Source organism: Daucus carota, chromosome 7 (assembly GCF_001625215.2).
Source record: "Daucus carota subsp. sativus chromosome 7, DH1 v3.0, whole genome shotgun sequence".
NCBI classification, from domain to species: domain Eukaryota; kingdom Viridiplantae; phylum Streptophyta; class Magnoliopsida; order Apiales; family Apiaceae; genus Daucus; species Daucus carota.
The window spans coordinates 21,731,773-21,803,861 of NC_030387.2; the positions used below are offsets into that span (position 1 = coordinate 21,731,773).

The 72,089-nt window shown below is 33.5% G+C and overlaps 7 protein-coding genes across 11 annotated transcripts; 4 read left to right on the forward strand and 3 right to left on the reverse strand.

Moving 5' to 3' along the window:
* The first annotated feature begins 3,514 nt into the window (after positions 1 to 3,514).
* Positions 3,515 to 9,978, forward strand: LOC108196518 (sodium/hydrogen exchanger 1). Its single transcript, XM_017363836.2, has 15 exons — positions 3,515 to 3,650; positions 3,940 to 4,175; positions 4,272 to 4,390; positions 5,277 to 5,374; positions 6,046 to 6,105; positions 6,328 to 6,374; positions 6,455 to 6,649; positions 7,325 to 7,371; positions 7,663 to 7,729; positions 7,856 to 7,956; positions 8,049 to 8,150; positions 8,261 to 8,399; positions 8,482 to 8,544; positions 8,734 to 8,817; positions 9,353 to 9,978. The coding sequence occupies exons 2-15, from the start codon at positions 3,996 to 3,998 to the stop codon at positions 9,680 to 9,682; spliced, it is 1,632 nt and encodes a 543-aa protein (XP_017219325.1). The 5' UTR covers positions 3,515 to 3,650; positions 3,940 to 3,995; the 3' UTR covers positions 9,683 to 9,978.
* Positions 9,979 to 12,919: 2,941 nt separating this feature from the next.
* On the forward strand, positions 12,920 to 14,666 carry LOC108194039 (acyl carrier protein 1, chloroplastic). The gene is made up of 4 exons (XM_017360930.2): positions 12,920 to 13,084; positions 13,684 to 13,782; positions 14,110 to 14,232; positions 14,331 to 14,666. The coding sequence occupies exons 1-4, from the start codon at positions 13,019 to 13,021 to the stop codon at positions 14,454 to 14,456; spliced, it is 414 nt and encodes a 137-aa protein (XP_017216419.1). The 5' UTR covers positions 12,920 to 13,018; the 3' UTR covers positions 14,457 to 14,666.
* Positions 14,667 to 15,948: 1,282 nt separating this feature from the next.
* LOC108193319 (serine/threonine-protein kinase RUNKEL) lies at positions 15,949 to 25,058 on the reverse strand. The gene is made up of 10 exons (XM_017359925.2): positions 24,830 to 25,058; positions 24,638 to 24,727; positions 22,838 to 22,890; positions 22,599 to 22,674; positions 20,701 to 20,762; positions 20,531 to 20,609; positions 20,369 to 20,428; positions 18,468 to 20,105; positions 17,327 to 18,193; positions 15,949 to 16,502 (listed from the first exon to the last, which is right to left on the reverse strand). Exons 1-10 carry the CDS (start codon positions 24,875 to 24,877, stop codon positions 16,140 to 16,142), a joined length of 3,336 nt encoding a protein of 1,111 aa, XP_017215414.1. The 5' UTR covers positions 24,878 to 25,058; the 3' UTR covers positions 15,949 to 16,139.
* A 5,629-nt stretch (positions 25,059 to 30,687) lies between these two features.
* LOC108194718 (uncharacterized) lies at positions 30,688 to 34,267 on the reverse strand. Its single transcript, XM_017361664.1, has 5 exons — positions 33,250 to 34,267; positions 31,691 to 32,993; positions 31,503 to 31,602; positions 31,134 to 31,411; positions 30,688 to 30,853 (listed from the first exon to the last, which is right to left on the reverse strand). Exons 1-5 carry the CDS (start codon positions 34,265 to 34,267, stop codon positions 30,688 to 30,690), a joined length of 2,865 nt encoding a protein of 954 aa, XP_017217153.1.
* A 12,838-nt stretch (positions 34,268 to 47,105) lies between these two features.
* On the reverse strand, positions 47,106 to 47,747 carry LOC108194719 (probable E3 ubiquitin-protein ligase RHG1A). Its single transcript, XM_017361665.1, has one exon. It carries the CDS (start codon positions 47,745 to 47,747, stop codon positions 47,106 to 47,108), a length of 642 nt encoding a protein of 213 aa, XP_017217154.1.
* Positions 47,748 to 54,960: 7,213 nt separating this feature from the next.
* On the forward strand, positions 54,961 to 59,380 carry LOC108196110 (uncharacterized). The gene is made up of 2 exons (XM_017363221.2): positions 54,961 to 55,102; positions 55,843 to 59,380. The coding sequence occupies exon 2, from the start codon at positions 56,046 to 56,048 to the stop codon at positions 59,004 to 59,006; it is 2,961 nt and encodes a 986-aa protein (XP_017218710.1). The 5' UTR covers positions 54,961 to 55,102; positions 55,843 to 56,045; the 3' UTR covers positions 59,007 to 59,380.
* A 1,123-nt stretch (positions 59,381 to 60,503) lies between these two features.
* LOC108196552 (uncharacterized) lies at positions 60,504 to 68,787 on the forward strand. 5 transcript variants are annotated; one of them, XM_064081361.1, is made up of 8 exons: positions 60,504 to 60,907; positions 62,440 to 62,805; positions 63,429 to 65,731; positions 65,811 to 66,080; positions 66,158 to 66,238; positions 67,326 to 67,437; positions 67,530 to 67,596; positions 68,124 to 68,787. In XM_064081361.1, the coding sequence occupies exons 1-8, from the start codon at positions 60,778 to 60,780 to the stop codon at positions 68,179 to 68,181; spliced, it is 3,387 nt and encodes a 1,128-aa protein (XP_063937431.1). In that variant the 5' UTR covers positions 60,504 to 60,777; the 3' UTR covers positions 68,182 to 68,787. The 5 variants fall into 5 exon arrangements, with proteins under 5 accessions (XP_063937431.1, XP_063937432.1, XP_063937435.1 ...); XM_064081362.1 differs by having other exon boundaries at positions 67,354 to 67,437; XM_064081364.1 differs by lacking the exon at positions 60,504 to 60,907 and adding an exon at positions 63,101 to 63,136 and having other exon boundaries at positions 62,677 to 62,805.
* The last annotated feature ends 3,302 nt before the right edge of the window (positions 68,788 to 72,089 follow it).

Here is a 72,089-nt window from a genome sequence, read left to right on the forward strand (position 1 = left end):
TCAAACACGGGCGGGAGTAATATACACACATACGTATACATATATATAACTGTAAGAATATGAAGAACAGCGAGAAGATGAAAGGACATGTTGCTAGATCTAACGCAATATATGGTGAAACCTTGCAAAAGAGTGACGAAAACATACCTTGAGATCCGGGGAGTTGATTTGCTGGGAGAAAATCGTCGAAAGTGGCCGGGAAACGGTGAATCGCCGGTTGAAACTTGAAATCGCCGCCGGAAGAGAGAGAAGAGCGAAAATGATGAAAGAGGCGAAGTAGAAGGGTATTTCTAGTGGAAGGGTTTTTCTGACAGCTGTCCATTGCAACGGTTACAACTTTTCAAATTCTTCGAAAAATTGAGGTCGCGCCGTTCGAAGTAAGGGCGCGCCCTGATTGGGAATTCAAGCTTGAAGGAAGGAAGGCGAAGGGTGGCGCTGAAAAGATTTCACAGACATCTACGATATCTACAAAATCTGGGGAGTACTTGTTATAGTCAGTTTTGGCCATGAGCAGGGGGGCAAAGGCGCGCCCTCCACGGGGTAGTCCCGGGAGGCGCGGCCGTGTGTCTTAAAGGTAAGTGTACCATGTCTGAAGGGTAAAGAGAAATAAATGATAAAGACGAAGGGCGCGCGCTCCGTGGTCGCGCCCATAGGTAAGTAATATGTGTATGAGGTTGAGTGAGTCTCGATGACGACCCTTCCGAGGGATATGAAGATTAGTGCCAGGCTCATCTGGAAGTTATCAGGCTCATCTGGTAGTTCCCGGGTTACGACCGGGCGTGATCTATAATCCCCAATCCTGCTATCTGCCGGGTTGTCCTCGTGCGGGGGCTTGGGGTGATCATGATTGTAGAAGGCCCTCAGGGGTGACATGAAGGCCGATCATATGTCCGGGTCCTGTATTCTGGTGAGTTAGCCCTCATTGGGGGACTGGGACGATCGTGTAACTTGGCTCCTCATTGGTCTTACCTCTTAGTGAGAACCTTCACTAGGGGGTAAGGTAGCGTCCCTACGTCTCATAGAAGTGGTCACGGCTCTATCCGATGTCTCCTCCATGCTACGAAGAGTAGCGGTTAGTGTCATCTCTCGTAGTGGAGATGATGCTGTATCCGTGATGTACTTGGACTAGTAGTCTAGGGTAATTGCCTCAAGGCATACTTCTAACTGGAGTAGAACTCTAAGTGATAAGTCACCGACCCATGGTTGGTCTTATCCCCAAGAGGCCTAGTCCTGATCAAACTAGGAGTCTTGGTTCTATAGAACTACGTACGGCTTGATCCCCTATATAAAGGGGTACGTAGGCACATCAAGGAGATATATCGAGAGTTGTGAGAACGAGAGCAGAAATATATTCCCTTGATCTCAACCACCCTCAAACACCTAAAAATCACCGCCCACAGCGAATTTTCGTCATATAATCACCGTGAAACACCTAAGTCCGTCAACGAACCTCACGTTTGTTGATTCACCAAATTCCTCTATCAACACATTCTATCTTCTTCAAGAAATATGTTGCAATTGTAGACTAGAGGGAAAAACATCCTTGCTCTCCTAACACTAATTTCTCGATGCTTCTAAACCTTATTCTCCAAAATTTCCTCAAATCTGACGCATACGTGCTCCCTTGAACGCACTCCAACCATGCTGACCCTTTATCTATAATTTTAGCCAACCTCCTGTGGATGACTATATTTGTCGAACTTCTACTTGCCTGTAAAAAATCTGTAAGAAGATTACACATCATTTATTATCATATTAAATTGATATATTCTATTTAATAATAATAATCTAAATATTAATAAGTACTATTTTTAAATTATAGTCAATATCATCGAAATACAATGTTTTATAAATTTAACAAATTTTACATAATATTTTATAAATTCAATTTAGCTAACGATTATATTATTGATTCTTTTAGATTAGACAACAGATACTACGAAAATTTCTCATGGGTATTTTCAAGTCATTCCTTAAACGTATGTTATGTATCCACTCATTAAACAGTGAATATGCTTAGTGCTTAAAATATATGTGAATCAGACCTACCTATATTGTGCCCTGGACAGCGTTTGTAACTACAAACTATGGCTATTTAACATACTTTGTAAGTTTGAACTATTGCTATTTAACATACTTTGTTAACTCCTGTTGGCCCCTTCAAATCTTGTTTATAATTTTATAATCGGGTATGAATAATATTTTTTTGAATATACTCCCTCCGTTGCAATTTATATGTCCATTTTCAAGAAAAAATTTTGTTTCAAATTACTTGTCCACTTCAACTTTCAATGCAAAATCATATTTTCAAAGTCAATTCTACTTCACATATCTTTTATTTATATTTCCTAGATCAATCTCACTCCACATATATTGATCATTTAATGCAATTAATTCGTGAATATCCACCTTTCTTAAACTATGTGATATTTTTAAAGTGGAAATATAATTTGAAACGGAGGGAGTAATATGTAAAAATATTAATGTCAAATACATTAGTTACATGGTTAAAAAAGAAAATACAACAATTAAAAAATATAATCAATGTCACAGTGAAGGAGAAGAGAGAGTACTGTTACATAAATTCTATAAGTTGATGGATTTTTATTGGGGCAAATTAATTTATAGGTCCTTGAACTATTGACGTTTTATTGTCTAGGTCCCTGAACTAAAGATTCCGTATTTCAGGTCACTTAACTTTTCTATTTTCTGATCTAAGTCCTTCCGTCAAAAAGATTCTAACGGTGTTAACTAGGGTTCTTGAGTTTCATACAGATCAAAGCAATTTTGAAGGTGTTAGTGATATCCAAACTCAAAGTTCAAATAGTCAAATTGAAGCTTGAATCACTAGCGACACTCATATGACAACAGTTTTCACAAATTAGATTTAATTTTAAAAAACCCCAAATTTGACCATAAATTTAGGGTTCTTTATCGAATTTAGTGACCTAAATTTATAAAATTTTAAATTGAACATAATTTTTGAAAATTGGTGTCATATGAGTGTCGCCAGCGACTCAAGCTTCAATTTGACTACTTGAACTTTGAATTTGGATATCACTAACACCTTCAAAATTGCTTTGATCTGTATGAAACTCAAGAACCCTAGTTAACACTGTTAGAATCTTTTTGACGGAAGGACTTAGATCAGAAAACAAAAAAGTTGAGTGACCTGAAATACGGAATCTTTAGTTCAGGGACCTAGACAATAAAACGTCAATAGTTCAGGGACCTGCAATTTAATTTTCCCATTTTTATTGATTCCTACTTTTTTATAATGGTGAACCTCTCTTCAAATTCACCAACTACATCAATAAAAATTTACCAAATTTATAGAATTTGGTGGATAGCATGTGCCAATAGGCACACACCAGACAAACACTTATAATATCCTCTCAAATTTTCCTTAAAGAGATGTTTCTAAATTCTAGTCTTCAAAATGATAAGTACACAGAGCTGTGGGTTCGTGTGACAGGAGTGGCGCAGAGAGATATAAATAGCATAAATGCATGAGCTGGCGTGTAAAATAATTAAAATTACAGTAAAAGACAGACTAAACACAAGTATGTACAGTGGTTGTTAGTACTTTTCAATTTCTGCCCGTCTCTTTGCTTTCTCTCTACTGTTCTGTTTCACTTCATCATCACCAGGTCTCTCTCTCTCTCTCTCTCATTTCTCGCTTGTATATTTTAAGCTTTGGTTTAACTCAATATTCTTGCTAATCTCATGTAGTTACTTTACTGAATTTATTTCTTTCTTTGCTTTATTTTCCCTGTAAGCTTAATGTTTGTGTATGTGTGGTAGGGAAAAATGATGATATTATGATATCAAGAACCATTTGCTAATTTGATAACTAGGAACTTAAATTGCACGACCCTTTTATTAAATTTGAGTTATTTTTAATCTTAGGACTAATTTTGGCATTTTCTTGATTGACAGAGTTTGCATAGTAGCTGTGGCAATTTAAATTTGAAGGAGAATTGGGTTGAATCAAGATGTTGGGGTTATTTGATTTGGCCTTTTTATCAGCAAAAGCTAGTAACTTTGCTACCTCTGATTACAGATCAGTGGTGTCTGTCAACTTGTTTGTTGCACTTCTCTGTGCTTGTATCATTGTTGGTCACCTTTTGGAGGAGAATCGTTGGATCAATGAGTCCATTACGGCGCTTGCAATTGTAAGAATTTAATTTGTCGTCGTGTGTGTCGTGTGCTTGCGCACATTATGTTCTGCTATTCGTGACAAGGGACTAATTTGTATTTGCGTTTGACAGGGGCTATGCACTGGAATTGTAATTTTATTGATAAGTAAAGGAAAGAGCTCACATCTTTTAGTTTTTAGCGAAGACCTTTTTTTCATTTATCTTCTTCCGCCTATCATTTTCAACGCTGGGTATGTTGTACTATAATTACACACATTGCATTTGTTTTCAATTTAGGAGACATTGACTGTTAGTGACTTAATGTTATTCTAACTCTGTCTCAAGATTATTTGATGTGAATTTCAAATTTAATGCCTTTGAAGGATTAACTTCTTAAAACAGCGAGCTCTCGCCTCTCTTTGTATATATGCAAAGTTACTACGGTTTTTAAAGTGACAAAATTGTTGAAGTATAAACAAATAAAAACTCTTAATATTGCCATCATTCCTTAGAAACTACTTTTGAGCTGTCTCTCGGCTGTGAAGATTTTGTGAGGCAAGATTCATCCAAAGATTTCGGCGCCCCACATTTTGTACAGAATTACACCCGGACAGAATTGTTAAGATCACATCCACAGATAATGGAGGTTGTTTAAAAGCACGATAGAAAAAGTAAATGAAACACCAAATTGTTGTGGAAACTTCATGGAGGATAAATTCACCAATCTACTATTATTATATATTATCTACTCTGAAAACTGTAATATTATTGAACTTGGTTCTCTTACTATTTCTAGTAGAATCTATACGAAGATTGTGATATTCAAGTCAGTTCACTTCGAACCTCTACTTGTTAGTATTTGCTATGCGCCTGAGTAATTATGCAATCATTGGAAAATTATGCTCGTGAGATTAAATTTTAATAGCTGGTTCTGATTTGCATGTGTTTATAAAATTACTGAGCATTTTTTGGCACTAGTATCCATATTTTATAATCAAAACATAATCGCACTCCTCTTTCAAGTTTATTATCTCTTGGTCATTTTGAATAGTGGATATGTGGGCAAAGAACTAATTTATTATATTGCATATACATGATCTCATTAATTTTTATATGCTTCTCATATGAATGTACCAGGTTCCAGGTGAAAAAGAAACAATTTTTCCGCAACTTTATGACCATTACTCTTTTTGGTGCTGTTGGTACTCTCATATCCTTCAGCATCATATCTTTAGGTATGGTATTCAAGACACCCTTGTTATCATTGGCTGCTTCTTCTGTTGTTTTTAAAAAGAAAGTCTTATAATTATTCCAAGAATTTTTTTTTGGGTCAAGAACCACGTTAGCATTTGTTAATGCTCTTGTGATGACTTTTCTGAGCTATTACACAATTATACACATGAAGCTTGTAGCTTTATTTCATATATAGCAGCCCAGTTGTGTCTAGGTATTTAAAGAACAGTTTCTGAAAAATAATTACTCAGAAGAAGCAGAAGTGATGTGGTAGGTTTAAAATAGTACAATATCTTCTGTGCTGTACAGTTTCAAATGGTAGTCCATGTGACAGTAGTTTACACTGATGTGAAAATTTTATCAGCGCTTAAAATGGCAAAAAATTAATACTTGACTAATCCTTCTCTTTATTATAATCAGAAGCGGGATTCACATCTTTACTTTTGGATGCACAAACTATTTATTGCTAATTTATTAGTTTATCTATATTTACTAATTCCAGAAAATAGGCTTAAACCTTATAGTCCTTTCATCTTTCTTTTTGTGTGCGCAAATCTATTACAAGGAATGTTAATTCAATGTTGATTTGATATGCAAACTCCTTTTGGTTTATCTTAATAAGAGCAGGCACAGCAATGTTACAGCTAACAGTTTCTTCAATTTTCTGAACTAGGTGCTATCAATATTTTCAACAAAATGGATATAGGTTCTCTTGAGATGGGAGATTTCCTAGGTAAGATATTCTATTCTTTCCATTATTCTTGAACATTATAATATAAATTTATCAAAGGTCATATCTGGAGCAATATACAATTGCCTACATGCCATCAGCCAAGTCACCAATTCAAAGTTCGGAAACACCCTATCTTCCAGGCCCTGTTAATGTGGAAATGCGCTGGGTATGACGTATATTATTCAAGTTATATTCTAATTTTGTGGTTTTGATGTAATTCAGCTATTGGTGCAATCTTTTCTGCGACAGATTCTGTCTGCACTCTGCAGGTATATAATTTTCTCATTTAACACTACTAATCCTGAAGCTGATTTTTTTTTTTTTCTTAACACTTTACCTAATGTTACAGGTGCTCAATCAGGATGAGACGCCGTTATTATACAGTCTAGTTTTTGGGGAAGGGGTTGTAAATGACGCCACATCTGTGGTGCTTTTTAATGCAGTCCAGAGCTTCGACTTATCTCATTTCAGCCCTCTAATAATTCTCCAGTTAATTGGCAATTTTATATATTTATTTATTGCGAGCACTCTACTGGGAATTGTAGTAAGTCTCCCTCCCTCCCTCCCCTCCCCCCCCCCCCTCTCTCTCTCTCTCTCTCTATATATATATATATATATATAGGCTAGTGATCAAATACAAATCATTCTTAAAATACAAACTAAGAACCTCCTATTTTACACTATCTACGCACCCCATTTGCATGACCCATCATCCAACCACCTATCTCGATCCCGACCACCACCCTGCCACCCCTCCACTCAGCCCCACTAGTCGGCAAATTTGCTAATAAATTCGCTGGTCGCTGCTATATATTTTAGTGATATTCGCTTCAGAAATTAGTGATTACTGCTTTAGAAATTAGTGATCACTACTTCAGAAATTAGTGAAATAAAGAGAACAGAGAACAGAATCTGGACAGAATATGGTGATTCGCTATTTTTTATGATCAAATATATTGATGTTATCTGATGGTTGTAGCGGCTTTGGTAGTATATATTGGATGATTGTGATGATATATATAGATTGTATGTGTAGATATAAGGTATATATATGTAGATGAGTGAGTAGTTTTTAGTTTGTATTTTAGCTTGGTTTGTATTGGAGTAGCACTCTATATATATATATATTCCCTCTCATTAGCAGAAGTCGAGAATTTTTCCAAAGATATGTCCTAGGTTATCAACAATTAGTATGTAACAATACTCTCATCTTCTGCAGGCTGGACTTCTTAGTGCATTTGTCATTAAAAAGCTGTATTTCGGACGGTCAGTAATTATCTCTATACTAGTAATCTGAGCTAACTATTTTGTTCTTCAGTCCAAGGTTTAAAATATTAAGATAATTACGTGCATTGCTGTCGTAACTAGTAAAATTTTGATTTGCCATCTGTCTACACTTTTGTGTCAATATCTGTTTCAGTATATTAATTGCGGTGATGCAATGACTGAAGTTTCGTTTCATGTTTATGTTCATTTTATGCATATGGAGTAGGTTGTTATTTCAATGAGTTCTCAATAGCACAACCTCTTTACACACGGTTTCCTGATAATTTTCAGGCACTCGACTGATAGAGAGATTGCTCTTATGATACTTATGGCCTACCTTTCATATATGCTTGCAGAGGTAAAAATTTCACTGTTACCTGACCCCTTCATTGCTTCCATTATGATGTCCGTTTTGTAATTAAGAATAATGGATGGGGATGTTAATTCCTTGACTGTCTATGGTCAATCTTAATTTGTCTCACAGTTGTCCGATTTAAGTGCTATCCTCACCGTCTTCTTTTGTGGGATTGTGATGTCCCACTATACATGGCATAATGTCACCGAAAGTTCAAGAGTCACTACCAAGTAAGTAATTCCTGAAAACATTACTTTTAGAAATAGAAGGAAATGCTTTATTATATGAATTTTATAACCTATGGTTCTTGCTATTATATCAGGCATGCTTTTGCGACCTTGTCATTTATTGCTGAGATATTCATCTTTCTTTATGTTGGCATGGATGCGTTGGACATAGAAAAGTGGAGATATGTAAGCGACAGGTATCATATATTTGTACAGAAAAAAGTCACTAGTACACTTCTGTGCATCAAATTAAATGATCATTTTATTGGATGCCCTTAATTTCCCTTCTCTCCCTCCTCTCGACCAGCCCTGGAACATCAGTTGCTGTGAGCTCAATTCTGCTTGGATTAATATTGGTTGGCAGAGCGGCCTTTGTTTTCCCCTTGTCATTCTTGTCCAACTTGTCAAAGAAGACTCCTACTGATAAAATTGAACTGAAGCAGCAGGTGCGAGCATACAATGTTTTGGTTTCACTGTCCCATGCATAATTTTATGTAAAATAACTGAATTTTTTTTCTAACTTTGCAGGTAACAATTTGGTGGGCTGGTCTTATGCGAGGTGCTGTTTCTATGGCCCTTTCTTACAATCAGGCAAGTATATTATTATTGAAGAAGTCATGCACAAAGCAATCCGAGAACTAAATAATTTTATAATAATTTGCTGTTTTTTCCTTTATACTTCCTGGAGTCCACTAGCAGTGCAATGGGTGAAAAATGTGATGTGGTTCATGATTTAAGTAATAAATGACATGTACTGATTTACTGATCGTCTTTATGCAGTTTACAAGAGCAGGTGTTACTCAGTTACGCGGAAATGCCTTCATGATCACTAGTACCATCACTGTTGTCCTGTTCAGCACAGTGGTAAGACATCCTAAATTTCTTCACAATTCTGCCAGCCAACCGAAGTTTTTTGAGTCATACCATATACTAAGCAGGTTACGGTAATACTCAGGGAGAACTTTATCTTCTGTTACAGTTCATTTGCTATTGAATATACGAGGACTGTCTCCCAAATCTTATATACATATTTCAAACAGCGGGCTAGAGAATTTGTTCTTCATGAACATTGGTTAACCAGAGAGACCTGTATCAAAGCTTTTCATAGTGACTAAACATTATAAGAGATTACGTAAAGTAGTTGAAACTTAATTTGAGCTGAATTGACCTCTCAGACTGTATCATCACTAAAAATAGTTGTGGCCAGATAAGCACCAGAAACAAGCATTTAGTCACTCATTGGCAGGTCACTCAATGTGCAAGTCTAATATAACTTAATGATTTGCAACTGAAATCTTGTTGGGAATGCTAAGGTTAAGCTGGAGTTTGCATTTTAATGTCTTGAATTAATAGAAAGTCTCTCAAACTATCTCTAATTTTGATTTATCGGCTTATTCAGGTCTTTGGGTTGCTGACGAAACCACTGATTTTACACTTGCTACCTCCCTCAAAACACTTGAGCAGAATGATCTCATCAGAACCGACCACTCCAAAATCTTTTACCGTACCACTTCTGAATGGACAAGAGTCAGAAACTGATCTAGACGTAGCGCCAGGTATACCTCGTCCATCAAGCATAAGGATGCTCCTAGCAAGACCCTCCCACTCGGTCCATCATTATTGGAGGAAATTTGATGATGCTTTCATGCGTCCTGTTTTTGGCGGGCGGGGATTTGCACCCTACATTCCTGGCTCCCCAACTGAACAAAGTGTTCCAGAGTGGCAGTAAGAAGTAACCAACAAATCCTTGGTTGCAATGAGAAGTAACAAGCAGAAACAGAGACATGGAAACTTCTGCTATATATGTACATAACGCGGTTAGAACAAGTTTCTTTCTTCCGTCACAAAATTATACATTGTAGTGTTCGTCGGTCCGGTTAAGTTCTGCCTTAAGATTCGTCATTAAATTAAGCGTCTATAGGTATATTAAGGTTGATCATCAAACTTAGAGTACCGCAAGGTTGATATAATTAAACTTAAGAGTTTGTACATAATTAAACTTTAGAGTTATGCAGTTTGTTGCCAGGTACTGTATATCAAAGTAGAGATTAGTTCAAGAAAAAGAACATATTTTAAATAAATAAATAGGTAATTCAAAAAAGACGGCCTTGGAATTCATTTAATTCTAGAAATAATTGTAAATAAATATAATATATGTATATTATCATATATACTTTGTCACTATAGTTTGTTGATATTGGTTTAACAACTTCGTGGGCAATGAAGCAAGTGACTACGAATCGAAGATGCCCAAATGCAGATCAACTAATACTCACAAAGCATTCAGGACTTCATCTTCATGACTTTATATTCTCATTTTATTATTATTTTCATTGTTTCTTATATTCGTACTAGGAAAATTATTTTTTAGCATAAAGTATATTAATATACATACTATTAATATATTGTTCTCGTACCCTTCATAGATTTTATTTTTATTTTTGATAAAAAAGAAACAATTCATCAGTTAAAATTCATACAACATCTACAAATATAATCGATATCGGACAAATGCCGAAAAATATCGTTGCTCGAAAAAAAAATATCGGACAAATTGATGTGCTGTGATAACGTCCCACTCTGGTGTAGCACGGTGGCCGGCATACCAAACTTGACTGAACTTTTGGATTGCACGCAAAATTGCTTGCTTATTCAGCCGTGGCAACTCTATTCATGACTTGTCGCTGTAAAAGCGGAGCTAAAATTTGCTAGTATTATAAATTTATTATTATTTTTATACGAAATTAATAGGTGAATCTACTGCAAAAATTTCTCAATATTTATATATGTACGCTCGATATTAATATGTATGCAAAGAATTGGATGAAGCTGCATGTTCTTATTTTTATTTGTCAGGAGTACAATTTTAATCTAGCGTTGAACTAGACTTAAGACTAGGGATGTATCTTAAAATTTGACTGAGCTTTTAAAAATTAAAATACGTATCTGTTCTTGGAAGTTGACGAGTCTTGGAAAATAAAAATTATACTGTGAAGAAACCTTACAATCTACTCATACTTTCTAATGAGATTATTTTTTTAAAATAAATAAGCTTATAGCATCTCTAATGACGTTGCCTATAATCGTTGGCTAAATTGGACCTGCAAGATATTATGTAAAATTGACTGAACTTGTAAGACATCATGCTTCAATGGTATTGACTATATTAGTTGTCTATAATTTAAAAATAGTATGTTTATTAATATTTAAATTGTTATACATAGAATATATCAGTTTAATATGGTAATAAATAATTTGTAATCAGCGGGGAGGAAAATAAATTGCGGGAGATGATGTGGAATTCACTAAAGATCTGTAGTGATTCGACAAATATAGTCATCCGTAAGGGGATGACTATAATTATAGACAATGGATGATTGTGGTTGGAGTGACATTTTTTCACGCAGTTGGCTATATTTTTTAATTTTAGTATCCCAACTAGACTTTTAACTAAGGCTTGTCATGGTTGGAGATGCTCTTATACCCTTGATTATCAGTTTTAACAAATCTCAGAATGAACATAAGTTTTATTAAAATAATTAAAGGATCATGTCTAAAAGAGAACCATTAGAGAGAATCCAGAGAACCTTTACCTTAATTCCATTATTAATTTGGGTTCGGCAGCAGAACTGCACATGAAAAAATGTCTTATTTATATATTATTTTTTGAAGTTACTTCTGAACACACGCAACGATGCAAAAAAAATATGTATTTACAAATCATATAATCGAGATGAGAGTAACGGTAATGAAATAAATTTGCAAATGTATAATTATTCTCATTCAGAATTAAATCTCACATCGAGTGTCCAAATATTGTCCAAATACATTCTTGTATGAAATTAAAAATAAAACTAGATTGTCTAACTGTATCATCAGCATATACTAATAAACATATCCGGAAAAAAATACTAGCAATCATTTTTTTAAATTTAGATGATGAATTTTTATGAATTCCAATTTTGTTGATAATAATTTTAAAAAGATTCTAATAAAAAATACAGAATATTCTCGAGTTTCAATACTTTCATTTTCCTATTTGTAGTCCATTAAAAAGGTTAAATGTAGGGATGGGCATTTACCCCGCCCCGCTCGACCCCGATCCGATCCCCGCCCCGTTCGGATCGGGGATTCGGGGAATTTTTCGGGGTCGGGGCGGGGAGCGGGGAAATTTTTATAAAAAATTCGAGGATCGGGGCGGGGTCGGGGTTTCGTGTCTCCCCGCCCCGATCCCCGACCCGATTGTATATATATGTAAAAAAATAATTTTTTATATGTCAATAATAATATATTTATATACATTATACTAAATATATTATTAAAAATAAATATTTTTTTATAATATTATTAAAATTTAAAAAAATAATCTTAATTTTTATTGATCGATTATTATTATATTATAGTATAATATATTTAGTAATTTTGAAATTATCGTTTATTTATATTATAAATCAATTTTAATATGATTTGATGTTAAAAATATGAGATAATATTATTTTATTAGTATATTATGAGTTAGTAGTTTGTTTTTTATTGAAAGAGTATATTATATATTATAAAATTATTATTTTTTATTAAAAAATAAAATTCCCCGAATCCCCGCGGGGATCCCGTTCCCCGTTCGGGGCGAGAATCGGAGAGGAAAAGACTCCCCGCTCAGAGTTCGGACGGAGTCGGGGATGAGTATTGAATTCGGAAATCGGGGTCGGGGATAGCATTTCCTGACCTGGAAGTGCCCCGTGCCTATCACTAGTTAAATGATATACGTTACACTTTCCAACTAACTTTGTTCTATTGCGCAGATATCATATTTCATTTAATTCAATTTGTCTACTTTTGCATGTAAAATTAACTTCACCTTCTAACAAACAAAGAAGTACAATAATATCCCAGCTGTACTCCAAGTCATCGATAAAACCAATGTACACAACAACATTAAACCTGTCTATATATACATATAATCACATTTCATACGCATACAGCATTAAGCATTCACAGTCTTTGTGCTCTCCGCCCCTCTCTTCTTGATCAATAAACTCTCTCAGATCTAAACTCCATCTATCAAATGGCTACTTTCACTGCTTCTTCACTTTCATTCACCTCTCTTTCAATCTCCCTTGACCAGAACAAGGTATGATTCATTTGTGTATTTAATTTTATGTGTAAAGATCCTTGCTTTTTCATTTTCTTGATCTGGGTTTGATCTTTTATGCACTCTTGTTTAGACTGTTTTGTTGTGTTTATGTATGTGAATTGGTTTTCTTGGTTGTTTTGATAAATCTTGATGTGGGGTTTTATTTATTTTTGTCACATTTGTTGGGATGATTTTTAAATATTTTTTTTTTTGTGTGTGTGTGATGGTTTTAGGTGTATCTATCTAGTCAAAATCTAATCTTTTGTTATGTGCTTGAAATTAATGGTTGTAGTTGTTATATGATGTGTGATTGTTGATTGATCATTTGATTAGGACATAATTGTAGAAATGCTATGATTTGGTCATTTTTTATTGATAGATTTCATGGTATCATGATAGATAGTTAGGTGAAATGCTACGATATGGTAATATTTATTGATATCTTTGATTAATCTATGATTGCATTAATCACACATGTTTAGTTGATTATGCATTTATATGTTCGGTTTGTTAATTTCATTAACTTCTCAATTTCCCAAATTTTGATTTTAGTGTTATGATTCATTCACTCAAATTCATGTGTTGAATTGTTGCAGGGACTTGCCCGTGGTTCAGTTTCCCTTCCTGCTAAAGCCAAGTCTTTTGGTGCACTTACGCTACGCAGTGCACCAATGCGCTTCAGAGTGTCATGCGCTGTATGTTTCTTGCAACGATTATGCATCTTACCTTATCTTAATTATGTGTCATAAGGCTTGACTGCTTGTCACAATGTTTCACTTTTTTCATATCAAGGATCATGACTTTGAAGTTCATTTTCAGAAGTTTGTGCACGTTTGAAATCATTTCATTTTATTGTATTTAAACAAGCAGTGAACTTGTTTCAATCTTATTATCTCATCGTAATGTTTTAAGGACTCCTTTATTCTAAGAAAGTTAAATTGTTATGATATCAGTTTAGCTACTTATGTTTGACAATTAATGCCTTACATTTGGGCTAATATATGTCACATGTCTTTGAGCAGGCTAAGCCTGAGACAGTGGAGAAGGTCTGTGAGATTGTGAAGAAACAACTGGCACTCCCCGCTACTACTGAAGTTTCCGGAGACTCCAAATTTGCAGCACTTGGAGCTGATTCTCTTGATACGGTATTGACGACTTCTTCGTAGAAGTGGATGAATTGCTTATGTTGATTCTAACAGTTATTTCTGTTACTGATAGTTCGCAATAAATTGCTGCCTTACAGGTTGAGATTGTGATGGGGCTAGAGGAAGAGTTTGGGATCAGCGTGGAAGAAGAAAGTGCTCAGACCATTGCCACAGTTCAAGATGCAGCGGATCTGATTGAGAAGCTTTGCGAGAAAAAAGAGTAAAGACAGTGCTTAAAATAATCGTTTAATAGTAGCTGTTAAGAACTGGACCCAAGTCTTTGTGTTGGTTAGGAAAGTTATCAGAGAAGAGAGGCTTTGTGATATCTATTGCTCTGTTGTGTTTTTATCTGTCTTTTTTGTTGGATTTTATCTATATTAATGGAGTCAGAGTTTAACAAAAAGGGTGCTCTATGCTCTTGTGATTAGTCAGTATTTTTTTTTGCATATGTTGAATGTTCTCCTTTTATCATCATTGTGAAAACCAAAGGGCAGGAAGAGTGTGGGTAGGTTAGTTTAACATCGTTTATAGAAATCAATAGAAACCAGAGTACATCTGCAAAACAGCAAAGTTGGCCTACCTCTCTTTCCTCCCAATAGACATGTTAGTGAGCTGTTATTATTTCTTTCATGATCTGTAGTTAGAGGTTAAGTTGCTAAGTTAGTATAGTGAGGTAGCCATCTTCCAACAGGGTTATGAATGTTTTGTCCAAGACTAGCCTCTGCTCTAGACTAATCTCTGTGAAACTACCAGTGGATGGATAGCAGGATACACCATCTCTAGAACCAGGATTCACTTCTCAGTCATCACTGGAATCCCTTTGGCCAGAAATTGTTCTATGGTCCTTAGAGAATTGAGGGGTGAAGACAACTTGCTGTCCTTTCTTTCCGCAGAATGCATATCTGATAAAGGGGTGTTTTTAACTCTAGCTTCTGGCTTTTAAGTGAAAAAACTTATTCTTATTGTTCGTATAAAGAATTTATAAGTCAATATCCGACTTCAAGTAATTTTACTCATTCAATTCTATTCCATTTCATTCCATTCTCCCCAGCCAAACACAACATAACAAAATGTATTTGATGCCACGCCACAACCGAGATATCTAGAGCTGTAAACGAACCGAACTGTTCGGTAAGCTCGTTTAGTTTGGTTCGTGTTCAAGTTCGGTAAACTCGTCCGGCAAGCTTACCAAACACGAGTTCAAACAACATTTTACGTTTGATAAGCTTAACGAAGCGAACCAGACTTTTAGCATGTTCGGTTCGGTTGTGTTCAGGTAGTTGAATAAACTCGTGTTCGTTCGACAATAAATAAAAATATTTATAATATTATATGTAAATATAATATATAATATCTATAATTTAGGTATTAATTATATATTATAATTATAGAATTATTTAAATTGATATTGTATATGTTGAAAATATATAAATAAAAAATCTGGGCTAATTTTTTTCATTAAATTAATTTAAAAATAGCCTAAATATTATTTATATATATACATTGTTCACGAACTATTCCAGTTCGATTCGACATGTTTGCAAACAGCTCATTTTCGGTTTGTCCGTTATCAAACTCGAGTTGGGACAAAAAAAATTGTTCGATAAAACTATCGAACATTGTTCAATTCGTTAAGAGTTCGTCCGAGCGAAATCCAAACATAGAAGCTATTTCAGGAAAATACATTCTAAAGCGAAAAGATTTAACGGACAGAACTTTGATAGTACCCTGATATTTACCAGAGCAACTTAAACAAAATTGAATGCTGCATTAACATATTTTCCCTTCTCAGAGGTCTACAAATGAATCCAGGAACAATATCCTCTTATATAAAGGATGCATCTTGTCTAATAAAAGAAGTGTAATGATGAAAGACAGTGTATTATACAAATAGTAAACAAATGATTTTATGCATGTTGAAGATTAAATTGGACAAGCTTCTCAAACAGTTTCTCTGCATATATAGGAATAGGATCTTCATCCTCCTTCAAGCTTGGGTATAGAGGGATGAAATAGTTGCTACATGTTGACTTCAAATCCTCTAAACTTTGATGATCTCTGGACAATTCACAAAGAACTACATCTATCACATCAAACCAAATCTTTAAGCATAAAAATCTGGCATCTCCATCTTTCTGTCCCTTGTAAGTTACCGATAAAGTGGGAAGAATGTTGCAGATAAAAATTTTAGGATTTTCACTGATTACATAGGTCTCCTCCGTAATGGATTCAATGGTGCGTAGAAGGTTTATTTGGAACTCGTCACGGCCCTGAAAATAAAAGAAGTGTGTTAAAGAGTATAGTTGACATGCACTCTGACTACTACATGAGTTTCAAGGGATATAAAATCATTTAACCATGTTCACTGTACACATGACGATATATTTAAGGGGTTGATTATCTAATAGATCACTTTTTTTTATAAGAATATATCAAGTGGGTCATCGACAATTTTTTGATCTCGCTTGCATCAGTTATTTATAAAAAAGTTACATTTTGTTGATTTTTAAATTTTCATAAATGAAAAAAGTTGACTATTTGAAATTTTTCTGAATAAGCATTTACCCATCTTTCTGACTACCCATCTCTCTGAATACTTCAAGTGTTCTAACTAAACTTGTACTCATCTTCCTTTTCCGATCCAATTGAACCTCTATTTTCATAAAATCCTCTAATCTAATCTTTGATTTTTTATTTATTTATTTTATGATCACGTTGCCTGGTGTACAAGTTCAAGTCCTAATCAAGTTCATGTCATATAATTTAACAAAAAACGTTTATTTTGACTTAACTTCACACAAAAATGTATCAAGATGGAACTTAATTTATAATGGGTTGTGCACATGAGACCAAAAATCTATCTAGTGGAAAAAATTTATCAAGATGTAACTTAATTTAAAATGAGTTGTGCAAACGAGACCAAAAAATTATCAGTGATCCACTTGATACATTAAAACGAAGCAAGTGACCTAATTAATGATTAACCCTATATTTAAGTTAATTGCAGGGGTCAAGTTGACAACTTTTGATATGTCATTACAAATTACAAAAAGCAGTAATTCCAAATTTGACTATAGTTACTAGATAGTCATACCTGAAATGGCGCCTCTGCCAATTTGATTAGGTTGGCCAACTGCTGCAGAACCTGATAATTGACAACCTTGCGCCTAAAAGAGTTGCTTGCAACAAGATTAACAACAACCGGAAACAAGTGAATACTACTTCTGGGAGCAGCTCTACTAGTTGGGGTAGTGTGCCCTTGTCGTCTTCCTCCCATCAGTAGCTGAATATCTCCTGTTATACTTTCCAGTATGCCAGGAACAACTGATGCCACAACATTAAAAAATGCATCAGAACACTGCTGCACATAGCTATCCTTCTCCTTGACCAGTCTCTCCACAGTAGAGAGGAACTTTGTATTGCAGAAAAAATGTGGCAATAACCTCCTTGAATTCTTACAAAGTAGAGCCACAAAGACAACTACCTTGCCTTTCAAGACATTACTTCCCTGCTCAATTAGGGTCATGAGATTTGGGACAAGATTCTTATCTTCTATCATGGGATGAAGGTAGCGGCCAATGTTTGTAAACATATGGCTCCCAAGCATGGCCATGTTCAGCAGGTTTAAGCAAATTTGTTGTTCACGTGGACTACCCTTGATAAGCGCTGCTGCTGTATCTTTAAATGAAAGTTTCTCGATGACCTGTTGAATGCTAAGAGGGCTGAAACGCACAAGACGTACTAAACAAGAGCCTGCCGTGAGCCTTATGCTCTCCTGTTTACCTGGAGCCTTACATATATAACAAAGGTTATTAATTACATCTTGGCTGGTAAAACGAGTTGCCCAGTGTGCTCCTTGACTAGAAATATTTTCTATTGTTCTCAAAGCGTAAAGCTGGGTAATATCATCTTCCCCCTTCCGTAAGAGTGATGTCACCAATGAAATTAGAGGACTCGACACCTGTTCAGAGAAGCGAATATATAGGGAAAGAAGTGAATAAATGAGAGTACGTATGCAAAAACATGTTTTTGGTATTACATACAAATTATAAGGCTTTGCATTAAGTGCTCAGAGTAAACTAGAACAAATAACTGAATAATAATTATAGTACACCATCTTAATACATTTGAGACAATTTATAGAATCTGAAATATAACAAACTAATAACAAAACCAAACATCTTAAGCAGCCCAACTACAAAGACAGGCAATTGACAGTAATAAAAGAAGTTTACCTGCCAGCCAAATGACGGCCGGGCCTCCTTTGATGGAGACTCTGGTTGAGTACTGTCTTTCGAATGCTCATTTTGAGTAGAGATATAAAAGAGCAACTCACCTAGAGCAGCCATAGAAAACCTCCGCACCTTTTCTTGGCGGTCTCTTAGACCATCAGTTAGTGACCCTAATATTCCAGAATTCGACAAATCATCATCAATATAAGTAGAATGACGGATCAATAAGCCTATGAGCGAAGCAAGCTGCACACGTAAAGCTGAAGCCTTGGACTGTCGCAGCATTTTGACGATGACAAGCATCACTGACCCATTAGTTAAAATGTTGGCAGCATCAGGGTTGCTACTTAGCATCTCAAGGTATCTAATTACATTTTGCTTCTCACCAGTAGCAGTGTTCCCACTGACGATTGTTATCACCCTACTGCTGAATGCATCCAACTGCGGTTTGGAAAATTTAACAAAATCAGATGCTGGCAGTGCTTCAAAGGGAAGAGATGGTGCTGTCTCTGATCCTTTATCAGCCTTTTTGCTGGGCATAACAGGTCTTACCGAAAGATCTGATGGATGCCAAAGCACCTGTGATAGGACAGGGGGTGATCTGGAATTATCAGAGTCAGGAGCACAATTTGAACCTTCCTTAATCCTTGGGGTCTTGATCTGAGGACTGATGCTAGGCGGAGTAGCAGGCACATCGATATGTTCCAACATGGATTCTTGGTCAATAGTTTTAGAGTCATCAGACACAGGTGTGCTGGAAGCAGGCGATATGTCCATCTCTTCGACAGTCCCTTCACCATGATTAGGGGTTGGAGTATTTTCTTCAGGATTACTGGTACGATTATCAGACCCGTCAGGCTCATCATGTGTTTCATCCTCAGTGTTTTCATCAAAGTCAAGTTCCATATCTGTGTTCTCAATTTTTACTTCAGAGTCATTATCAGAGTTATTTGGCAATGGCCTTCTATAGTTCTCTTTTTCATTTTCCCTTTGCAAATTTGATTTTGCTATTCTTGAAAGCCTCAGAAGGTTGACCCTTCTAGTGTTACTTGAAAGATCTCTATGCTTCTCATCAGCACCTCTAGTGGAAGCCTTTGCTAAAGGTTTTCTCGCACTAGATATACCCTTGCTTGGGGTATCATTTCCTCTTGATCCCAGAGTAGAGTTCTCATCTTGTCTGCAGTGACCTCTTAAATCTCTTTCCCGATTTCTAGGTGGGGTTTTATTTTGAAGCGGCTTTTCACTATTCTGTTCTGAATGATAAGGTTTAGTAAAAATCTCCAACATGTTTGTGAAAGCAGGTTGAGGTGGTAAATGCAACATAGTAAATTTTGTTCTCCAAAAGGCATGCCCACAAATCTCAGTCCATTGTATTCGTTCTGCGGGATCTTTTATTAGCAGGGAATTAATTAGGTTAACAAAAGGACGGCTTGGGGTACCAGGTAGGGATGGAGTTGGATCTGATAGAACTGAATTTACCAGCTGCGTAAACTCTTTTCCAATAAATGGAGGTTGACCTACATAACACTCATAGAGCACACAACCAAGGGCCCAGAAGTCAGAGGCAAATGAATGTACTCCTCCATCTTGAAACAACTCAGGAGCCATGTAACAGGGGGTTCCGCGTTTTGCTTGTGGTAACTGAGACAAATGAACAGAAAATAATATAACAATTAATAGGTTGAAATTTACATCAGTACAGACAACAAAAAGATGTAAAGATGGCCGACTTAAGCTGATGTTGACTACACTATAGTGCAAGTAACGAAAGATGGAAAGATGGCCAGCTTAAGCTGATGTTGACTACACTGTAGTGCAAATGTGCAAGTAACAAAGATGTATACGAAACTGACATTAGTACACCACAATAATGCAATTAAATTTAAGCTGATTTGAAAGCACACCTGAGAGGAAGGTGTTTTAGATATATCACTCAACCTTCTCGATAAACCAAAATCACACAGCTGCATGGCATAAAGATGAAATTAGACTTTTTTCGGAGAAGTGCAAAAGGCATGTAAAATACCAGATACAATATTATTAATAATGAAACAGTAGCAGAGAACCTTTGTACGTCCATTTTCATCCAGTAAGATGTTTGATGGTTTTAGGTCACAGTATATAATTCCTTTTGAATGTAAGAACCTGATCAGTGGATATTGACAAAAAGGAATCAGATTTACATTTATACACTAGTAAAAACTATTCAAAAAAATAAGCAGCTATCGATTCGTACTGCAAAGCTCTGAGAAGGTCGCGAGCAAGATCATGTATCGAGTCTTCTGGGAGCTTAGAGTCCTACAAAACAGCCATCAATGTGAAAATCATGAGCACATGTCAAAAACATAAGACCAAGATTGAAGTTATTGACCTTAGCTTTCACAAAATACTGCACGCTCAAACATATAAATGCCACATCATAATAACTAACAAATGACAAACGACAAAATTTACTTGAACAAGGAACACTCAAATAAAAGCCTATGTTGTAACAGTGCCCTTGATTCTGCATCATAAATGTATAGAATCTTCTTGAATCTTAATATATTACACACATTATTTCAGGCATGAATGTATAAAATCTTCTTGAATCCTAGTATATTACACACATTATTTCTGTAGGTTTATTTCAGCGTGTATATAAGTATAATAGAGAAGAGAAGAAGGATATAGCGTGAAATCATATGTATTATTATAATCATCTGCATGGGCTTTATATAGGTGGGAACATAACTGAAATAGCCGATCTTCCTAAAAACACCGCTACTCAAATCAAATCCTAATCTGGTCTAACTGAAAATTTTGGTCAACATCACACAATTATTAAAACAAATCTTAATGTAAAATTTAAAGCATAATTTTAACAATTTCAGGCTATGTTTTAGTTGATGAAATTAACAATATATATATATATATATATATATATTCCAGTTAATCCCTCCTAACATCATATGGATTTAGGAAAGCTAGTATTTAACAAAATTATTAGAAGAATGGTAAAATAACAGAAAACAAAGTGTGTGCCCCTATTTCTAGCACCAACACCTTACGGTTTTAGGAGAGCTATTAACTCAACAAAAAAACACTGTGATTATCAGAAGACTAGTAATGAAACAGAAAACAAAGTCTGTACCCCTTTTTCTACCTCACGTAGAAAAAGCACGTAGTTGTTCATGTATCATATTTTTAAATATAAGACTACAGAAATCTGTTATGATCAGAACAAATCTGCTGTAGTTTAGTGACAAAGTATGATAAATAAACCAGTGGAAAACAATAAATGTACGTTAAGTAACATAGCACTGACCCACTGAGTTTGCAACATATTTGTAGGTATGGTAACAGCAGATTTTGAGACATTAAATAAAGTTATGGCAACTTAGCAAGTATTAAATCTGTACCTTCATCAGTACTTTTCGATAAATTATAATTTTTGTATCTTCTATTACCTTATAAAATACAATATATGTATGTCATAAAAATTCTTTAAATTTGTGATGAGCAATTGAGCATACTAACAGAGATGTTATCTTGGTACCTTTTTTTATGATGGAGGCTAGCCATTAATTTTAAATAAAAACTTTGGAGTCTCTACAGTAAATCTGTAAAGTACTTAAAAGTGATACGAGAGCTGAAGCTGAAGCTAAAGACCAGGCGCGGATGTTAAGGGAAAGGCTTCCCAAAAATGAACTGGTATAACTCAACTGTAGTCATTTATTTCTTGCACAAAAATTATTTTTGAGTATATCTGTTCTATTTATTTGTTTTCTTTGTACTTGCTCTGTTCAGTACAGGGTAGGAGGAATAAGTTGTAAGTAGCTTGTAACTTTGACAATTAAATGCGAATCTAAATCCTACTGCAAACAACCAAACTTTGACTGAAGCCAAAAAGGTATCATATCCCCAATTTTAGATGGCATTAAATAATACATGATGTATCACGGTTGATTGGCCAAAATCAGGACATAATATTGGACATGCACATGTTATAACTTATAAGCATGCTATGCACGTTCATACATCTCACATCTGTAAGAGCACAAATCTATGGATATCTCTATAAGCTCTGCTAGAAACTATTTACAGTATTAACATATAATTAATTGCTATGAGATACATGGTACATATAGCTACCTGTTTGAGTAAGGTCATGAGATCTCCTCCTACACAATATTCCAACACCAACCACAAGTGAGCAGTGGTTTCATACCTAATATGTAAATCAAGCATGAACACATTATCCATTAGCTCAAACTCCAACGCGTATTGGACATGCTTTTATATTGATAATTATTAGCAATGCAGTCAAATTTAAGATTCCTTTTTATAAAAGATCCCACCTTATATTCGCACCCATAATTTAGCAGGCTTACCAGGAATTGAATTTCAGAACATTTGGATGATCTAGAGAGTGAAGAATCTTAACCTGCAGAGAGATATAAGAATAAGAATCTTAGTCAAAGAGAAAGTGATATTAACACAACTGTAAGATGTTTAACTTAGCCAATAGTGTAGCACCATGCTCATCAAAACTTGCACTGTTGTACAGTAGATCTAATAACTTGCTTAGAAGTTAGAACTGAGCTAAGATAACCCCTTTCATATATATTTTACAGGGTCAAAGGGGTCATCTAAGTTATAAGCAGACACTAAATATATACTGAAAATTTTGAATCAGCAGACAACAATAAACCAATTTCCAAAGCTTTATCCGATTTACAGAGATGACATCATTCGATACCAGTAACAAATAACATATATTTCATAATATAGCAAGATACAAGAACATCATATCTCTTCGCAGGTGATGGCCATGTAAGTGCAACTACAAGCAAATATAATTTTAAAGTTACTTATGCCCATCAACTCTTCGGCACTTGATGCAACTATAACTAGAACAATGTATCTTTTAACATAATGCAGTATCTGAAGACAATTTGTTAGAGGAGTAGATTCCTTTAGTGACGTTAGTTTTTCTTGACAAGCTCTTTAAACATTGTTCTTAAGCAGGAGCTTTTTTTGTTATGATTAATAAGATGAACCGCCAACAAAATCACTATGAATATAAAGACATACTATCTCTGGGGATAATATCGTGAGTCAAAAATAACTAGCTACACATGTGAATGCGCAGCTATTATTTTGAAGTGAATTGCTATGTCCATATACTAGTATATCTACACTCAATTGCAGATATCTTTCAAGGCAATCATTTGGAGCATCTCCAAGAGACTCCTAAATGAGCTCTTAATCAAAATATAAAGAGCATGATCACAAATAGAGCTCCAAGAGACTCTTAGTGACTCTTAAAAAGCTTAAGAGCTTCTTCTCTCTCCTTTAATTTAAGAGCCAATACATGGCTCTTAACTTATTTTTTAATAAACAATTCATCCACCAAATCATCAAGTAGTTATCCCACTCATATTGACGTAGTAGAGTTCAAAAATTAATAAAATATCTAATAAAGAGGGAGTATGAGTATTGTTGGAGTTAACACTCTTAGTAATATACCAACTTGCTAAGAGCCATACTTTTTATATTATACGTAGGAGCTAATTAGGAGGCTATTGGAGATGCTCTTAACATTCACATAAGATGACAAATATACCAACTTAACTTGCAAATATCTTATATAGTATGAAAGTCTAATGAGAAGTACAAATAGGGTGCAAACTTAAATCAAATATCTCGATACACAATTAACTATTTAGCTCTCAGTTCAATTTCAATACTTCAAAGAAAGGAAGTTGAGAATCCAGAATAACTTTGTTACCATTTTCTATGGTGTTATTCCTGCATCGGCACATGTCTGTGACAAGTAATATCATTATCATTATCATATATCAACAGGGATTCAGATAATCGACTCCTTTATATGAAGCACCCACTCAAACTCCATTTTTTCAGTTACTAGAAGTAATTCATTATAATCGACAACCTAATTATCTACATCAACTACACAAACACGTAGCAGGTATACAACCAAGTCTGGAACCACTCCAAATTGGTACATGTATAAATAAACAAAAACTTGCAATATCAGCTCTCGATAAGTTACAATTACAGTGTTGTTATCCGCTAAAAATTAAACTTCCCAAAATTTACACAACATACATTCAAATCAGCTTCAAATTATACAATAACTAAATCAATAAGCTCAATACGAAACTTACTTCCTGAAGAATCTTGCTCTTATGAGATTTATCCACGCTCTTAATAGCGAAATACTCGATGCTCTTCTTCTTCCTCCCCTTGTACACAGTCTACAATCAAAACACAAAAATATATGAAATACCTTAATATAACACTAAATTCTTTGCAATAAGCACAAATTAAAAACAATTAGTTGAAATCGAAAGCGATACCGAGTACTTTCCATGGCCAATTGCTTCGTAGATGTGAAAGTGATTCATTGTCTAGGGTTTCAAGTTTATGCGAAATTAAATACAAATTCACAGATCGAAGAGAACGAGATGTGGATTAAATTAGGTTTGATGTGTGAAGATAGATACACAATTATATATATTTATATGTGTGTGTGTATGGACTGTACTGGTTGTGAAAATGGAGAGAGAGAGAGAGAGAGTCTGTGTTGTTTTTTTTGTGCGTGTGAGCGGGAATATAGAGCTTGAAAAATCAAATTTTAGTGAAAAGAGATCAGTAATCAACGGTTGTTTCAAAACAGCGTCATCAAATATTTTGAATTTTGCACGGATCTGGGGTTATGTTCGTGGTTTCTCGAAAGTATTTTGGATTATTATATCAAAGTGTTTGCCGTTCTCCTGAAAAATTAGTAAATTGACTTCTCCATTTTCACGACTATTTATTTAAAGAGGTAATTGCATATCGCATCCTTTAATTATCGTTCAAAAATGATATTGTACTCATACTTTGAGAAAAATTTTTACATTTTAAGAACGATACGCACCCCCTCCATTAAATTCCGTTAACTTCCGTTAAAATACTCCCTCCATCTCAATTTACATGTCCTTTTTGCTTTTCAAAGAGTCAAATTGACTAATATTAGACCAACTATTAGCAAATATTTATTTATTATTTTTGGAAACAGAAAGTTACATATTAAAATATACTAGATTTACTTTTTGATGTTATTTTTTGTAAATTTTTGTTTAATTAAGCTATCTCCAAGTCAAAATGATAAAACAGAAATTTTAAAAAAATATCATCAAAAAGTAAATCTAGTCTATTTTAATATGTAACTTTCTATTTCCGAAAATAATTAAATATTTTCTTATAGTTGGTCTAATATTAGTCAATTTGACTCCTCGAAAAGCAAAAAGGACATGTAAATTGAGACGGAGGAAGTATTTTAACGGAGGGGGTGCGTATCGTTCTTGAAATGTAAAGATAGGGGGTGCGAGTTGAGTTTCTCAAAGTATGGGTACAATATCGTTTTTGAACGATAGTTAGGGGGTGCGATATGCAATTACCTCTTATTTAAATTATTATATATATATTATATATGTCATTTTGTTAAAAAAAATTAAAAAAATCTTGATTATATTTCAAAATTTAACATAATGATATATATGCCGATTAAAGTGAGTGATTGAATAATCACTTGATAATTTTTATCAAGAACAATGGGCAGCCTAGGAATCTGACCATGATTCAATTCAGGCCGTTTTAAAAGCCTAAATCAAACCAAATCAAAATTTTCGGTTTTGAATATCTGGAAACTGAACCTAAACTAAACGTTATTGTTGGAACCATTTCTTTGTCATGCGAAGCTTATCGGATTGACTTGCAAAGAGATGAATGCGAGGGATTATCCACGATTCACCTCTGATATGATATGAGAATAAGTAACTAGGTTTGATTGGTTAGTAATATAAGAACTGCAAGTGTTCGGTGTGTGTAAAAAGTAATTAATTCGTAAATTAAACATGTAAAGTCCTTTTTATTTAATCATCCTCGTCTTTATCGGTTATGGCCGAGGAGATCGGTGTTATGAGGGTTGTTCCACGAAATCAGGAAAGTGGACGTTGAGGCTCAACGTCCTATTTTCTTTTGCAGAATCATGGTCTTTTCTGTCCCAAGATATGGGCTCAAGATCGATTAGGTTTGGTCCAAGCAGGTTTCGGCCCATTATTTTTCATATTTGATTCTATCCACACAAGCCTCCAACATGTTCCTGGTTTCGGTCTGGATTTCCCGATCAGAGTCTAACTCGTGCCCATCTTCGAGCTAATTCCTAGGTCGGTTAGACTTGGCTTATCTTAAAGAGATCAAAGTGCTTGACTTCAACCCGATTTAATGACGCCTAGTTGTCGTGTCTCGAGATTCCCAGCACATCTCAACCGTAAATCCTTCAAGGCGCTCTAGTCACAGCCGTCTATTACGCAACGCTTATATCTACAAGAAAAATTGATTTTCCTGATAAAATTTTTTGTTGGCAAATATAAGATTCTGTTGGTAAATCTTGATCCCAACAGAATTTTTAACAAAAAAATTTTGTTGGTAAAAACATTGTTGGGAAAAATTCAATGACAGAAATATGTTTTCGTTGGTAAATTAATGACAAAATACCAACAAATTATTAACGGAAGGTTGACCAACCAAAACAACCACTCACTAACAAAATTTTTGTTGGGAAATTTTCGTTAGCATTTTCTAACATAATTAGTGTTAAAATCTGTTGGCAAATTTTTGTTGGTACTTTCTTTACAGAGTTAGTGACAAAATTGTCGAGAAAGTTACTAACAAATTACTAACAATATTTTTTGTTGTCTATTTATCAACGGAAAATGACTAAAAATCTTGTTAGAAAAGTCATTGGAAATTGGAGTGTGTGTGTATATATATATATATATATATATATATATATATATATATTATATTTATATTTTTATATATTATAAGTTAAAATAAATTAAATAATATATATATATATATATTATTTATATTTATATTTATTTAAATTATAAGTTAAAATAAATTAAAATAATTTTTGAAAATATGTTGGCTATTTCAAAATGTTTTTAAATAGTTTTTTTTAATTAATTGTTTGAAATCCGAAACCTGTACATTTTTTAAAATAAAATTAAATAAACATAAGTTACAAAAAAAATTATTTAAACAAAGGCATTAAACAAATATCAAATTTAAACAAATATGAGTTTGAGACAAATACATTAAACATCTAAGCAAAATTAAGTCTATAGCTAAAATAAAATATAATAACAATAAAAACTCTACTTCTGGCCCTTTAAAACCATAGCTAGTTGGTTCTGCATCTGTCTTATTTGATCCTTCATATCATCCACCTCCTTCATCCTCATCTCATTTGCATGCTTCAACTGATCATTCATCTCTTCCACCTCTTTAATCCGCATCTCTTCAGCCTTTTTCATCTGATCTTTCATCTCCTGCATCTAAGATTGCAACTTCTCGTAATCTTCTTGACTGTTACATAGGGAGCTGTTATAGTCTGATGCTGCACTACTAGAATTTCCAGGCCCATAAAATAAATCTTGCGAAGAGCCAAGACCATATACAATGTTTTTCTTGTTGTGTCCACCAACTACTTCGTAATACAATTTGTTTACGTCAATAGGTTGAGATTCTTGGGACCGCTGTGCAAGGAGATCTTCATACTCTTTATGTATTAAAGAGGTAAAAAATATATTAGAATAGATTTTTATACAAACATTATTTCTTCACAATTCAAATTTTTTAGTCAGAACAAGATAGCTGCATGGTTATACTAGCTCTAAACTCTACTATGGCATATAAAATTAGATTCATAAAAAGGACATAAAAAGAAAAAATTTGCAAATATAATTTAAACTTGCATGTATCTGTTGGCTTTTCTTGTCAATATATGTCTTCTTGTCATTTTTTTTGTATGCGTATGAGTACGTCAAAGGAAGTGGGCTCTCTCTTTAATTTTTTTTTCTGCATTATATTAAATTGTAATATTTAGATTTCATATAAAAAAGATACATGAACTCAATGATTCTTGTCAAAATAAAATAATAATCTTACCAGTCGAGCTGCATGCACTCTACAAGAAGCAGAACCACGTATATGAGTGGGAGGAGCCTTGTCATTTCCTCCTTTACCACCACGGCGATTGCTTTTCTTTATTACAGATTTCTTTTGAAATTCAGGGGTTTTCCAGTTTTCAACCCAACTCTGCCATACAACCTCACCATTTTATTTTTTGACTTGCTTTTATTTTCCCACATAGCACGAGCATCACAACAAATAGTTGAGTAACGTTTTGGAGCACTTTTAAGCCAGGCACGATGTATAAGTTTGTCATCTTGCCTCCATACAAACCATTTCTGCATAATGAAAATGTATCATCAGTTCTAGAACGGGAAATATAGAAGAAGAAATGAACTGCAACTTACCTTGAATTCCTCGAAATACAAGTCCTTAGTGTCGGCGGACACTGCCTTCCAGGTGAAACCTGAGGGTTCCAGTCTCTCATACATGATGTCAGTGATCTTGTGAGAGCATGTATTTGAAGGTTCCAATCTAAAAAAAAAAAAAAAAAAGAAATAACATTAAACAATCTATCACAAGTAGTTTAAAAACTGCTTAACAAAAAAGACATACACTCCTTTAATCACTTCCACTTTTACACGTCCATCAGCATGCACAGTTCCTACTTCCCAAACATTGTTATTGGTGTGTGTCACCAACTCATTCATTGTGGTTGTCTCTGTGATTGTCTCTGAAGGCACTGGTGTTTGTTCCAGAGAAGCAGGATTTGTTGAAGAAAATGCCAACCCTCTCATTTTGGTCTAAAACATAAGCAAGAGTTTTTAAACGAAATAAAAGTGTATAGCTTTGGAGAATTAACTTGCCGCTCAATTGAAATGCCCTAACCCCTTTTTCCCTCCTTTGACAAAAAAAACGCGCTATACCTCTTATCCATTTGCCCGACCTCAATTTGCTCACAATTTTATTGTTGCAACTTGCACGTCTTCGGGATCAACTTTTATATTTTATCAATTTTTTCTAATTATTTAATAATTGATATTCAATAATTTAATATATTTATTTGTTATAGTAGACTATTTTTTTGAAAAAAAAATAATAATTTACCCCTTAAAGTTTTGATAGTTTATGAAAGTAAGTTGATAATTTTTAGAAAAAAGTTCACACACTTTTAGAAGATGTATAAAGTTTAATTTAAAATTACATAATTTTTAAAAACTATTGTGCAAATAAATTTTTTCATGTTACTATGCATTTTAAATCATGATTATAAAATAATAAAATACAGTAATATAATATTTGAACTAAACCTATATATTAGTTTGTTAAAACAGAGTTTATCAAAAAATAAAACAAAATTTTAAAAATATTTTATAAAATATATATATATATATATATATATATATATATATATATATATATATATATATATATTACCAGAATTGGTTACAACTTCCCACTCCTTTTCCTAAAAAGAAGCCACGCCTCTGTGTTTCAATGGTGACATGTTATCACAAAAAAATAGGGATGACCAATACAACGTGAAATCTGGAAGAGTGGCACCGGTGCTTAGCCACGTAACAAATTATTTAATATATAATGAAATATAATTTTATGAATAAATATATGAATTAAATTGATAACGTCAACATACTCTTATATAGAAAAATTATGAATTGTTTTGAAACGTGAATTGTCCTTTTTTGGTAGCCCACCGTAAGATAAATTAGGATAGTTAGAATTTTAAAGTTAAAAAAAAGTGCTACTATTATAAAAAAAATTTAAAACACAGTTTCTTATATTAAAAATAAAATCACACAACACAATATTTATAAGATCGAAAGAAAACTACCAGCTATTCAAATTCTAATAAAATTCATGATATAAGTAAAACTTAATTTTTTATTCACTAATAATTTTAAACTTATACATTATTTATTCGAACAAATAAACAAACAATTTTTTATTTATACAAATAATTATATATTCAAATTTAAAAATTATAAATTTATAACTATAAATATAATGCTTATATATATATTAAAAGAATTCATGAATCACAATGGCTATAATATAGTTTTTAAATAATATTATTAAATTTTGTGCATCACACCGATTATGTTATTAAATCATATTAATCTTTTTAATCTCACCACTCTCATCCCACCCTGACAAAGTAGGTCATTGGTATGAATCATTGCAATCAAAAAAATGTAATATGATAATTATAATATGGTACAAAAGATTTTATTCAATTTAAAAAATCATCATCACCCGAATCATTATCATCACTCTGGTCTAACAAGTAAAAATCTTTTTCAGATTCATCCAATATTTCTTCTTCTGAGGTCTCTTCATCATCATCCAAATCCATTGCATCACCTTCTTCATCATTTAGACGTGTAGGAATATCTTCACTGCTAATGAAATTTGAGTGCTAATGTGTCATCTTGAAATGCATCTTGACGTGATTCTAGCAAACTAGGCAATTCAATAAAAGGACGTGCTTTGATTTTGCATACCACCAGCCAATCTCTCTTATCTCGTTTAAGACTTGGATAATTACAAAAATAAACTTGTACAACCTGCATTGCTAATATAAATGGCTCATACAAATTTAATTTTTTTTTCTGATTCACCTCAACTATGTTGTAGCGTTGATGAATTCTAGTTCCAATTGGAGATGTTGGATCAAACCATTCACACTTAAATAATGCTGTTTTCTTTATTGGGAGACGGGGATACTCGATGATCAATATCTCTTCTATTATTCCGAAATAATCATGCGATGTCTCGTTATAATTTGAACCTTTGATACATACACCACTGTTGAATGTCGACTTGTTGATCCCATATTTGCGGGTATGAAATTTGTACCCGTTGACGTAGTAGATTGGTACTGATTTGACTGAGCGAAGAGGACCTGAGGCAAGATCTCGAATAAATTCATTTGGAACCAATGATGCATCCTGAGCCTGAAATTAAAATTAAGAGTTCTGATCATTAAAATAAAAAATAAATAATTATAGATGAATATGAAACATTTAAAGATGTCAGTTAACTTACATAATGTTTAAACCACAAGGCGAATTCATTTTCCAAGCACTTATCAATCTCAGCAGCACTCATACTCGGATTGTTTTCTCGAAGTCTATCAATAAAGATCCTGCTTGAACAAAAGTGAAATTAAAAAATATTAAAGCATTAATTTATAATCAAAAAAATGTATATTATTATTTTAATAAAACTATCACCTACTGAGTATATGGTGCAACTTCATGACAATTAAACAAGACATAATTATTAGCTGCAACATATTCTCTATCATCAAGATACCAAGTTGTAACTTTCCCATGTGCCCTCCCTGGATGGGAAAATATAGAAATATAACCTCAGATTTCTCTTCATTTCCACCAGGATCATTTCTAGGAACTTTTCTATGTCTTGTATGAATATGTTTTTCAAAGTAATGTGAACAAAAATTTGAAGCCTCTTCGACTAGAAATGCATTGCATATAGATCCCTCCACTCGAGCTTTATTTTTTACGTTATTCTTCAAGTGACGCAAGAATCTTTCAAATGGGTACATCCATCGATACTGCACTGGCCCTGCTATTCGTGCCTCATATGGTAAATGCACCAAAAGATGTTCCATGGAGTCAAATAGTGCTGGAGGAAATATCCTCTCTAATTTACAAAGTATCATAGGAATTTTTTCTTCAAGTCTGTTCATGTCAGTAACTTTCAAAGTAGCTGATGTGAGATCTCTAAAGAAAAGGCTTAATTCAGTCACAGCCTCCCAAACATTTGTCGGAAGAAACTCTTTAAAAGCAATCAGAAGTAGCCTTTGCATAAACACATGGCAATCATGACTTTTCATTCCAAATAATTTGTATTTTCTCATAACAATGCAACGTCCCATATTTGATACATAACCGTCTGGAAATTTAAGCTCTTGTAACCACTGACAAACCTTTTCTTTACTTTTCTTGTCTAAGCTATAACATGCTTTTAGATATTTCCCTGTAGATTCATCAAAAGCTAGCTCCGGTCTCTGACAAATTAGTGCAATATCAGCTCTTGCCTTGGCATTATCTTTCGTTTTCCCTTTGATGGCCATAATAGTGTTAAAAATATTCTCAAATACATTTTTCTCAATGTGCATGACATCAAGGTTGTGTCTAATTGATAATGTTTTCCAATATGGCAAATCCCAAAAGATGCTTCGTTTCTTCCACCCACATTTATGATTTTTCATGATTTTAGCATTATGCTCATCACATCCCAATTCAGTAACTTTCATCAACCCAAATGACTCAATTTCTTGAAAAACATCTTCACCCGGTCTTGGTGGTGTTGCAAATTTAGATACCGTCTTTCCCTTGGTAAACCAGTTTTTATTTCTTCGAAATGGATGGTTGGCAGGTAAAAATTTTCGATGATTATCAAACCATGTTGACTTGCCGCCATGTGAAAGATTAAATGCATCATGGTCATGAGCACAATAAGGACAAGCTAAATGACCAGCAGTTTTCCATCCCGATAACATCGAATAAGCTGGAAAGTCACTAACAGTCCAAAGCAATGCAACTCGCATTTGAAAATTTTGTTTTAATGAAATATCCCATGTCTCAACTCCAATTTCCCATAACATTTTCAACTCAAATGGTTGAAGAAACACATCTATTTTTTTGTTTTGGATTTTTCGGTCCAGGCACGAGTACATACAAAAATATGTACGGTTCTTTTAAGCACATCCAAAGAGGCAAATTATACGGAGTCACTATAATTGGCCAAGAAGAATATTGCTTACCAGTTTGACCAAATGGTTGAAATCCATCAGCAGATAGTCCAAGTCTCACATTTCTTATTTCTGATGAAAATGAAGGGTGTTTGCGGTCAAATTGCTTCCACTCTTCAGAATCTGAACAATGACACATCACATCATCTTCTTGATGGTGTTCAGCATGCCATCTCATACAAGATGCAGTAGCTGTTGATGCATACAATCTTTGCAGTCTCGGAGCCAACGGTAAATATATCATTGTTTTAACAGCCACTTGTTTTCTCTCTCTAGTAGATCGATTAACCCTGACTTTATATCTTGGCTGTGAACAAAATTTACAGAACTCCATGCTACTATCTTCGCCCCAGTATATCATGCACCCATTTACACAACAATCAATATGCTCAGCGGGAAGACCCAATCCCTCCATATGTTTCTTCGTACCGTAAAAGCTATCTAGAAAGGTATTATCTTGGGGCAAGATTCCTTTAATGAACTGAGATGTCTGATCATAACAAGCCTCTGACCAATGATGTTCAGATTTCAAACTTAACATTTGAGCCATAGCAGATAACTGAGAAGTTTCACAACCATCATACAACTCCCGCTCCGAAGATTCCAACATGTTGTACAATTTTTTAGCTTCGGAATTCGGCATCTCTTGTGGACAGTGCGGATCAAAATTGAGACCAGCTGTATCCATCACCATATTATACATTAAATTGTTTTCTTCTTCCCGAACATTTGAATTATTTGCCGAAAATTGTTCATCATGCTCTCTGGCAATATATGGCTCTCCGTGTCGATCCCACTGATAATAATCTTTTACAAATCCCTTTTGTAAAATATGCAATTCCACTGTATCTGCGTCCCGGAATCTACGATTTTTACATGTCAAACATGGACATCTTATATTTGTACCATTCATCGATGAGGGTTGAGATTTGACATATTTCATAAACTCCTTTAACCCGCGAACAAAAGCAGGATTTACAAATCCATGATCATCCTTTTTTTGATACATCCATGTTCGATCACTATTCATTTTGATAATATTAACACTCTACACAAAAAATAAAATTATTTTCACATATATAATTTCTATCACATATATAAAATCATACTGATTAAAAGTTCAACAAACATACAAAGTCAGCTATATTTATTTTGGTAACTGATTTAAATGTGCATACGATTCTAATTATTTATAAATTTATTTTGTCAAATACATAAAAAAATAATAAAAAATGCTAACAAATTATAAATAAATTAGTTTATTGTGCATAAATGTCAAATCAGATTTAAAATTTAAATACATAGATTCATACATTAAAAAAACTAAATTTTACTAAGCTCGAACAGTATCAAGTATAAACAAACTAATTTCATGTTGAAAAATGTCAAAAAAAGTTGAAGTGCATTGATTCACAAAATTTAAAAAATTATATTTGGACTATAATTTCAATTCCAGATCACGATGTCACATATAAGCACAAATGCATAACAAAGTTTTAAGTCAATTAGCTATATTACAAAGTTTAGCGTGAACAAGCGTACCTTGGGCGTATGTATCTTTATAAACTCAATCACTAACACAAATTTTACTGAGTTGTGTAACTTGTGAGATGTTGCCCCTGTGCTACTTCTTCGTTTCTTTATAAATTCTGAAAATAAATCATTTCAAAATTTATATCAAAATTTATGTAATAAAATATTATAAGATTTAAATTATATTTTTTATGAAAAAATAAAAAATATATTTAAATATAAATAAATTTTAAAACAGAGTGTAATATATTATAATATATATAATTAAGTATAATATATATTAAATATATTACAATATAATATATATTACAAAATTAAACATTTTTCTGGAAGGAAGAAAATGTAGTTAAACCGATTTGCATGGTAATTTTTAATATACACGTAAGAGAAATAAATGAAATAATATTCTAAATTATTCCATACTACACTAAACTAAATATCAAAAAGCACAACTAATTAAATCTAAAGTCGATATTATAAAAAACCTTAAATATATAATTTAATAAAATATATATTTCATGACGTTTTCCTTCCTAGCCCACGATCTCACACTTCCAAAATATATTCTAATAAAGGTCAGTACTGATAAGTGTATTAACAGTGTCAACTTATTTATGGGGTTTATGGGGTTGTGTACAGCTCACTATGCTCCAACTTTCAAGTAATATGCTGACTGGCTCCTTAGTAATGTGAGTTTATCTCTTCAATATTTTTGTTAGAAATTTGGGTTGGACGGTTAAAAATGCTGATATTTTCTGTTTTGCACTTAATTTAATTTAACAAGATAAGTGATAAAATGACTCAAGTTGACATCCGTGTTATGTGCTAGTTGTTTGAATTTACATGGCTAAAAACGTGCGATGACTTTATACGTGCTCGTTATTAAAATTTACATAGATAAATTAACAAATATTGTAACATATAAGGTTAAATAAGATATTTATTATTGTTTTAAGATGTGTAAATTAAATTATTTTATCATTTACAAAAAAAATTCATATGTTATCACAATATTTCTAGAAATACTAAAAGACTTATATTAAAGAATATTTTTGAAAAATAAATCAACTTACAAGTTTAAATAAAATATTCAACAATTTTATTAAAAAATTATCATATTTTATCACAATATTTATAAAAAATACGCACAGACTTGTATCAAAGAATGTTTATAAAAAAATAATATGTTGAATGAAATAATATTAAAGTTATAAATAATATTAAATATAATAAATAAAATAATAATTATAACATATATATATATAGGGGTTTGTTCAAATACAAACCAATTTTATCATAAAAACCTAAAAACTAATTTCAAAACTAAACAAATATCTCCCCAAACTCTTAAAAACTAACAATATCTCCCCCCCCTAGCTTTGCCATCAACTTCCCAAAACTTACACTTTCCACCCCGCCATGTCACCACGCCACGTCAGCACAGGGGGTCCCCCACTGCTGACGTGGCACTGCCACGTCAGCTGCCACGTCAGCACAGGGTCACCCCACTGCTGGCGTGGCACTGCCACGTCATCTACCACGTCAGCACTGGGATCCCCACTGCTGACGTGGCAGTGCCACGTCAGCAGGTGATGACGTGGCAGATCAAAAATAAATAAAAAAATAAATAGATTGGAATGCTCATATCAAAAATAGGAGTGGAAATAGTGGTTTTTAGGTTTGTATGGGAGTGTGGTTTCTAGTGGAATAAGCCCATATATATTTATATATATATATATATATAGGCCAACATTCTAGAGAGGGACTCCTTATATGGAGTTACATAGTGCGCCATTATAAATCATCAATTTTATTATAAATTATGTTATAGAATACATATAAAACGTGATTCTAATATAGAATACTATATAATAAATTTATTTTAAGTAATTTAACACTTAAAATTTGATTAAAAAAAGTATATCTTCGAAACTGATTCTACAACAGAATAATTCTGGATGATTATTATTCTGTTATAGAATCATGTTGAGATATTGCATAATTTTAGATGATCTTTGGAATAAAAAAATTGTATTACTTCGTTTTCGGTTTGATAATCAAAATTGGCAATTATATTTCATAAAAAATATAATAAAATATATATTATGTATATATTTATAATGGTGTGCTACGTAACTCCATATAAAAGGGATGCTATGGAGTGCTACCCTATATATATATATATATATATATATATATATATATAATAAATTGGAGAGTGCAAGTAATACATTATTAGATTACTCCAAAAGATATGAATGTGTTGTCTGGCTGTTATATATCTCGTGCACCTGCTTCCTGTAAATTCTGTAAATTAATAAATATAACCTTTAAATAAATAAATATTTACTAAATAAAAAAAATAAAAAATGTTAACCACTACACTAACAAGAATGCAAACCGGTAAATTGTATGTCAGTTGGGACAGTCCTCCAGCTTCTTGCAATTCTGTAAATTAATTGAAAAAAAAATTAAATACTAGATAAAAGTTTATTAAGTTAAAAAATCAAAAAACATGCACTATGTTAACAAGATTGCAAAAACACAGATAAACTCGTAAGAAGTATCCTTAATAGGAAAAAAAAACATATTTATTTTTATTCCAACAAAAATTACCTCACTGTAACATGCACCTACCTCTTTTAACATGTGCTTCTCTTTTCCAGATCTCATAACGTGGTCTTAGAATATTTCGATCATTTCTTCTCCAATGTCATGCAACTCCTAAATTTTTTTAAAAATATTTGTATGACAATTGATATAAATATAAATATATTAATATATATTGTTCAGCTTGATTAAAAAAATACAAAGAACACCAGAGAGAAATGTATAGCAATCAAAACTACACTTCGTCTCTTTTTATGGCGTGTATACCAACAATATCGATGGTTATGTGGATTGTGATGATATCATTTGACTTGATTTGGATAAGTGAAAACTAGTGTTGGGTAAGGTAGATTTTAAATTTTAAAATTTAGGTGCTCGACTCAATTCAAATATAAGGATTCTGTTTTGACTAAATCACGATATGAAAATTGATTGATTATGTTTTGACCAAGTCTTGGTGTCGTATTGTTACATGTATACACTGAATTTGAAAAGAATTTAGTTTTTTTGACAAATTGAAAATAAATTAAGTTGATCTTATTAAAATAGTAAATTTTATTTTTTCTTATAATAAAAATTTGTATTAATTAAAATATTATGATTTATAAAAATATTTCAATGTATATAAAATTTTGTAACAAATTATTAGAGAATGTAACAAATACACCCTTTTAAAATTAAAAAACTGAATTTATATTTATTTAATTAGAGAGAAAAAATGGATTATAAATAATATTTTAAAAGTGACTGTCATAAATATTATACACCAAAATTTTGATACAATAGTAACTTTTATATAACTGTTATTATAAATAATATTTAGACAAGATTTTGATGATAAATATTTTTATTTATGAATTTTGTTACAAGTTTTCTTTTTATTTCATTGACAATATATACCTCTAATTTAACGACATATTAAATTTGTTAGTAACTTTTCGTTGTAAATTCTTTATTATTTTGTTGATAAAACAACATTGAGCAGTTAGTAATATGTTAGTTAGCAAATTCTAGGGATTTCGTTGGCAGTTTTGGAAGGAAATTAATGCGCCAGATATTTACCAATGGAAAATGTGTGTTGGTAATAAATTGTTGGTAAACTGTTGCAAGATAGTTGACTATCCAGGATCCGAGACATGGTTGGTAATTAGTTGGCAATTAGTGATGAAAGTTATTCTATTTAGAAATTCTGTTGGGAATATAAGCATTTCTTGTAAATTTTTGTTTAATTAAGATATCTCCAAGTCAAAATGATAAAACAAAATTTTTTTAAAAATATCATCAAAAAGAAAATCATGACACATAACTGAAAACTCATTAACCATAGACAAGTCAAACTTAAACCTCGGTCCACGGATCGCACCCTAGGGAATGAGCTAGTCCCATACCTAACACACTCCGAAGGACAGCCTGCTCTGATACCAACTGTAACATCCCGAAATTTCTAGAATATTAAAAACTAATTTCACAACATAAATAATATCATTACTTAAATCAAAATTCTCAAATAATATATAATTCAAAGCAGCGGTTAAACCCAATAATCAAAAGTCATAAACTTAGAGACGCAGCTCCATAAATCCAAAACCAATATCTAATAAATTCATCAAATTATTCTTAATAAACACTAAGTCTTTATTCACTGATGCAAATAATCACGAAACATAAATCCAAAAGTCCTCAATCTCATTCTCAAAATTCTTCCACTTGATAGAACCTGAAATATAGAATAACGGATGAGCTACACAGCTCAGCAAGTAACAATTTGACTAACAATTAATCTCAAAATTAGTGGGTGTTTTTATAAAACCTTGTTCCTTAAAACAATAATAATTTTTAAAACACTTGTAAAAGCAAATCCAACCCACAGTTTATATTTTAAAAACAAACAGAATTTAAAACAAAACAGAGATAAAAATCTTATAAATACCACAGTCTTGCTCTACGGCCACACTTACCCAGTGACCGGGATCTTATTCTTATTCTTTTGTCACACTTACCCAGTGACCGGGATCTAAAGTTCGATAATCACGCGCCCTTAGCAGGTATCTAAAGTTGCACACTTGTGCGCCTACTAAGGGTATCTAAGGCTAGTTCCGGAACTATAGCGTAAATTACGAACGGGTTCGAAACGTAGAGACTGGGTCTTCAAAGATTCTCATGTCTTATATCTTATAAACTTCGAAACAAAATTCTTATTCTTATATCTTATACAAAAATCAGAAATTTGCGAAATCAAAATATCCTTTCGAAAATAAAAGTAAGTCAAAAGGTACTTACCTCAAAGTCGACACTTAAAATCCGAAATTAATAACACGAACAAAGCCTATACATTTAATTAATAAACAAAACATAATTAACACATAGCACTTCTTAAACAATCAAGAGTAAGGCACATAACAAGACTTAACAAAATACAAACTTTAACAACTAATAACAATTAACACAATTTCATTTATCGAATAAGATAAATAACATGCATGCTGTTACAAATCTCAATATTAACCAAAGATAGCTTCTGAATATGAGAAAATAGTCAACTGGAGAATTAAATTACATTGAACAAGGATTCCAAATGACCAGATTCATAATAAACGGACAGATAACGAATTAGTTGTGAATTTTAGAAGTTCAAGTAACACATCAGAATTTTACTGAGGATCAGTTTACATTCAAAGCAAAATTTGACGAAGCAAACAAACTGATCTCAATTATACTATAACTAAACACTTAAAGAGCATTCTACGAGGTTTCAGAATTGGTAAAGATCACAATTTTATGGACCATAACGAGGAAGATATGAATTTTTAAACACGGAACAACTCAGCAGAAAAGTATAAACAGCCCTGAATCTTTATAAGTCAGTTTAGACAATTAAATCAATTTAAATAACAAATGGGTATGACTGATAACGAAAGATTATATCTCAAACTTTCCAGATTGGTATCATGAGTAAATTTTTGACATACGATCAAATTATAGCGAATTTTTGAACATGGAAAAAAGTTTCGCGACTAAGAACAGAAGGGTAACAAAGAATGTGATTTTTAGCATAGATAAACTACTAATTTCGAAATACGTCCTGAGACAAAGGTTGTAGGTATCGAAGAGAGCTTTTCAGAATGTCCAAAAACAACAATATCCGATCAATTTTCAATTTACTACGATTTTTACAACCCAACTGATTCACAGAAAATACTATATACGAATTTCAGCATAAACAATTAAGCAAACAAGTTATATCTACATCAAATACACATGAAAAGGAGCAATAAATCAATAACTCAAGTCAACATATACGTGCAAAGATCGAAGAGAAAGAAAACATACCCGTCCACGTAAATTGTTGTACGACTTATTCGGATTCTAAAGGTATTCTTATATAGCACATAAAATCTAATCGTAAATAGGAAGTCCCAAACTTGGGTCACAATTTTCTCCACCTCATAAACGAATTTCCAAATATAAGGTCTTCTCAAGAAGATTTCAATTTGAAAAAACATAATTCTACGCTTCTTTCCATTAATAAAGAATCTTCTATACTTTATTATTCAAAATAACTAACACAAAATAAATTCTAGAAACTTCCAATTAATGCTAATATCTAAATATATAAATACAAACAATTTAAATCTAATATCTAACTCATAATAACAATTATAATTAAATAGAAATATTTAAATAAATAAATAAAATCACATCTCAACCGTAAATCCTTCAAGGCGCTCTAGTCACAGCCGTCTATTACGCAACGCTTATCACTACAAGAAAAATTGATTTTCCTGACAAAATTTTTTGTTGGCAAATATAAGATTCTGTTGGTAAATCTTGATCCCAACAGAATTTTTAACAAAAAAATTTTGTTGGTAAAAACACTGTTGGGAAAAATTCAATGACAGAAATATGTTTTCGTTGGTAAATTAATGACAAAATACCAACAAATTATTAACGGAAGCTTGACCATCATCTTCACCCGAACCGTAATAATGAACCTCTTACCACCATTACCAGACGTTTATATGTCTTGCTACCATTGTCTACCATCACTAATAGTCACATACACTTTCCATCATAACTTACCAAAACTAACGACTATTTACCACCATCATACAACTTCTCTTGCGGCTTCCTACCGCTAAGAACCTTCCTACGACTGAAATTGATCATCTATAATCGATTACTAATAATTTAAGTAAATAGAATTTCTCAATTTTGATAATAAAAATCATTATTTATATACTGTATAAAAACAGTGATTAGTTCAGCGTAAATTAGTGATACCCGTAGTTATAAATAGTGGTAGGTAAGCTGGTTTTAGTTTGTATTTAAGAGCTGTTTGTATTTGATCACTTGCCTATATATATATATATATATATATATATATATATATATATATATATATATATATAGTCTTATTCAACTACAAACCCCTCTTAATATACAAGCTAAAAACTAAGCTGAAATTTCACTAAATTCTACAACAAATATCACTAATTCTTCATTTCCCTCTCCACCTCCATCTCTATCCCTGCCCTCACCTCCACTTCCACCACCTTCTACACCAACACCTTCAGCTCGATCTCAGCCACCTCCGCCTCCACCGCGCGCCCCATCTCAACCCCCACCTCAACCACGCTCCATCTCAACCCCACCCTAACTTCCATCTTTGCCATACCTCCACCATCTCAACACCACCTCTGCCATACCTCCACCTCCTTCATTAACTACAAACACAACCTGGACGAGATGATTCCGGCGATGGCGCCGGAGCTCCTATAACGTGCAACTGGAGCAACACTGATAAGTGGATTTTATATCCACTTGGAAGCCTTCGTTTTGACTTAAATTGATGGAGTGGCCTCAAGCTTTTGATGTTTTTGATATGTTTTAGTGTTGTGTTGTGTAGGTTTCTTGGAAGGAGAACGAAGAGGAGAATCATAGCTTTAAATGAAAAAAAACGGTGAAGCAATCGGATGCTCGAGGAGAAAGATACGGACGCGTAAAGGTTGGACGTCAGGGCTGCCACTTTGGCGCGGCCGCCCCAACTTTGGCGCGGCCGCCCCGTTGGCGCGGCCGCCCCAACTCTGGCGCGCCCGCCCCACGACCTGAGCGGGAATTTTGGCCCGTTTTGCCCGTTTTTGATCCGTTTAAAGGTCCGTTTGCTGGGAAACTAAAAGGAGGACTTGGGGGACTTAAAAGATAACCTAGAAACATTCTAAGGAGCACGTGACGGCTACGAAGAAGATCTAGTTCAAAATTTCATCTTTGTAATTCTTCGAAGTAGGCGATACTTTTGGATGCTCATTCGGATTTGTTTCGAAACTCTTGTTCTACTCTTTTGACTTTGTTTTTCCTATTCAGTACCATGTTTACATTCGAACCCATGATGATGAGAAGTTCGATTATGAACTAATCATTGTCATGGGATTTTAGCGGATTTATCGATGAATTTCAGTAGTTAATTTGCCTTGTTCATATGTGATGGTTTGATTTCCTCGTATTGGTTGTGCTTATTCGTCTTGGATGCGTAGCTAACATCTAAGATTGCTTGTTAATCTTTATTGAAGCGACAGTGAATATATTGATTTAGAACTTGCCATGCGAGCATAGGTTTCGTGTTCGATAACATGACTTGTGATGTGATTTTACCCATCTTGCATCGCCCTATGTAATCTTGATAGATAACTTGCTCTTCAACCGTTATGTTTTCAAATTCTATAGACATATAGGATCTAAGCATAATTGGTGTCTGTTTACCTTCTATCTTAATTGTGGATGTGTAGCAGTATGGTGCACGTATAACGACAGTTAGCGTGTATCAGTCTCGTGTTATCTGATTACTTATCAACCATTACAATCGAATAAGGTAGAACTCTGAATGAAGTTGTTAATGAAGCTAGAATCCCATGTTTTATTCTCATTAGTAAATCGTATTCTCTTAGTTGATAATTCTTAGTTTCATAATTCAAATAGGATTAGTTAAGTAGAAAACCAAAACCCAATTTGATACTTGTCCAAGCATTGAATAATAATCATACATTGGTGCATAAGTGCATCTTTCTGAATACACCAGTCTCTGTGGGTGCGAACTTGAATAATATTCTATATTACTTGTGACCACGTACACTTGCGTGATTTTGTGCGAACAAACACCAATTATGTGATCTGGGTTTCTAGCACCCATTAATAAATCAAAATTGTTGCTTCATTAACTTCTTCCATGTCCATCTCCACATCTGCTATCTCCACCACCGCCCACCACCGCCATCAGAATCGAGTACAAGAACAGATCCTTAGAATTTCACCAATTTCTGAAAGTTTTCACCAATTTTTACAGTACAAATCACTAAACTCTAAAGAGAATACCACTAAATTGTATTGAGAATATCACTAAATTATATTGGTTTTTAGTTTTATTTAAGGACTGGTTTTTATTTTAGCACTAGCATGCATATATATATATATATATATATATATATATGTATATATATATATATATATTTATATATATTTAAAGTAACAAAAACATATTATGACCTGACTCTTCAAACTATTAATAGCCTACAGCTAAATATCAATATCAAAGTCTAGACTTTATAAATACTTGACCAAATCTCAAAGTTAACAAATTCACTCTAAAATCCAAGAGTAAAGAGAAAATGCAAATAATCCAAATCTAGTTCTAGAAAGTGTAGCTCCATAATAAAACAAACAAACAATGAAAGAAAAATATAATTTGGAGATATTTTCCATTCGTCTTCTTTCAACTTCCGATGCAAACTCATTTGTGAAGCACCTGCAAATTTGAAAACAATTTTTACTATTTAGTGAGAAATCAATATGACTAGCCAGTGAATCATGTAAGTTTATAAAATATCAAAAAAGGATAGTTCAAACTCAAACACACACACACACACACACACACACATATGTATATAATATTAATATCAGATTTTCTAAGCTTGTAAGTACCCAAGCACACAATATCATGTATTTATAATTGTATATAATGAACCTTATATAAAATATCATAAGAAATTCAACCTGAAATTATAATCGAAGCCACACTTAATACAATAAAATAAGGAAGTTTTGAAATCATATATAATTATTAGCAAAACTTTAATGAAACTCCTTGAGTTTTGATGATCACAAGAAAACAACAAGCTAACTTATTGTTTGTATTCTCTTTAGCATATTTTGCTTAAATTTTTAGTAAAATGTGTTTTAGGTGACTATTAGCGATTTGTTTGGACAACTCAGTAAATTTCAGCAAGCTATTATTTCATGCCCATAATACAAAATTTAGCGATTTTTCAAATTTTATAAATTGTCTTTAGAATTTAAAATGTACCCAATGCACATATATGTATATATAAAAAAAAATGACAAGGAATTGTAATATTAAATATAAAATAAAATTTAAAAATACTAATTTGACTAAAGTTCTTTAACATATCTTAATTATTTCAATTGTTTCTTTAAGAAAAAATTAGAAGCACAATAGTAAGTAATGTACAATATTATAACTGATATTTATATGTATATAGGACATATTTGATAGACTTGATAAAATACAGTTATTAATATAATGACAAACATAACGTGCACACATATAATTTTCATAATAATAATGAATGTATACAATGAATGAAGAATTTTGCATATATTGTATTATATTATTATTTATTATAAATGAAAAAGGGAAGATGACAATGAATCTTCTTCAAGAAATAGAATCTTAACTTTTAAAAATAATAAATTTTTATTATCTAAAGTCATTTTTTTGTAATAAATGATATACACATTTACTTTCTTTAGCATATAAATATTTATTAAAATATTTAAATGAAGCATGTATTCATATAAAGACTTATAAAATAATTAAAATACTGGAAATTTAGTTTGTTATTAAATAAAAAAAATATTTTGGCACTAGATATATAATATATATTTATAACCAAGTGTTTACATCAATATAAATATCAACCAAATTAATAATTTAACTGAAAAAAATATCTTCCTATCGAGTATCAGTCTATTACATGGGTTTTGGAGATCACACACACACACACACACACATCTACACACACACACACACACACACTAATTGTATATTTAGACAACTATTACAAAAGATATGTGTTGGTCATAAAGTAAGAAGAAAATGTTGGGTATCTACCTAATATGAATTAGATTCTGATTTGAGTTAGAAATTTTTGTGTGTGTGATCTCATTAGAAGGCGAATTCGTATTTTTATTCCTAATAAGTGATATTAAGAGCCAAGGTTCGTGATGGATGAGGTTTAAGAAAAGTTCGAGATTCAATTTGTATGGCAGAGTATGATGAAGGATTTGTTGACAAGAAGTCGAAAGTGAGAAGAAACAAATTTACGTGCAGTATTGCCGGTTGGCCTATGCATCAATGATCAACCATGATGTTCTTGAGAAGTTGTTTCTTAAGAAAGATTTATTTAAGCTTGATATAAAAGAAGATGAAATAAAACGTCACGATTATTTCAATCGTTCAATCAACCAGGTGAATTATTTGGAAGATAATAATGATATTCTTATAAAGACCGAAGGATTTAGAAAGAAAGGATCAAGTGACTCATCAGATGGAAGGGCACTCACGGTTGATGCACGTGATTTTGTACATGGATATGTCGTTATGATGAAGAACGATGATTTGGAGGGTACTAAGTGGAATTTAGCGATACTCAAAGTTTGTAAGAACGAGACATGGAGATTCATGTTTGAGGGGAGGCATTGACTGATTCACTTCCGTGTTTCTATGGAGATATATATATATATATATATATATATATATATATATATATATATGGGTAGCAATTGTATGTTTTGACAATTATTTCAAAAGATATGTCTTGATCAAAAAGTAAGGGGAGTAATGTTGGGTATTAACTTTTATGAATTTGATTCTGATTTGAGATTGAAATTTTAGATTCAGATTTAATTAGAGTTAGGTATTTCAGAATTAGTCTATAATTTGACTAAGTTTGAGATGACTATATATACACAATAATATTGTGTTTGTTATGCCGCAAGATTTTTCAGAATTAGTCTATAATCGGACCGAATTTGTACGGTTCGGTTTTGCTCACCCCTACACTTTACGTGTAAATTCACTACAGAGATGTTTAACAGGAATATAAACTCTCAAATGAGGCCTGAGGGCATAAATAGGTACGAGATCATATCCATTTATAATTGAACTTATAAAATACATCCTGCAATCACGCAATCACCAATTATAATTATAAATATAACCCCAAAAAATGACCACCACAACAATGTATTTTAGCGAATAACATAAAAAAAATCATAAAAACTGTACTAAACACAATCAATAATGCTAATTGTATGCAATATCTCCATGACTTTAATACACAATGGCTTTTATAATATAGTTCAAATTGATAAAACAATTAGTGGAATCACTATATGAAAAGAGTATAAATGGAATCAGAATGGGTTTGTGATAAGTGTTTCTAATTTTTTTTTGAAGTTTATTAAATAAGAAATTTCTATCTGAATATATAGCCATGTATACTATATAAAACACATATACCCAAACCTACAAAGGACATGTATCCTAATGATGTGAAATAAAAAATACTGTTCAACAAATAATAGTGAATAAAAACGAGTTTTTAGAAAAATAGGTACCTGACTTTGGGACTTAGAAACATCATCTGTTAAACTTATTCCTCTACGCTTCCAAGAACAAGATCACTGGTTGGCAACTCAAACCTACAAACTGGACAGGTATTCCTTGTAGCCAACCAAGATTGTATACAATCTACATGGTAATTATGCATACAAGGTAATTCCATGAGAAAATCTCCCACATTCATCATATCTTGGCATACAACACAAAAAGGAATGTCTTTCTCACATTCAACCTTTTTCACTTTAAGTGAATCTATAAATGATTTTGCAGTTGGTGTTGTCTTTAGTTCAACATCATCATCCTCAGCCAAACTCTCCAAAATTTCTGCATATTCAATGGTAGTCATAGATACCTCTGGGTAAACAGAATCAAATCTCGATTGAAATTCCATTCCACTTGAATGCACTTCACTATTGATCATATGATTTGCATGACGAAATTGTTGAATATAGGCATCACGACGTTGGTGAATTGCTTCACGCCGACGAACAACAAAAACACGATGACGACCACGACGACGAGATATAGGGCGTCGAGGGAGATTTGCAACCATTAGACGGTTAATTGATATACCGTCATTATTTGATGTAGCTTGTGTTTCCCCGTAATCTTCATTTTCCGGCTGGTTTGAGCGCCGCCCAAATTGAGAGTAAGCTTCTTCGTTACTAGCCATTTCGTTGTTTTTTTTTTTTTGGAATACTACTGATTGTAATCCCAATTCATAAATAGTACTTTTCTCTTGAATATGATAATTTTTTAATGGCTACAAATATGCTAATATATATTGAATATCTTAAAATATTTCTCTTCCCTGAAATATATTCATAATCTATTTAATTTTATAAAAATCCATATGTTATCTAATATATTTTAATTATTCCATATACCAACCTTTTTTTAACTCCACACTTGTGTAAAATACTTTAAAAATATATTTTTTCCAATAAAATTATTTTGAAATTTGAATATTTAATTCTTATATTAATATAATCATGTATTTTTTATATTTTTTGATCTTATTTTAAAATAAAATTTTCAAATAAGCTTTCTCTTTTTCTTTCTTTTCTTTTGTTTTTTTCACTTCATCATTTAGTTAATCCTATCACCTCGGTAAATAATTAAATAATAACATTTTAAAAAATGTAAGAACAGAAAAAAAGGTGTAAATTGTGACATCCCTCAAATCCGGGGGTCTAGATTTAACGTCACCACACGAAAACACTTTTAAAAACCTGTATTTATAAAAAGATTGCAAAAATCAAAGAATTTAAAATTTGAACATTTTGAAAAGGATTTAAAAGAAAACCAGTTTAACCCCCTAAAAACAGGATCACATATAGATTACAATATTGAAATTGAGAAATCAACAACTCATATTATTATCCAAGCATCTTTTACAAAATCATATTATCTTCAATAAGAAGAATCCCTGACAATCAATTACAATCCCAATTTACAACAAAATCTCAATTACACAATTATATCTAGAGCCAACCTAATCAATCTCCTTGGATACTTCATTTGACCGCTGGATACTTAAGGACTTATACTCCTTGCCTTACATTAGACTTACTCGCGATCACAATCAAGCGACTCATCTTTAAGCATTTCTGAAATGGTTAGAAGCAAATAGAAAGAGTGAGCAGCAATTCTCAGCAAGTATCAATAAGCAATGACAAGTCTGAAATATTTAGCAGGAGTTCACAAATTTAGGGTACTTTATAAAACGATTAACAATGCTTTGCATCAATCGAAAACTAAGGAATTCAATTTTTCAAAAGAATTATTGAATTGAACTTATCACATTTTAATTTTAAAATCAAGGTTTAGACTGCTAATCAGTCACGCACTAACCCCGAACATGGCACACAACATATTCTCTATACTGGACCCAAGGCACACATTGGCCTACATTTTACCACGAATCTGGTCCACTTTTCAAAAAAAAAAAAAGCAATCCAATTCTAACAATTCAATTTAATAAACGAATGTATCTCAACAAAAAAAAATCACAATCATCATTTATAACAACATTTATCCAAAATTAATATTGAACATGATAATCAAATCAGATATAAAAAGAGATTCAATCAGTAATAAGAAAGGTTTGGTATTTATGAGAAGAGTTTAGGTGTACCAGAAGGTATGTTATCTATTGAACGAAAGGTATCTGGTGATTTTGAAGTGGTACTATATTGTAGGGTAGGTGTTTGATTATAAGTCCGGTATTTTTATTTCAATTGATTGTAACTCGTATGTGTACATGTAAGGTGTGATATGATATTCAAATTTCTAAGAATTAGAAGTATTCAGTGGTTATCAATTTATGTTTGGAAGTAATGAATCATATGTTTATGGGTTCAAGTCTAAACAAGATAATCTACATAAGCACTAATCAAGTATATCTCAAATTCGTCTGAACATTTGCAACATCTGTAAAGGGAATGGATCATGATACTTGCCCCTTTCAATATAAAGGTAGAGTAGAACTACTTGCGGTAATTATACGTTGGAATAGATATACTTGCTCTTCAACTATAAGAGATTAATACTTGCCTTAACTCTGGCGTCTAGACCAAATTTTTAATAGTTGTATCTACTCACAATTGTTCCCTGATACTCAGCTTCTGACAATATTTTATCTACGACCAAGCTTCGCCTTCTTAGGTTGTACTTGATTTGACTTGCATCACCATTTGATACTTTTTGAACGTTCACGATATTCACTTCTTGATCAATTCTACGCAATAGTAGGATAATACTTCAGTCGTCGCATCAGAGAAGCTAACTATTTCTAAATACTATCAGGACTGTGAACATATTATATATATATATATATATATATATATATATATATATATATATATATATATATATATATATAGAAGAAAGTTCTATGGAGACTGGATTATTTGGAGACTGTAGAGACCTAATCCTGGCCATCCAATCATTAAACATCCAACGGCTGCATATATTTTGTCCTGCACGTTTGTTTTCTCTCCCTATCCTGTCATGCACTTCTAAATCGATGAACAACAAGCAGTACTTCTAAATCTTGCATAACATAAAATAATAATTCCATAATATTGGTGTTCAATCACCGAAATCCTAACAAATAAAAATAATAATTGCATACAAAACAAAGATGTAGTTGGACACTGCTATGATTGGCAATGAACTCATTGTCATTATCCTGCAACGAATTGAATTTGTTGCAAGACAAAATAACACTTAGATGTATCACAAATATGCGGGACAAATTATTAATATTACATTACTAGAAATGCAGGACAAGAATAGTGTAAATTACAAACATAGTTTTGAATTAAAACTAAAAACAAGAAATGCATGACAAAAATATTAATAATACAATACTAGAAATGCAGGACAAAAATAGTGTAAATTATTAATATTACAAAACTACAAATGCAGGACGAGAAATGCAGGACAAAGAATATTTAATCATGTCCATTAATTGCCATATTATTTAACGGTAGATCTTGTAGTCTCTAATGACTCCAAAATTTTTGATCTCCATTGAGCCCATCTCTATATATAGGCAAGTGCTCAGATGAGAACCCCAACTAATGTGAGATATGAGATCTAATCTCAGCCCTTCATTTTATATAAAAGCTTTTAATCCAAGCCCTTTATTTCTTCTCGTGTCTTCATCCCTGTCGGCTGCTCCATTTCATTTTTTCATCTCTCTTCTATCCACCTCCCACACCACCCACCACTGCCTTCTCTCTCCCTCATTCTCCCCATGGCTGTTGCGACGTCGCCGCCACCTGGTCTGTAGCTGTCTCCCCAGCATCTCCGCGGATGGGCGTCGTCACTTCGCTCTCCCTCGCGAGCACATCGCCGACCCAACCTTCATCCCCGACCTTCCACCGACGGTTTCACTCCCTCCGCTCTTTTTCTCTACTCAGCCTGCGACTCCATTCTTTCGCCGGAAACACAGCTGGCTCCGTAGAGGCATGCTTACACGACGCTTTCTGATCCGTCGGTGAGAGTCCTTTACGATCTGCCAGGCGTCGGCAAAGATGAGAGGCGATTTGAATACGCGCCAGCACCGACGAGTTATCGGAAAAGATATTGTAGGTCGGCGCGAAACAGATCTGTTCTGTTATGTGACAGAAATCAATTAAATCAAGGTGTTTTTTGATACTCTGATGGTGATTTTGTTTTGTAGTTGGTGGTTTTTCGGATATTGGGATGGTGATGGTTGTTGGTAGATGGTAGTGGTGTGGTGATTTTTATTTTTACGGTGGTGCTTTTTAGTTTTACAGTGGTGCTTTTTAGTTTTACATTGGTGATTTTTGTTTTCTGACGCTGATTTGGCTTTGTAGTTGGTGATTTTTCAGATTTGAGGGTCTGTAGATGGTGGTAGTGATCTGTAGATGGCGGTGATGTGGTGATTTTTTCACTTTCCGACAGTGGATTTCATTTTTTCAGCGGTGATTTTTACTTTTCTGGTGGTGAATTTAGTTTGACGATGGTGATTTTATATTTGCCGGTGGTGATTTTCCGGTGGTGGCGGCCGGAAATGGTGGTCGGTGGTGATTGGAGGTAGCAGGTGGTTGAATTAAAATGAAGATGGTGATAAAATATTTAAATATCAAAAATTAATGGGGTGTGAGATTGATATAAGATATAAAACGTGTGGCTGAGATTATATCTCATATCTCACAATAACATTGGTTCCCACTGGAGCATGACTCTATATATCTATATATATATATATATATATATATATATATATATATATATATATATGAGTTAAGTTCTATGGAGTACATAAAAACATTGGAGTATTGGAGTACAAATCATAATTTTTTAGTTTGATCCTATATAATATCTTTGATTATCCAAATTTTGATATAATCTATCATTTATAAGTTATCTTGCACATAATTGTCAATTAATCATTAATATCTTTTAACTTTAACAAGTATTAAGATTATTGTTCTACTTATTAGTTATATTGCAGAACATAGAGTCTTATGATTTATAAAAGTAATTATTCTACCATTTGATCACGATGTTTATGTTGCTGAACATAATTTGCAGGTTGTCAAATATTTACAGATATTATTGGACAAAAAAATTGAAATTTAGATGACTAGATTACATTTTATCAAACTTTGTACTCCAATACTCCATTTTTTTTTGTACTCCATAGAACTTAACTATATATGATACATCCTGAATCAGTTACACACATAATCACGTAGTCATGAATTCAAATAATATTTATTCATTAAGACATTCTGTTTAGCAATATTAATGAACAACCTGTTTGTGTCAATCACAATTCATTCTTGCCAAACACACACACATAACATTTCTCGTACAACCATAAGTACAAATAATATATTACTGTTTCTAATCTGCTCGCAAGACACTAACTATATCTAATCCATTTGTCTCACAACTCAACAACACTTAAACCATGTCAACCAAATATTCAAAAACTAATAACATCGATGCTCGTTTTCAGAATAGTATATAGTCTTAATTCGCAAAATCAGCTAAGACATAATTTTTATTGATAATAGATCCATCTATCTAGAAACACAAGATAGTAACAATCTGTAACTTGAAATTCTAATATCCACAGCAGTTGCCCTAACGACATTAAACAATGAATCTATATAAGTAATTGTATCGAGCACAAATGAAAAACAGCTAAACATAAGCAGAAACATGATTGGCCCTTTTTAATTCAGGACCCTTCTTATGCTCACCATCACTTCTGTAATTCAACGTCCCTCACCAACTCCCAATTTGTTGTTACTTACAACACACCTACGACATCCACTCATTATGTTTGCGGACTACATCACCACCATGCCACCTCCAATCGGACCATCAATTCATAATCAGCCATTGCAGCCTCCCCACTATTGTCCCTCACCTTCCACCAACTCCAGCACACACCTCTAAACCCGCAGCCCTCGACGCCAATACACTACTACTGCCCTTCTCCTCCCAGCGATCAAAACCCGCTACCGCTTTATGTCAGTCGTTTCCGGCGACCCTATCAAACTCAACCAATGTCAACCGATACTCACAAACACACACCCCTTCAATACAACCCAACTGCCACGCCGTCGCTGCTTCGATCAAAACTCACAACCTCAACTATCTGCTGCTGTTCATAACACCGAACACCACCCATCTCCTTCCCTCTCAACCACAACCAACCCGTATCCCTATGCTTTCTTTTTTCCAAGGCTGCACAGTGACGCTGACGACAAGGCCGCTGCCATGTCTAAACTTCAGCCACTCGCCAAAGCCGCCCTTGCACCACCACCCTCCGATCAGCCTCTCAACTATACAACAACGCAGGATTACATATATGAACATACGTATAAACACATCTCTTACCTGCATATTCGAACGGATTTAGTTAGAACCCTAGTTTTTTTTTTCTGTTTCCCCCCAATTCAATCAACACGGATGCAGTTTATATAAACTGATATTTTGATTTTGTTTTAAAACTTCTGATCCCTGAAACAAGTTGTGCTTTATTCTTTATTGAGGCTTGTAGAATTCTATTCTTTAGTCTACTTCATTGTTTGATTATATATTTACTTGTTCGTCATTTTTTCGATTTCCATATCAGACTTATTTATTATTTCCTTTCTTATTGCAGTGTTGAGTTATCGTCAGTACATACTACGTTACATTATGCATTATAAAACTTCTACGTCATTTGTTCCAAATAAATGTGGATCATGAAAAATCAAGAAATTTAACAACAATCATTCTCATTATTTAATTAAAAATCTGAAAAAGAAATAATAATTACGGTCACATAACAAGTTTCATAACGTAAGACCTTACATACTATCTAATCTATAGTGAAATCAAGTGGGCCGCATATAATTGTCACAAAAGTTAAGCAAATGATGATAATTGTGTAACATTTATATGTGTCAGGTCCATTTGCAGAAGGAGGTTAAATGCATACAACTATATTTCAAGCTTTTCGGCTAACAACAATTTGGAATTTATGTTATAGTAGAATAAATCAAAGAGAAAATATTTATTAATACATTAATATTTTAAAAACCGATATTAATATTTTGATTGAGTAAATATTTACTTGGATTGAAAATAATTTTGGAATGAAAGAATGAAAATAAATTATGTGAACCAGAAACAAATTACTTTAGCTACACACTTTTTGAAGATAATGTTAAAATAAGATTTTAATGAATATAAATTTTAATTTTTTTCAAGATTCATGCAACTTTACTTTTATAATTGTTCATCTTGTAATATCATATTTTTGATATTTTTTATTTCCAATTATTTATTAGAAAATGTAAATATATTTTTTGAAAATAAAAGTAATTTTAGTACGAAGAAATATAATTTGATTTTTCAAATTGCTTACTAAAAATAGTTTTTCACTGAACTGGTCACACAGACTAAACCTATTTATGAAATTTATAACCTAGATGTAATTTTTTATATTTACAAATAAATATGATAATAAACTTATATTAAGATATTCTTTTTAATCCGAATATATGTAATTAGTTAAAAATTTAATAAAAACACTTACTTTTTAAGTCCTGATATTAATAAATTTAACTTATTTAATATATTAATAAAATACATGATTCGATTAAATCATATTTCATCAAAAAATTTAACCCGACTTGATATATAATATCGAAAGATAAACGAATTCGCAAGATTTTTTGTGGATCTCTGGCAAAATTGTAGTTAGCATTCAAGTAGAGGGCAAAGTTGTAAAAATGCATTGAAAGAATGCCCTTAAAGTTCCTCAAAATTACAATAAGCCCTTTATTGAACAACCCATCCAGGGCACAAATGGTAATAAAGCGAAATTTGCAGCCCAGTTTCCCTCCACTCCTCCCCATATATTTTTTTGGTCAATTGTTGTAAAATCCCCATTTCTCCACAACCCACACCTCTGCGCTTGCAATTTCCGTCTACACTCGAGTGGTGGTGATTGTTTTTCAAGTAAAAGCTCTCGATTACACACAACAGGTAAGCTCTTTCCTTTCTTTTCTCTACAATTGTATATTTTGTCGATGCTTTTTGTAAAATTACAGACAGTTGTACATGTTTATCAATCAATTGCCATTTTAGGGTTTCAGATCGGCTAAAGATTGAAACTTTTTTGAATTGTATTTCTGGGTTGGTACTTGCTGTTTATAAATCGTTGTGTATTTGTAAGCTTGGTACTCTAGAGGTATGTGAATTGTAGGAAATGCGTTTTGTATGAAGCTAGTTACTCGAGGGGAAGAGTTGTTGAGTTTGATATGCTTTGGATTGAATTTGTTTTGTTGAATTCCATGTTTATGCGGAGTGGTAGTGTTTTTTTTTTTTTTTTTGGGGGGGGGGGGGGGGGGGGGGTTCTGTTGATGTTAACTGTTTGATTCATTTATTGAAAGATCAGGTTTCAGATTGTTTTTGGTACTTAACTGAAGACAAATTAATAGTTGAAAGCAAGGCTGGATTTTGTTTTGTCGTGAGTTCAGTAGGGTTGGTTATATTTTCTGAAGGAAGTTTTGTGAGAATCTGTTGTAGCTCATGCATCCTATATGAAATGGAACTGATTTAATTATGACACCTTTATTATTGTGTTTGTGACAGCAAAATGACGACAACATGCATTCTTTGTTGCGCCTTTTTTTTTCTTTCCTAATATGAAGATATACAAATTGTATAAATTTATGGATTTTAGAATGAGTTTTTCTTTATACTCTCAGTTTTTGTCTCTTCAGGTCTGAATCAGTGTCAACTTATTTAATTTGGTGAGGAGGTTCTGTTGGGGGTCTTCTGCACGATGGTTTGGTTTTCTGAAGGTCCCGGTTCGAAGTACATTGGCATTATCGTCGCTGGTCTCGAGCACAAGATACTTTATTAGCTTTTAAAATTCTTGTTTACTCAAAAGGACGCTATAAATAAGGTTTCAATCTGGTAAGTGATGGAGTGCAACAAAGAAGAGGCTGTAAGGGCCAAAAGTTTGGCTGAAAAGAAAATGGAAATTAAGGATTTTCTCGGAGCTCGAAAGATTGGAATTAAGGCCCAGAACCTCTACCCTCAATTGGAGAACATTTCCCAGTTGATTATGGTTTGTGATGTGCATTGTTCTGCTGCAAACAAGGTCCGTGGAACTGAAATGGACTGGTATGGCATCCTTAAACTCGAGCCAACAGCTGATGAGGCAGCAATAAAGAAGCAATTCAGAAAGTTTGCCCTTCTTCTGCATCCAGATAAGAACAAGTTTGCCGGTGCAACAGATGCCTTCAAGTTAATTGGTGAAGCTCATGGAGTGCTCATGGACAGAGATAAACGGAGGATACATGATATGAAATGTAAACCTGCTGCAGTTAATGGGGCTCCAAAGCAAGCAAGCAGGCCTTCCTACGTACGGAGACCACCAGGTTCTGACAATAGTTCCTTTAACATGTATAAACAGTTCCGCCAGGCACCACAGACTGCCCAAACAGGAGTTCATGGTAATAGACCAACTTTCTGGACTGCATGTCCATTCTGTTCTGTGAGGTTCCAGTATTACAGAGAAGTGCTCAACAAAAGTCTTAATTGTCAGTCATGTAACAAGGCATTTACTGGCTACGAAATCAATGTTCCCACAGCACCACAAAACAACTTCAGTCAGCCAGTATTTCCCAAACAAACAGCAACTAGTAATCCGGCTCCTAATGTGGGATCAAGTAGTAAGTTTGGGTACTCCACTGCTAAAGTAGAACTTGGGGGAAATTCCGGTAACAAGAATTCACGGTCTTTTGATGTGGCACAGGGGTCTAAATCGAATGAAAAACATGGAGATGTTTCTATAAATTCCAAGCAGAAGCGCAAATCTGAAAAACCTCAAACAGGTGCAAACATGAATGGGAAGAAGAGGAAAATCTTATCCGAATCCAGTGAGAGTTGCAATACTGAAACTAGCTCAGATTCTGAGGAAGAGATATCTGTTAAAATTGATGGGTTTCATAGTGAGCTGCCCCCACGGAGGTCAAGTAGGTCTAAGAGAAATGTTTCATATAACGAAAATATTAATGATGATAATGACACAGCAGAGCCCGTAGTAGAAAACAAGTCTAGCGATAAAGTGGAAGTTGATGATGTATTACCAAAACAAGAGCCTCCAGGTATAAACACATCTGGCCTTGATGCTCATTTGAATAAGAATGACAAAGAGGCCAAAATGTCCTTTGCAGAAGAGGTGCTGCTCGGCAAAGAAACTGAAATGAAGAGTAATAAAGAACCATCTGATGTTACTGAAACAGAACCAGAAGTCTATGAATATCCCGATCCAGATTTCAGTGACTTTGACAAGGAAAGAGAGGAAAAGTGTTTTGCAGCTGGGCAGATCTGGGCGATTTATGACACCCAAGATGCGATGCCTAGATTCTATGCTCTGATCAAGAAGGTACTTCGTCCTAAGTTTAAGCTTCGGATAACCTGGTTAGAGCCAGATCCAGACGATAAGGATTCAATCAAATGGGTTGAAGAGGATCTGCCAGTTTCTTGTGGTAAATATAAACATGGAAGCTCAGAGAACACTGAAGATCATCAAATGTTCTCACATGTAGTTACTTGGGAAAAAGCAAGTAGGAGGGATTCCTACAAGATATATCCAAGAAAGGGCGAGACATGGGCTCTCTTCAAGAACTGGGATATTAATTGGTCTTCATATCCAGACAATAGCAGGAAATATGAATACGAGTTTGTGGAAGTCTTGTCTGAATATGCTGATGGCACTGCTATATCTGTTGTATACTTGGGTAAGATAAAGGGTTTTGTTTGTCTCTTTTGTAGAGCACAACATGAAGGAGTTGACATTTTTGAAATAGCACCAAAGGAGTTATACCGATTTTCTCATAGGGTCCCATCTTTTAAAATGAGTGGAGATGAAAGAAATGATATCCCGAAAGGATCTTTTGAACTTGACCCTGCATGTCTTCCTACCAATCTTCGAGAGATCGATCCTCCTGCCACTGAGAATATTAAATTTGAAAAGACTCATCCACTTGGTTCAGGTTCTACATTCACAACAGGTTCTGTAGAACCAATTCCAAAGTTTCATATGGATGTACCTAAAAACCAAGAAGAGCGTAGAAACCAATCCAATTCCCGTGTTGAAATATCTTCAGACGAAGAAGACCAGAAGTTGGAGTCTGATGCTAATGGCAACACATTTGTCAATCCTCCTGACAATACTGATCCTCCGGAGGAAGCTTACGAAATTCCTGATCCTGAATTTTATAATTTTGACGGGGACAAATCGACAGAGAAATTTGAGATGGGTCAGGTTTGGGCTCTGTATAGTGATGAGGATGGCTTACCAAAGTACTATGGTAAGATAAAGAAAATTGAATTTATGCCAAAGCATATATTGCACATTTCGTGGCTAAGTGTTGGTTCAACTCCAAATGACATGATTCAGTGGACAGATAAAGCGATGCTTGTTACTTGCGGTAAATTCAAGATTAGAAAGTTGGAACCCAGTCAATATACCAGTACTGCATCCTTTTCTCATCAGGTAAGAGTAAAAGAAAATGTAAAAGGCGAATATGTTATCCTTCCTAGAAAAGGTGAGGTCTGGGCAATATATAAGAACTGGAATGCTGGAATGAAATGTTCAGACTTGGAGAAGTGTGATTATGACATTGTGGAGGTGGTAGAAGAACATGATTCAGGTACATCTGTTTTGTATCTGGAGTTAGTCAATGGTTTCAAGTCGGTCTTCAGGGCTCAAATGAAGGGACTATCTCCTGCAAGGACCAAGATACCAGCGAATGAGCTGCTTAGATTCTCCCATCAGATACCTGCATTTCGGCTGACGGAGGAGAGAGGTGGCAGCCTGAGAGGTTATGTGGAGCTTGATCCCGCAGCACTGCCATTTCATTGGTTTAGTTGAAACTAAAATGCCAAGATGATATCTCCTTTCTCTTCTCTTTCACATCTTAGTCGAGTATTTTCTAATACCTATGTCATGTGAATCACAAGGCAGAGGTACTTATCCCTAAGGGCTTATATATGGTGTTTTTAAAACATCAGGGACAACCTTTTTTGTTTAGAAACTATCCATTGGAGTTGTCCCAACTAGACTTTCTAATCTATGGAACATCTAGACTTGTTGTCCCTTTTGGTTTGGTTATTTGTGATTTAGTTGGCTGTTGATGACGCTGATGTTCTAGTTTCATGTATGACTTGGTTCATATATCTTGTCGGTCTTAAAGAAAAACATGAGCTGAATTTCTATTTGATATGGGCCAGATGGCCTTTCCTTTCCTTGTCTTGTTGGCATCTGTTATCTGTATTGTCAATCTGTGCTGTCAGCCGTATAAGAATCAAAAATAACAAATAGGCGTACCATTTTCAAACCAGCAGCGATAAAAGCTTACAAGTTATCATTGTGCTGATCTACAACCTCTACATTGTTACTTGTGTTAAAGCTTTCCTACTGTTACTTAGGTTTGTGTTGTGCTTAAACGGTCATTGTTGCTGCTTTGCTTGTCAAAAAATGAAAACAGGTTTATTTATAACTAACAGAGTTTGGTCTGTCTACAAATAAATATCAGGTTTATTTATAACTAACAGAGTTTGGTCCGTCTACAAATAAATATCTTTCTAATGTGTATCTAAGAGAACACAATAAACGTTAAATTTGATGAGTTTGATGGATTTTTATCTAAGATTGATGAGTTTGATAGATTTTTATTGGTGGAATTGGTGTAAATACAGGAGGTCAATTCATATGTAAGATTAAACTCATGAGAGTTTCATATGTAACATTAAACGACCAATAAAGATGCACCAAACTCATGAGAGTTAGTACTTACGATAAAAATCCTTCCGAAAATACTAATACTACTGCACTTCATGTCTTTCAGCTCTGCAGGATCCAGAGAAAGACTATCAGTCAGGTGTAATATGCTTAAAAACTGAAATCATGTTCTCATTTTTTTCTTCTTGAGTTCTATTTTCGGAATATTACTTGAAGTTCACAAATAAAATAGGTCTTGTCTTCACGTTTTATGGAGAAAAGTTTATATACTAAGAGCAGATGATACATTAAAAGTAAAATTTTGGTGACCAATTATTCTTTACGAAGAAAAATTTACATACTATGAATAATATAATACATTAAATATAAAATATTTGTAAAACAATTATTCTGTACGTTTTTCACTGTACGTTTTTCACCGTAACAAATAACTGATTCCACATATCTTAAGATTAATTATCATATGTAAAATAAAGATTAATTCTAATTGCAAAATACTAGTTACCCAAAATTTATTTTCAATTTTTTTTAAATTTTAGGAGAATTCAGATTCATTTTTATAATAACAAAACTCAATTTATACACATAAATCACCCTGACAAAAAAATTGAGATAAAATTTTACGGCAGGTTGCATTATTCTTCCATTTTTGACTTTCCCCACTGGAGAGTGTATCATTACCAAATTGTCGTTAACATTACCTCCAGTCCTCCGCAATACGCCCATATGAAGTCCATATGAAGACAGTGAATTATTATATTTTCCCTCCAAATAGAAAATCATCATGATCCGTACAGTTTCCCCCAATCAATAAGCCCTAGACCCACACATTCTTTCCAGTGTGATATTTGAGTTGTAAATACTACCTCTTTTGTCTAGTTTTGCTGCTAATTAGGTTACTATGTGTTCACGAGGCGACGATGAAGATGACGATGATGAGATCCAAGAGAACAAGAAAAATTTGAATCCTCAAATTGATAATGCGGAGACTGAATTTATGGATACTCAACCTTCTCCGTTACTGCTTCAAGGTAAATTATTTAGTTAATTTATCGAGATTAAATTATCTATTATGCTGGGATAGATAAATTGTATGGGAAAATAGATTTTTTTGCCACCCAACTTATTATTTGTTTAGAAACCTACCACTGAACAATAATTTTTTTCTTTTTTGCCACTAATGTTAGGTTCGGATTTTTTTTTGTCACTAACATTAGGTTCGGATTTGATTATTAACACTATGTTATTCTTCTTAGAGTTAATTGCATTTGGCACCCCTTTGATTTTAGCATGTTGCACATTGCACCTAATAGTTTTGGAATAAACACTATGCAGCCCATTACTTTTAACCCGTAGACACTTTGCACCCTTTCCGTTATATTCTGCCGTTACCGTTAACTTTTGAATGGGCATTTTGGGAAATTTTTTTATATTTAATTAAAATCAAACCTTTATTTAAATTTTCCGACTATCCAAACGATATTTTTCGGAAATCTATTTTTGGGTAGTCTGCAATATAATAGTGATCTGTGTCTATATCTTTATATGTGGTACTCCATATGTGTCCTAGGTAGTTTATCTTAGAGGACGAGATTACAAAATTTTTTACTCAGAAAGGAAATCTCAAAATTAACTTATGGACTTAAATTTATAAAAAGTGGGAACCTTAAAATACGTGATAAGTAGTGGTAAAGAACTATAAAGTCAAGTGATACTATATATTTGTGGAGTCTTAAAATAATTCATAAAACTAAACTTTTTAGGTTCTTAAAATGCCTGTTAAACTCTCGTACTTCAAGGTAAACTAGCTAAGGGACATATAGATAACTGTATATAATGTTATAGACACATATCATATTACCATAATATTGCAGACTACCACTATGTTTTTATAATACTAAAAAAATAACATATTGTTAATAATCAAATCAAAACATAACGTTAGTGATAAAAAAGAAATCCAACTTTTTTTAAGGAAAAAAAACCAACATTAAATTTTATTCAGAAAAAATAAAATAAAATAATTTTTGAAATTTTTTGGAGTCTCAAAATGCGTGTCCAACTCTCGTCGTCCAAGGTAAACTACCTAGGACACTACATAAAGATATAGACACATATCATATCGCCATTATATTGCAGACTAACACTATATTTTAATAATAATTAAAAAATAACATAGTGTTAATAATCAAATCCGAACCTAACGTTAGTGACAAAAAAAAAGTCCGAACCTAACATTAGTGACAAAAAAGAAAAAAATTATAGTTCAGTGGTAGGTTTCTAAACAAATAATAAGTTGGGTGGGAAAAAAATCTATTTTCCCTAAATTGTATTGATTTGTTAACATTCTACTTTTGGTAAGATGAAGAATTGGTGCACACAGTTATGTTAAACGAATATTTTGTTATCAAATTTTGCATAATACCACCAGCAATTGAAAAAAAAAGTTATTATGTTCGTCGTTCGGTTCTGACTAGTATATGTTGAAATATGATGCTGAGGAAGTATGAAATCGTTATTAGACCAAGTAGAAGAGTGATGATACGTTATGGTTTTGTGTCAGGATATGAATCGTATGATGATGCGGTTACTTTAGAAGATGCTGAGACTCAAGGGGTATGCCTTGCTGGTGAGACTCAAGCATTGTGTTATGATGGTGAAACTGAAGCAGTTGATGATGTGGATTGTGCAGAAGATTTGTGCACCCAATTGTTTGATGACCATGATACAGAAGTCGTGGTTGATGTTGACGATGAAGGAGCCAAGAGAAACGGAGTTTTAGATGACACTGAGGCGTTGTCTGATGTTGACTGTGTGGAAAGAGTTGACAATCATACAGTGGTTCAAGACATAATGCTGCAAACCTGTCTGCAGAAACAGGATGATGGTGATTTTAAAGAGGTTGAGAACACTGAAGAGTGTGATACAGGTCCAAAGACTTGTGAATTTAATTTTTTTTAAAAAAAATTATATATTAAGCGCTCGAGTTTAATTTTGACATCAGTATTATGTATAAACCATAAAGTATAACTAGAAAACATGCATGTTTGATGTTGGCGAGAAAACTAAGTATCATTCCTGTGATAACAAAATGAGCAATACTATCTATTGGAATGAAAGGCCAATAGTCTTTTATTATCGTGGATGTGTATTGTTCATTATTTTACCTTTAACAATATCATGTACAAATTTGTAAAAATATTAACATCTTGGTTTTATGGCAGCAAATAACCAATTAAGTGGATGATTTTGGAGGATAGGTAAGTGGATGATTTTGGAGGATAGGTATAATCTTCACAAGTGTTTCACAATAGATGTGGTTTTTTTGTGTGCCAACATACGCTTTATTTCTTCTATTAGTTTCAAGTTTCAAGAATTTCCTGTACATACTTCCATCCCACAAGCTGCCTTCCTTACCTTTGTTAGCACGTCGTGTCTTTTTAAAAAAAATCTAAAGCCAAACTCACATTTATGTTTAGTTTTTGCCTGAATATGGTATGTATAAGAAGCTATAAACTCAGTCTAATAGTGAAATTTTCCGTCATCATGCAGCTCCAGTCCTCGAAGGATTTACATCACTACGTGTAGCATCTATTAGGTCTTCTGGTTTGGCTGCTCGCAACATGTCTTTGAGACGAACTAATAACACTTCATATTACAGTATGAGTAGCAGTCAACATGAAGTAGAGAGTAGCGGGCCAAGCGTTATTGACAGTTCATTAAAAGTTTTGGGGCTAATTGATCAAAGGCATAGTCTGGAGGAGCTTGATGATAAAATAAAAGGATCTAGTAGTGAAAACAAGTGCAGGGTTGGCAAGTCAGCAGTTAGGAAATTACTATATGAAGATATGTCTCATGAGGAAGGGCTTGATATAAATACTAATAACACTGATAAAGAAGAAAACTTCCCCCCAGTCTGCAATTCTGATATGGAGTTGGCAGGCCTGAGCTATGTAGATTCTCAAGAGCCCGGAGAGGCTTCACAAACTATTGCTCTTGACTTTGTGGACCAATTTCTGAAAGTTAATGTTACAGAATTAGATCAAGAAGCTGAAATTATACGGTCAACTGGGGGGAAATTAAAGCCTCTCCCAGGTGCTAGAGGAACCCAATTTCTGGCTAAACGTGCTAATCGCATTGGTTCAGCATCTGGTGGGACATTTGACTGGGATGATTATCAAGAGGATGGAGGGGGTCAGTTTTTAAGAAAAGAGAAAGGAGCATTTTCAAATGATGGACGCAGAGCTCATCAATCCCTTCCCAAATCTCAGGATCTAAAGCATCTGAATCCAAATAATTGTTGGTCAGTCAAAGAAAACGGTGAGAAGGGAGAGCAACATGACCTATGTAACAGTGTAGCTGGCTTATTTGACTCCGATTCAAAGTTACTTTTGCACAAAACAAAAAAGATTGATGAATCAATGAAGGTGGCAGGAAAGTTCATTGGACAAAATCTAATTAAAAAGTTGAATGATGCCAGAGATGGAATGGTTGAAACAGGTACTCAAAAAGATAATCCAGACATGCTGGACATAGGAGTTGATACTCAACTGGCTGCTGACGCAATGGAAGCCTTGTGCAATGGGGTAGGTTTGAATGACGAAGAAAACAATGTTACTAATCAGGGTGCTGAGATCCATTTTCTTAGTAATGAAAAAGGAAATTTTTTAAGAACATTAGTGTCAGATAGAGATTTTGTTCAAAAAAGAGCATCACGCTCTCCAGGATCTGCACTCACTACAAGGCAAACGAATCAAACTAAAAGGTATGGTACTGGATTGACTAAAGGGTTCTCCATTTTATCAGAACAGCAGTCCAGAAAAGCTAGGAAGCAGTGTGACGAGACTGAAGATATGTGCAACTTACACTGTGAACTTGTTGAGAAAAGTATGAATGAAAAAGAGTTGGAAAGAGGTGTTATTGGTGAAAATGAAAGATGTGTTGTTTCTGCACCAAGTGGTAAGAAAACAGTGAAAAAAGGGTGTGTGCAGGAGCAGCTTAATACCTATTTACCCATTGCTTGTCGTACTAGGCAGAAGGCATCAACTCAAACACAGAGGGATACCAAAACATCCACCATCTTAGTAAAGGGGATAGATAATTTAAGTGCCCCTATTGCTCCTAAAAGGAAAAGGAGCAGGGCTGCAATAAACACACTTGCCCGAAAAAACTGTACTGAATTTAAATTCATCCAACCTGCACACCCTAAGAAAACAAAAGTAACACATACTGAGCCATCAGATTTAAAGATATGTGGTACTGGTACAATCCAAAAGGGTAATGTTCATCCAAAGCCGTCCAAGGAGGAGATAAACGGGATGTCAAATTCAAAAATAAAGTTCACACAGATGAAATCAGGCATAAAGAGGAAAATACTGGCATCTGGGCAGTCGCAAAAAGAATTGGTGGAGGATACTACTGTGGACCATAGTCCTAACCACCACAGTGCCATTGGAACATCAGAAGATTCAGCTGTGATTAAGGCTCAGACAGCTGAATATACTATTGGAAAGAGTCGCTCAGCTATTACTGCTGCTGAGGGAGCAAAATTGAATCCATGGTCTAAAGAATCACTAAAGGACATATGTACACCAAAATCTTCAGCTTATGTGACCCCTAATATATATACAAAATCTGTAAACAAAGCCTCTCCAGTGGGTAAAGAATATCACAAACCGTCATTCAGGAAAAAGCCATTAAGTTCACCACTAAAGAAAGAAGATAGCAGAATAATTGAAGATGGGCCAGAATCTGCATATACATATAAAGAGTTGCGTAAGAGGAGAGATATAACTAAAGTTCAAGTCTTGTTCAGTCAGCACTTGGATGGAGATGTAATTAAGCAGCAGAAGAAGGTATATTTGTATTCTTTTCTCCTCAATTCGTGATTAAAGCATATTCAAATTTGAAAATTTATTCAATTGACTATCACAGGTTTTGTTCCGGTTGGGAGCTTCTGTAGCATCGTCAGTTTCAGATGCTACACACTTCGTAGCTGATGAATTTGTGCGCACAAGGAATATGTTAGAAGCTATTGCCTTTGGAAAACCAGTGGTGACACACTTTTGGCTAGAGAGCTGTGGACAGGCTAGTTGTCTCATTGATGAGCGAAACTACATACTGAGAGATGCTAAAAAGGAGAAAGAGATTGGCTTCAGTCTGCCAGTTTCACTGGCACGTGCATGCCAACATCCACTTTTACAAGTATGAAGTATGATCTTAGTTTATCCCATTGTTTGATGGCGGTTATGGTTATTCTTTAGTAAACTACTATTTTTCAGGGGTGTAGGGTCTTCATCACGCCCAACACAAAGCCTGGTAAAGATATATTGGCAAGTTTAGTGAAGGCAGTTCATGGCGTGGTAAGTATTTTTCTAAGGATATCCCTGCAGTTATTAATCATTAGCACTAAACTATTGGACTCCCTGAATTTCTTTTATGTAATTTGCAAAATGTCAGAATTGTAATTATTGGCCATAAATTATCACTTGTTTTCATGAATGGCTTGGTAGTCAAACATGTAAACTGGGACTTTCTCTGCTCTTTTCTTCAATAACCTTGACATTAATTCACATGCATCTTTGTATGTGTATACAAGTAACATATTACCCAAAGGTCAATCATAAAGCCTAAAGATATATCCTAAATGTCAATTTTATTAAAGCCTAACAATCTAGTTTAAAGGTGCTAACAAATTTTGCTAAAAATTTTCTACTTTATGTATGGAGCTGACTAGTAATAAATCATAATTACTTCAGTGAAAACCAACTTCAAACTTGTGTTCATTGATGTTAGTGTTCTACCACCTAAGATTTTTGATAAGTTCGCTGGTACGATTTGTAAACCATATTTCACTGGTTGCGGAGTAAAATTTGTATCCATTTGCTTCTTTCCTCCAACCGCTGGTTCCTTTACGAGTCTCATATAGTCATATTTTACATGCAAGTGTGAGAATATAAAAAGGAGCCTTTTACATTCTGCAGATAGTGTATAGTACATAGACCCTGCATAACGAAGTCGTCAAAGTCCTGGACTCCTGGTTACAGTTCAGCATAATGTGAAACTTCATTGCTGTTTTTTGAAGTACACTTGTTGATATCAGAGCACTAAGTAATGGCTTTGGATATAATTTCAAACTTGCATGACCTCAACTACTAAAATTCATGTCTCCTGGTGCATGGTTAATACGTAAAACAAATGACCCAAGACCAGACGAATAAGATTTTGCGTTCACGAGTCTTTTCCTCTTAGGCTTTGTTTGTAAATTGAAGAATATCGTCATACCTCAAGTAGATCAAACATTTTATGACTAGAAGTTGGAAGATTGGTAATGGATTCCATATATTTTCATTGTACTGAATGATGATACACCCAATTTCAAGTTGCGTGGCGGATTCAGATACTTTTTGTTCATCTGGGTTTTTTAAGTCCACTGATATTTTTGTTCAGGCTGTTGATAGAATTGGTCGATCTGCAGCAAAGGATGAAATGGTTTCAAGTGATTGGATCGTTCTTTCGTGTGAGGAAGATTATGCAGATTGTGTGCCCTTCCTTGAGAAAGGTTAGGACCTATAAATACATGAGATTAATCTAGTAATAAAGAACATTACTTTTATTTGTAATAGCAATATGTCACTCAATGTTTATATACAGGAGCATCAATTTACAGTTCCGAGCTACTTCTAAATGGTATAGTTATTCAAAAGCTGGAACATAAAAGGTCCCTTTCTTTTCCTTATATAAATTTTTTTATTCATGTTCCTGTTTCTTTGATATTAACTCGGTCTTATGCCAAAGAAAAAAAAAAGTTGTTTCATAGGTTTCATGCGATCTGATATTTATGCTTGTGATTATTTTTACCAATAAAAATGAATTCTTATTTTAGCAAGGAAATTTAGGAGCTGTTTGGTTTTGTTTTCCTGTTTTCTGGAAACATTACCATGTTTTCTTTTTTTTATAAACTATTTTCTATTTATATTATCTGAAAACTATTTTTAAAAACAAGACGAATCACCACATTAGTTTTCTGACATTGTTTTATGTTTTTAAAAACTGCAAAAAGTTTTTAAGTTATGAATGCAAACATCTACTTAATTTTTATTGCCACCCTATAGAATTAGATGTAATTTCTTATACATAAGCAATTAATTCTTGTATCCTGTTTGAAAAAGTTTGTTGCTAAATGCTAAGTTGGACAATAAATATGTTCTTCGGTAATATTCACAAGTCTCATTTTTTACATGACAGGCATCAACTCTTTGCTGAGATAAGAAAAGATGGCAATGAATTTAATCTGGTGGGTTAAAAGCAAATGATATTGTTTTTTCGGTTTTTCTTGTGTGTGCCCATGGGCACATGCTAAGCACTAAAACCTATAAATTTGGAGAGTTTTGATTGGTTTACCCTCCCTAATAATGGTGGACCCCCCTGCAGTTACAACAACCACACCAATCAAAACTCTCCAAATTCATGGATTTTTGTGCTTAGCATGTGCCCATGGGCACACACTAGACAAACCCTTGTTTTTTATCCCACATATTTGTTTTTTTTTTCTTCCAATTCTTCATCCAGCTTTCTGCACCATTCTTGGCTCAAACATACACATAGGATACCTGTACGTTGCCTTGCCTTGCTAGATTTTGGTTTCAGTTCTTAACCATGATTAGTCTTTTCAAAGCCTCTAAATAGGTTATTTGTTTTCTCACAAATTACGCACCACCTTTATGGTGAAATAATTTCGTGCTTAAGCTATGCTTGCACACTTACTCTAGATACACACATACCCTAACTTAGCTTTGTAATATAAATATATAGAAGTTATGATTTGTAATATTTGTAGTTGTAGTAGTCGTTGCAGCAAATCCTAAGGTTTGATTTATAGCACCCTTCAAGGTTTTATCAATAAACGATATATCTTGAAAATATTATGTGTTGATTTATTTATTGCAATATCTTCAGAAACCGACTCCATAAGTGTCTAGTACACGAAATCCATTACAAGATTATGATTTATATATCCGCAATTCAAGAGAATTTTTAATTTTAGTGAGTATAATATTCAATCCCTTTCTATGATATTTTGGGCTGGATCTAACAATTATTCTTTTCAACATTAAGTTATAACGACTATTGTAAATTTATTCTTTTCAACATTAAGTTATAACGACTATTGTAAATTAATTCGACGTGCATGTTGTTGAAGTATTTGTTACCTGGTAACAATTAGAATCGAGATTAATTGATATCGTTTTATTCTAACTCATCATTATCACGTTGGTTATGACAACTAAATATGGGAAAACTTAGCCGAAAATTGTGAATTATTGAGTATTTAAAGATTTCTTAGGTTTAGTGATAGTCGAAGTATCTGTTGCTGAGTCATTAAAAGTTTTTATCAAAACTTATTATAAACTTCTAAAATTTTCCATTCCAAAGCTCTATGAGATTTGCTATGAATACAAATCAAAATTGTTTTAAAGTTGTTGAACTAAGGGTCTGTTTGAGAGTGCTGTTAAAAATTGTTGTGCGGTCAGAAAAAGTGCTAGTAAAAAAGGTGCTGTTGTAGAAATCAGATAACTGTTTGGTAATTTTTTTGATTTTTACTTATATTGAGTTGTAATATAAAAAAAATAATTTTTTGGTGAGGTTTAATATTGAAATTTGTAACAGTTTCCTGCAAAAGCTGAAAACAGCTTTTTCCGAAAGCATGAGAGGGCCTGCTTTTTCTAAAAGCAACTTTTCAGCTAAAAGCTGCTATTCAGAAAAACTGTTTTTAGATTTACCAAACAATTTTTCATCTGCTTTTCAGCAAAAAGCTGTTGTTGTTGTTGCAACCCCAAACATCACCTAAATTCTTTTTGTGATTTCTTAACTCTCTCTCCTATTTAGAAAATGGCATTGCAAATGTTTCAAGATAAAGATATTCACTATCCAATTGGATTCGAGAACCCATTCTTATTTCGAAATATCTTGTTAAGATTCTCATACTTCCATTTTTCAAATATTTACCTTTAAGAAAGGTTAATCAGAAATATTTATATGTATAATTCGGAAGGAGACAACATGTCATTATCATAACTATTTATGTGTAAGATCTATTTTTTGGTTAAATTCTCATATTATATTTCGAAATATTTTTTGGTTGAATTCTCATAACTATAGAATAGTAATTGTCAGGGAACATTTATCCAACAATTTGATTCTCAGCCGTTGGATCACTGGGACAAAAGAAATTTTTTTAACGATCCGTGCATTTTATACGCGGAGATGAAGGCTTCCGCTGTTTTTTACGAGGATACACCATAAATAAAAGATAGATCCAAAATCCAACACATTATACACGCACATATCGATTCTACTCCTGATCGCCGTCGTGTCGCGCTCCTGATCGCCGCTGTGCTCTCCCATCCCCGACTGTCGGCGAAGTCAAAACCGTCACGCAACACCAACACGATGCAGGCTCCGACACAGTCTCAGCCAAGACATCCCCACCTTTAATATAGTAGCATCCACTCCTACCCGTCTCCTTTCTCCGAACGGGGGTCGAACGCTTCCCCAAACTCCATAACCAACCGGCACACCCTCTACGCTCAGTCCCAAACTCAACCTATTCACTTTAATCAATCTCGCACAACAGCGGAAATTTCAGAGTTTTAAAACTCTTCTGGTATGTTCGCTTAAATTAATAGCAGATATCCACGTAACAAAGCGCGGAAGTCGTAGTATCCGCGGGAAAAAAGTGCGGATAGTTAAAAAATATTTCTTTTATCCCAACTGTTGGATCAACAGATTGTTGGATGAACGTTCCCTTACATTCACTTGCCAGGGAACAGAACCCTATAAAGATTTGTGTATACTTTTGATATATTTGGATTCTCGTTTCTAATATTACAGACCGAAAATTTCTAAGAGATTTTTTGATTGTTGGATTCCAAACATTATATTTGTGTTATTGTATGATCAAGTGATCAAATCTTGATTTGGGTTTTGGGATGTTACATTAATATATTATTCCAATATAAATATATTTACAAATTTAGTTACTAAAATATATATTAAGCTAGTATATATATTTGAAGTATAACCTTTAAATAAAAATAAATGGGTATTATAATAAGAATAGTGGTAAGAGCAGGGGGTTTGGAAGGACGAATTATTGAATTGTAAAAGGGGAGCTGGAGGCATCGATCACATCAAAGCTCACCTTTATTCCGAAAAAACTGAAGTCAGTCATGCATACTGGCCTGCCGGCCTCCATGCCCATGCACTGTGGTGGTGACCAGAGAAAAGGCCACGCCTTTCTCCTCATGCCTCCTTTTTTCTATAAAACTCATCATGCCATCATATCCCCCTCCACTTTCCCTCCCCTTTTCTCTATTTTATTATTCACCTGTTCTTTACTCATTTTCCAGCTGATCATCAACTGTTTGGCTACCATTTTCTTTCATTTTAAAACCTGAATATCAGGTATGTACACAGGCGGATCTAGTAAGAGATATGAGAACGTGTGTTTTTTTTAAAAAAAGTAATTAAATTTTACTATTATAAATTTTAGAAAATTTTCGAAATATTGTCGCAAAATTTAAAAATATATATCTATTTTATGAAAATTTGTTTTGTGTCTCTCAAAATTTGGATTCTAGATCCGCCTCTGCATCTGATTCGGACTATACTTTCGTCCTGCGACCAGTTTTAATGCCACCGAATTGTTCAGCCACATTATTAGCCCAGGACTACTTTTAAATCACGTATGTGCGTTTGTATGCATTTCAGTTTTGGATTTTACAAAACGACGTCCATTTCAAAATCCGTATAACTACCATCATAAACTTTATCTATTCTTCATGCATGCCTGTTTGTTTTTAGAAATGCTGAATATAATAATTTCAAACACAGAATGATACGCGCCGACCACACTTTACGAAGTTTCGCAAAGAGAAATCGTCAAAAATGAGAGTCATTCTTTAGCAAATGTCACAATGTCAACTTGTGATTTATATATAACACATCCGAATTGAACAGCGGTGTATATAGCTGGTATGTTAGTGTCCCGGGGGTTGAAGCATCAAGTTAGTTGATGCCCACAAATTTTAGCAACTATTGGCGAGTACATGAATAGGATGAAAAAAGGAAGAAGAAGGATTTGAATATTGTGTCGGTATTTATGTTAATAATAAATTGAATCGGCGTCTCTAACATACGTATTTTATTAAT

Coding starts and splice junctions, on each gene's coding strand:
- LOC108196518 (XM_017363836.2), top strand. CDS start 3,996: ATGTTGGGGTTATTTGATTTGGCCTTTTTATCAGCAAAAGCTAGTAAC. Junction 4,391..5,276: donor CCTATCATTTTCAACGCTGG/GTATGTTGTACT, acceptor TGAATGTACCAG/GTTCCAGGTGAAAAAGAAAC. Junction 5,375..6,045: donor CTTCAGCATCATATCTTTAG/GTATGGTATTCA, acceptor TTTCTGAACTAG/GTGCTATCAATATTTTCAAC.
- LOC108194039 (XM_017360930.2), top strand. CDS start 13,019: ATGGCTACTTTCACTGCTTCTTCACTTTCATTCACCTCTCTTTCAATC. Junction 13,783..14,109: donor GCTTCAGAGTGTCATGCGCT/GTATGTTTCTTG, acceptor GTCTTTGAGCAG/GCTAAGCCTGAGACAGTGGA. Junction 14,233..14,330: donor GAGCTGATTCTCTTGATACG/GTATTGACGACT, acceptor GCTGCCTTACAG/GTTGAGATTGTGATGGGGCT.
- LOC108193319 (XM_017359925.2), bottom strand. CDS start 24,877: ATGAATCACTTTCACATCTACGAAGCAATTGGCCATGGAAAGTACTCG. Junction 24,728..24,829: donor TTGGCCATGGAAAGTACTCG/GTATCGCTTTCG, acceptor TTTTGATTGTAG/ACTGTGTACAAGGGGAGGAA. Junction 20,763..22,598: donor TCATGACCTTACTCAAACAG/GTAGCTATATGT, acceptor GCTGTTTTGTAG/GACTCTAAGCTCCCAGAAGA.
- LOC108194718 (XM_017361664.1), bottom strand. CDS start 34,267: ATGAATAGTGATCGAACATGGATGTATCAAAAAAAGGATGATCATGGA. Junction 32,994..33,249: donor TCAACCATTTGGTCAAACTG/GTAAGCAATATT, acceptor GTGACTTTCCAG/CTTATTCGATGTTATCGGGA. Junction 30,854..31,133: donor GCATTATTTAAGTGTGAATG/GTTTGATCCAAC, acceptor TTTCATTAGCAG/TGAAGATATTCCTACACGTC.
- LOC108194719 (XM_017361665.1), bottom strand. CDS start 47,747: ATGGCTAGTAACGAAGAAGCTTACTCTCAATTTGGGCGGCGCTCAAAC.
- LOC108196110 (XM_017363221.2), top strand. CDS start 56,046: ATGGAGTGCAACAAAGAAGAGGCTGTAAGGGCCAAAAGTTTGGCTGAA.
- LOC108196552 (XM_064081361.1), top strand. CDS start 60,778: ATGTGTTCACGAGGCGACGATGAAGATGACGATGATGAGATCCAAGAG. Junction 60,908..62,439: donor TTCTCCGTTACTGCTTCAAG/GTAAATTATTTA, acceptor GTTTTGTGTCAG/GATATGAATCGTATGATGAT. Junction 66,239..67,325: donor TGAAGGCAGTTCATGGCGTG/GTAAGTATTTTT, acceptor ATTTTTGTTCAG/GCTGTTGATAGAATTGGTCG.